The following is a 59,349-nucleotide window of genomic DNA, read 5'->3' on the forward strand; positions in this document are numbered from 1 at the left end:
TCTTAATGAGAAGCCAATTCTTGCTGTTAATTAAACCCGTTATTTAATTCCATGGCTTGTTGATGCTCTCATTCTGCCACAGCACACATTTCAAAAACTGTTGATTTTTCTGTTTACTTCTAAAAGCACCGTCAAAATGTTCTGTTGACCTGAGAGATCAACCTTACCAAGACCATCACCTCTCTTTAATTTCAGATATTGTGTAATGGGCACAGGGGAGCTGGTCATGTGGTGGCTTGTTTTGTGTCTCATTATTGTTTGGCTGTTAATTAAAGAAAAAGAAACAACTATGGGGCCTGAGTCAAGTTAATTAAAAGAAGTAATCAGTAGCAAAAACTGGTCACTAATTAAGAAGATGGTGAGAATGAAAACCTGCAGCCACTGCGGCACACTAGGCCTGGAGTTCGCCAACCCTGCAATAATATCTGAAATAATGAGGACCACCTTGAGGGGTTCAAAAACCTTCAAGAATGTTTGTGAGAGACAAATAAATCTACATGCTCTCTGATGGACTCACTGACAAATTCTTGGCCATTTGCAGAAAATCAATGAAAACATGGTACTGAGGCCAACCTTGCATAAAAATGCATTTAGTTCTGGAAAAAAGAAAAAAGAGAGACAACCACAATGATGATTCAAATTTTGTAGTCAGAAAGGGAGATGTTAGTGTCAGTTTACAGTAGTTGCACAATAGGGCAGATGGTAGCATGTCTGACTACAACTCAGCATCGTCATGGTTGGGTCTCACGTGTATCTTTTTTTTTAAACTAGATGTTATTTATGTTTCACATACACAAATATATGCAGAACAATTATTATCAATACTATGTATCATCAAAAATGATTTGTTACTATTATTATCTATTAATATAGAACATATAATGTTCCACATTATCCTACAAATTTTAAGATTTTCACAACATTCAGTCCCTACTTCAATACCTGTCTTATATACAAAGATGTGCATTTTTGTTGTATTATTTTAATGTCTGTAGGCATAATAACATCTTTGGATTTAACTTGCATTTTCCATTACTATCTTCTTTATTTGGCAATTTAAACTGATTACATTACCAGTGTCCCTTAAGAAATCAGACCTGTTGCCATCTGTCTATCCTGCATTGTTTTTTATCAGTTCACACGTCTGACCTGCTCAAACAATTATTTGTTGGCTGTTTAAAATTATTACTGCAGCTCTTAGTACATCACTTGTATTACATCATGATAATGTGAAATGAAAATCAAAATGGCTTGCAGAATTGTTTACTTAATGCTTTTAGAATTACATCTTTTGAAAAATCGTTATTAATACTAGGCCATTTTAGACTTTTATATAAACGGTAGTCTTAAATAGATATGACGGTTTTAATGTTTTTCTCAGATTTGCATCGGCTGTAAGAAGTTGCCAGGTCCTCTATTTTACATTTACACTTAAGTTCTAGTTCATTAAAGCTGAGGTATTTGCATTGTTCTCTTCACAAAAATATTGCGCTCATTCCTGATTTGACAATAGTTATATTTATGTAGGATTAGTAATGATGGATGGCCTAAATAGTGTGAGTGTCTCTTTAAGAGATTAAGTCACCCACCTGTATAAATTGGCCCAGAAGCGGCCTCAAGGAAGCTGTGCGTGGTGTTTAACGTTGAAGTGGGTTCTTCCAGTAAGGAAATTAAATCCGTGCCTTAATTGTTTTGCTTTAAGGTATGTTTATTTTTTTTTTTTTAAAGGGGTTTGTAAGGGGTATTTTAAGTACAATGGTACCTCAGTATACATCCACTTTGGAATAAGTCCAACTTGGTATACGTCGTGTTTGGACGCGAAAGATTTTGCTTGGTATATGACTCGTGTGCTAGAACACCGCGCGCTACCCTTGTTTACCTCTCGAGACAAAGCCACGATTGTCCTCGAGCGTTACTACTTGTCACTTTACTCTTTTTAAATCGACTTGTTGCACTGTTTAGATTTTTTTTTTAGGTTTACGTGTGTTTTGGTTTGTGGGGTTTTCATGTATGTTATGGTCATTTGTATTCCTACAGTCTTTGACGAGTTGTATCTAGCTAATTGTTTTGTAAAGCTATGATTCAAAGGATATGAGATTTGTTTTAAATGCAGTACTTGTGCAACCGAAACTTGGCGTAGTCGGTAGCCTTGTTGAATACAGGTCTGGATTGGTAGTTGGAAAGTAAAAACGTGACAAAGCACTAAAGAGCTCGTCTAGGGGAAAAATGGAAGATTTCGGGTAGCGTCTTGGCTAGCAGACGGTGTTAGTTTTGGAAAGACTAGCAAAGGAGAAAATTGAAAGGCCTGATTTGCTGCAAGAAAATCAAACTGTCGGGTTTGATTCCGTGATTCCATGGAACCTGGTAAAGTGCATATAGAGAGAGGGAAGTTTTCTTCCGGGGACATTCTGGTCCCAGTGGTGTATGAATGAAGGGGTGAAAAACTATTATGGACGCTCGTCGGGTGACCCCATTAGGACCAGCAGATTTTGTTTACGAACATTTAGGGCTGTGAAGGGAACATGATCTATTGCTGAGTGTAGTACCCCACGGAATTTTTGATGTATTGCAAAATGTTTTGATTACATTCCTTTGCAAAGTTGCATGTTCGGACAAATGGAGGGGAATCAAAAGAATCTCAATGTAATTAGAGGCGGTAATATGTAAATCGGGGTGTGGTTGATTAAAGATGGTGTGCTAAGGGATCAGTGACGACCTACGCTGGGAGCGTAAATGATTGGTATTTCAGAAACCAAATTTTTTGCTTTACGAGCAGAGGCTATTGCGCTGTAAAAAAACAAAACACCTTGCGGGGACACAATAGCAACTAAATGGAAATCATTTAATAAAAATGGGTTTTAGCCTGGTGGCGCAGTGATAGCGCTACTGCCTCGCAGTAAGGAGACCTGGGTTCGCTTCCCGGGTCCTCCCTGCGTGGGATTTGCATGTTCGTGTCTGCGAGGGTTTCCTCCGTGTACTCGGGTTTCCTCCCACATTGCAAAGACATGCAGGTTAGGTGCTTTGGCGATTCAACATTGTGGTGTGTATGCGCACCCTCTGGTGGGCTGGCGCCCTGCCCAGGGTTTGTTTCTTGCCTTGCGCTCTGTTGGCTGGGTTTGGCTCCAGACCCCCGTGACCCTTTAGTTAGGATATAGCGGATTGGATAATGGACGGTTTTACCCTTAGTCAAATGTTCTTTAAAACTTAAATACTTTTAAACTAAAACGACTGTGACCTGAACACAAGTTAAATTTAATGACACGGCACTTCACCTCGCATCGATTTCTTTCAGCTGTAGCTTTTATCCATATTTACTACGAATGTCTAGGTATAAAGTACAGTTTATCAATTCGTAATGAATAACTAGTATTTCATTTCGTTAGACATGAGCAGTTTTTACGAAAACCTTTCCCTTCATGTGGGGAAACCAGTCTTGCATTTCTCGCTTAGTTATGCAAGTTCATTTTATCGTTAAACTATTTTACACAAAGAAAATGACAAGTTTGAGAACGATATGGTGTTTGTCCTTAACTACGATTTAAAAAAAAACAACCTCGTTTAGTGTTTTGCATAGGTAATGTATTCTGAATAATTTTAAAACTGATTTTATTTAGCGATGCAAAACTTTTCCTCCGTCTTTTTTCAGGATCTTCACACTCGCATGCTGAGAAGTAGTGGAAAAGGCGGCCATTCCTTTAAGCGGATATGCTGGCGTAAATGCAGGGAGTGTTTGAAGAGCGCCATCTGCCTCAGGATTTCACTTTCAGTCTACGTTTTTTCCAGTTTACTTCGTTCTTGAGACATTACGTGATTGAGAGATTATTAAGTTAAAGGATTTGTATTAAAGTTTAACATTTGAATGTCAGTAATTCAATAAATTATCCTCCGACGATTTGATTTTTTTCAAATGTTTACCTTTGGAAAATAGAACTCCATTGACTATATGGGTATGTTCAAATATATGGAATTTTAGCATTTATTTGTTATACAATTGTCCAGAGTTGCATTTTCTGAGTAATTCAAATGAAAATCGGAGTAAAATTTTTGCCACTACTTGTATTAAACATTTATTTTAAGTAATTGAGTAAACTTTTTTTTTCATTGTGGGGAGAGGGGCTCATAAGGATAATTTCCATTTACTGGAATGGAGTATTTAGATTGCAATTTAAGTTATATGGTTTATGTGAAGTTAAAATGGTAAAGCTCAGCAAGAGCAGTTGAATAATACAGATGGCAATTCCAACAGTAGGACAGCCTTAATCTAAGAGGTGTCATCAAACTGCATCTGATGTAAATGGGTTACCTACTGTAATTGTGTTAAATGTGAATAAAGTGTGCAGCTTGCATGTAACTGCAAATAGGATCTATGGTAACAACTGGCAATTTAGTGTTGTAGCTTGAAATATTTGGTTTTAGATCTCAAGTTTGTACCATAGTTATGGTGGAGGGAATAAACAAATCCTATTTCAGTTAACCTAATTTAGGTTGTGTGATTTATGGGAGGGCTGGTTTGTATATTTCAGTTGTACTTTCTAGCATGCTTGCTTCCAACTACCAACTTTCCACAGTGGACATGGCTATACAGGTCTGGTCCTTTTTTCAGCAGCAGACTTTTTTTTTTTTTTTTTGGAGGATTTCTGGTAAGTAACCCTGTTTCTCATCTCAATTTGTAATATGTTTTATTACAAGTTCTTGTACTTCAAGAGTTTAAGATTAACACTGCAAAATGCTTGTATTTGCATTAGATTTTCAAATGTAAAGCAGTTTTGGAATGGTGTGTGGTTTTAATGCATAAATAGGTGATGTGCAAAAGTCTTGCATTGTAACAATTAACTTCAGTATAAAACAAGTGATTTACACCTAATTACTCTGAATGATTTTCCTCAACACAAATTGTGGGTTCAATAAATTACCACAAATCCAAGCAGGTATGGGGCACATGGTGCAGAGATCTGGCTTAAAGTGCAAAGGCACTGGAATATGTCCTTGTGGAGCTGGTAAGTATAGAGGGGGCTCCTACCAGATTTGTTCAGGTGCACATAAACCAGTGTTGAGGGTATGTTCCAATTTTAAATTTGGGCAAAGCATGTGTGGTTGTTGCCTCAAATGCAGTTAGCATGGTTGAGTGGAGCAGAAGTGGATGCAAAGATGAAGATGCTTTAATTTTCCCTGGATAGAAGAATCTTTGGATGCCTTAAATGGTGCTCATTGGTTTTTTACCATAGACCTTGCAAACTGAAATAACCAGGTAACAGTTGCCAAAAAGGACAGACCCAAAATTTCTTTTCTGCACACCTTTTGTCTGAGTTTAATGGACTGCCATTTGGCCTTTGCAATGCCCAAAGTACATTCCAATGGTTGGAGAGTATCTTGGGGGAATGGGCAATTGGAATCATTTATTGCTGTACTTTGATGTGGTCTTTTCTGCTATGGTTGAGGAACATATAGAGACTGGACCATGTATTTGGGTGCTGTCACTTGCTGGGGACATCCAACTAATACTGCACAATGGAGATCATTTTTAGGGTTTGCAAGTTATTCTGGGAGATTTGAAGATGGGTTTGCACAGACTATCACCTTGCTGCACAAGTGGCTGGTAAGGAAAGGTTTACTATGTTACTCTGCTGGCTATGGTGTCAGGGGTGGGGGTTGATTTTGTTTTCAGTCCTAATTGTATGTAATGTTCGATTGACGTAACTTAAGTTTAGGTTCTCTACAGGTCCCTTTGTTGCTATTGTGGGATGAGCAGTGCAAAGCTGCCTTTGAGGAACTAAAAGTAAAGTTAATCTCTCTTCCCAGTGTGTTGGCATATGCAAACTTAAATAAAACTTTTTTTTTTGGTGATGCTAGTCACCATGGATTGGGAACAGTGCTGTTACAGGACCAAGAAGCTTGGAGAAGACCAATTGCATATGCAAGTAAAGGATTGTGACTAACAGAACATGCAAATTAGTGCAAGAAGCTGAAATGGTCAATAACTGAAGTTTTTCAGTAATTTGCAGATATCTAAGTTGGCAGCTGTGGAACAAAGATGGGCTTTGCTGTTGATCCTGTTAAATTTTGATATTTACAGACCAGGAAAGAACGGAAATGTGTTCTCTTGAGTATAGTTTAAGAAGTTGGATGGCTCATAACATCTGAGGTACAAGCCCCTTCTGATCAAACAATTGGAGTGTTTGTAAAGAATGCATTACACAAGAGGAATCCAAAGATGTGGACTATCTTTGGTGCAAAGTATTCTTTCCAGAATTTTCACAGGAGTTTGTTACAAGAGGTGAAATTATTGGCAGATTACTGTAATTTTTGTAACACGATAAGCCACCCAGTCTTTTGGAATGGGGTAAGGAAGCATGAGTCCCCATTGCATAAGGAAATGGGGAACTAAAGAAGAACAAGCTGGGGTTCTGTACAGAGTGGTGAATGAGGGTGGGAAGTTTGGAAAAAGCAGATATTTCACAGGAAGATGTGATCCAGTTGCATAACCACAGTCATTTAAGAATTAAGAGTTTTTGGTACAAGAATGATGTTGGCCAAAGATGTATCAAGATGAAGTATGGGGTAAAAACCTGTAATTGATTTGATAGCAAAGGATGTGCAACCAAAGTTTAACTGCAGTGAGTAGTCAGAGCATGTAAGGCCTTGGAAGTTGTCGCCATGGGTTTTACTTTGCTTGAACCATCACAAGATGGAATTGAAAATGTATTATTACAGATGTGTTTTCAAAGTTCACTATTGCAATGTCAACAAGAGACCAATAGTACTTTAATAAAGGAAAGCAGTTTAATTTTAAAGAGTTCTGCACCATCCAGGTTTTAAATTCACTGAGGCAAGTTAAGCTGAGAAAGCTCTGAAGTTTTGCTTTTAAAATTGAAATAGAGTTGAGTATCCTCTGCATAAAATAAGACACTGAGCAGAGGACAGAGCCCTGCAGAACTCCTTGTGTGACTGGTGCTGAGCCACACCTGCTGTTTCCAAAGCTAACCAACTCTGTCCTGGCAGTCAGATTGGACATAAAGCACTGGTGGGCAGTGCCAGAGACACCCAGCATGTTTTCCATTCAGGATCGTAGAATGTCATGTCTGACCTGTGTGTCAAATGCTGCACTGAGGGCTAACAGAATTAATATGCTGGTTAGTGCAGAGTCTGCTGCCATAAGCAAGTCATTGGTTACCCGTAGTAGAGCAGTTTCACAGCTGTGCTGCGCCCTGAAACCACCCAAAGGGTTCCATCAAATTATTAGAGGTTAAGTAACTGGTGTGTTGAGAAGCTGCAACACACTCAAAAACTTTTGACAGAAAAGGTAAGTGGGGAAATAGGCCAAAAATTGTTCAGATTGTCTGCATCAAGACCAGACATTTTTTTTAACATTGGCGTTATAGAAGCAATTTTAAAAGTGAGCCGCACAGAGCCAGTGTGAAAAGGGGTGAGTTTATTGTTGTAATAGTTGGGATTATGGCATGAAGGCAGGGTTTAAGTAGTGTGGTGGTGCTGGGGTCCAGTACACAAGTCCATTCAGGACAGAAGAATGTCATGTCTGATAGTGTCAAAAGCTTTGCTTAGGTCTAATAGAATAATATGCTGGTTGGTCCAGAGTTTGCTGCCATAAGTAAATTGGCTACCTGAAGCAGAGCTGTTTCATATCTGTGCTGTTCCTGACACCAGACTGAAAGGGTTCCATCAAATTATTAGAAGTTAAGTAACTGGTGAGTTGAAAGACTACAATACTCTAAAACTTTTGACAGTAAAGGTAAGTAAGCGAGAAATGGGCCAAAAATTAAGATTGTCAGCTCACTGGGGATCAGGATTTTGAAACTGCTTTATGCTGTAAGCAATGGGTTGGGGATGAAGATTAGATCATACACTTCTAGTCCAATAAGTATTATACTATAGTTGTTAGCAATTTTCTCAACTGAATCCTATTCACTAAGTGAGAATCATTAAGGAAATTAGTTGAGAATTTAAGCTGTATATAAATGTAACATGTTAAATTAAGTCAATTACAAAGAAAGAAGAAAACGTTGCAACAGTAATCCTGCCTCTTAATTACTTTTTCTTGACCTAAAGTGTGACTTATATAGTCAAGTATTAAGTTACCTGCTAGGAAAGAGGATGGATATCTGTAATCTTTAGAAGTGATTGATTTACCTTAGAACTTGTAATTCCTGGACAAAGGGGACTTTCATTTCAATCATTTGCTTTAGCAGCGACTCAGTTACTGAGATGTTTAAGATTCTTGGTATTTTCCTAGGTAGGTCAAAATGAATTAACAGGAGAAGGTTTGTGGTGATGTGGTTATATTTTGCTAAAGATATTTTAGTTGTTTGTTCACATGTTTCATCCAAAAATCAAATTTAGCAAATTGATGGCTGTACATCTTCATGTGTTCTTTTACTAATACAATGTGAGAAAAATACAGTGGTTAGTGCTACTGCTTACCATAGCAGGGTGTTCTAGGTTCTGTTCCAGTTACTCTCTGTGTTGGTTTTGCATTTTTTCCCTGTGCCTGTATGTGTTTCTTTTTAGATAATCCACTTTCTTCCCACAATCCAAAGATGGCATTTTGAGCATATCTTGCAATGGGCTATTGTAAATTCCTGGTTACCACCAGACTCGTGTCAACCCTGAAACAAAAAATAATTTGGGTTAGCAAACTGAATAACACTTTGCTGAAATAATTCTTACAAAAATGCAAGCAGGCAGAAATGCTAAAGGGTTAATAAAAACTAAAGACCGCACTACTTGTATTTCTATGCATTGTGAGTTAAACCAGGTCTTTTTTCTTTCTTTATAAAAAGAACGAAGTGTGGATTTCTGCCATTGGCTTAATACCTGGGTTAAGTAGATATCACAGCTTTTCAGTTTGCAAAGTCTGCGGTGTGTGTTTCATGTCTGTGATAAATAAAAACAATTATTAAAATGGAGACCCAAAAATATAAATTAATTCATTATGTAATTTCTACAACATGTAGTAAAGTTTTTTTTTAAAAAAAAAAAAAAGGTTTCTACAGTGCAGTCTCTTCTGATAAACATTATGAATCCCATGGGTAAATTCAGAAATAATTTTATATATATAAAAAAATACAGTGAAATATTGAATTTATATATCAATTAGTAAGGCAAAATCATCTTAATTCAAAAGCCTTTGAGTGCATTAAAAATCATTTTCTAAACTTTGTAAAAACTGCTTTCTCCAGACAAATATACTGGCTGAAATAGGCTATCGTCCAGAAAATATTGTAAATTTCAATCTTAAAATGCTGGCTTTTTTAAAATGCAGATAAATTATGAGAACTCATTTCTATTATCTTGCTTTCATTGACCTTCACTGATACTGATTGTTACGCTACTATTAGTCCTCTTCTTTCTTTTCTTTAATTCATTGCTTATATTGTACTTTATTTCTGTGTATTTTATGTTCATTATATGTTTTAATGTAAAGCACTTTGGAAAAACGCATTACTGATATTGCTTTAAATGTGCTCTATGAACTAACTGACATTGACAAAACTAGTGGTGACTGAGCCTTTACCTAGTTATACGTTCCAATGATTTGCCATTCAATTCTAGAGACGTTCCCAGCACTTAAATCAGTTATTTTTTTTAAAGTTAATTTACACAACTGCATTGGATTGCTTTATAATTAAATGTATACAGACGGTTTTTGATTCACCATTATAGAGTCTTTACCCTTTAATTTTTCTCATTGTCTATGTTTGCACTTGCGGATAGTTTGTCACATGTGATGCCCTTTTTTTTTTTTTTTACAAATCGCCCATAAAACAAAATTGTCCATCTCGATCTTTTGATCATTTGACCTTTTTCAGAAAGTGGTTGGCCTAGGACAATTTTGTGTTTTAGGATTATTTTCTGTGCTAATATTGAACTTCCTGCTTCATACCATATTTATAATAGAATACCGATCTATTCTCTCAACTCGACTGAGTTCAGTTGGATACTTGCATTGACCTCCAGGGGGTGGCACCGAGCTTTCTTCCTCCGTTTCCAACGCGAGCGCTGCAGGAACAAGGTACGGACTGACGACGTAATTGCTAGTGTAAGCATAACAGACCAGTAGCCGAGCACGCATTTCATTCATACAACGAAGGCATACGTATAACATAGGTGTTTCATGAAATATTTCTGTGAAAAGATAGCATGATGGTATGGTAATAGATTGTATCGGAATTATTCGTAGCTGTTTCAGTGGGACGTTGGTATAGAAGAGTGAATGGTGCCAAGTACGTAGATCGTACCAGCTTGACTCCCACAGAAGGCGCAGCCAGAAGTCGTAACGAAGAAGGTAGTGGTAGAATCCGGGTGGCCCCCTTTATGATCCAATACTAATCGTTCGGTCACCTTGTATCAGCTGCCGGCAAAGGAAAAACACCAATCGCACGCAGCGTTACCTATAATTTCGAGGCTGCATTCACCCTGCCCAAAGGGATATTTAACGACAAGTACATCAGTTACATGGATTTCCCTGACGCAGAGGAGCGAAATAACCACGCGCATGCACACTAGTTATACGTATGACGCATGAAGGGTGATGTGGCGTCACAACGCCTAGCTCTGCTCGAGACATCAGCTTCAGGTGTGATTCACATTGAGTGGTCTATTTTAAGAACTGTAAGTGCAAGGAGTTTTACATGTTGGCAGCCATTACCCCTTTTGTTTGCATAGCTAAATATAAATAAGCTCTGCTGTACTGCCTTAATAGCTGTGTTTTTATAGATTCTCAAATAACACCACTCCACGAGTATTTATTTTCTATAGCGCCTACCAGAGAAAGGACAACACAGCCGAAGAACACTGGTTTGCGTTACTGCATCACGGTGACGATGTTATCGGTCCGAATATCGTTATCTTGTCGCAGTCTTCAGGTTCTCTCCATGTTCTGTAGGTGTTTTCGGTGGATTCTCCAGCTTACTCCCAACATGTCCAAAACGTTTCTGTTAAATTAAGTCATGCCTGTCATACTAAGGGCAGTTTTAGTTCTCGCCTTTTGTCTCATTCTACCACAACGCTTTGCTTTAATTTTTCCAATTCAGCTTGAATTGTATATTCTACTCAGCATTGACCTTATATGCTCCTTAAAAAGTGATTATGGGAATTTTTATCCATGGGAAGAATGGGAAGAGGCAGTTGAAGATAATGAATGAGCTTAAGTTGATTACATTGTCTGATCTTTACAAAGTGTAACATGATGGGAATGATGGTAAGAAAAATACCCAAGTGAATATTCAACTGATAAGGTTTATTAGAAATGGATGTCAGGACACTTTGCAGGTTTTTTGCTAGCATTTAAATGTTTTCTTTTCATTTTATTTTGGCTTTAAACTATTTTACCATCATTCTTGCTCTTTGTGGCTTTGTACTGTACACTTGTGTAATATGTAAAATACACATTGTGATGACACCACAAAAGGTGATAAAGACTAATTAATATAAACAGGAGCGTTAATAAAGTTATATTTTAATGGAGCACAGCAGAGGACACTGAACATACTGGTATATCAAGCACCAAGTTAGGATACTTAATGCTGAGACCATTGAATATGCATCAGTGTTTTCTTTCTTTATGTGCACACCTATGTAGTTTGACCCCACCACAACAGCAAACAGAAATACCTCAATAAATCAATTTAGATTGCGAAAAAGGTTACTATGTTAATTGGTCAGCAGGCAAGTGCATAACACATGAAAAACATTTGCAAGTGTCACTGATAATTGTCATTGTGTATTCTGATAAATATCCATTAGACAAGAGAGGCTGAACATTTGATAAAAATGCAAAGGCTTACATGCTCAGTATACAAATACAAAACCAAAGTAATTTCTGTGACTGAAGTCTTTAAAAAATGAAAAAGTGCAAGGTACAAATTAAATGCACAGTAGGAAAGGCAATAAGGAAAATATAAGTGGCACGGAAGTCGATAAGCAGAAGGCATATTAACTAAAAGGAATAAAACTTAAGTGGTTTTGTGGAAAAATGTTTAATGTTGCCGTCTTACACTTACAGTTTCAGAAGATGAGTTTGGAATCTTACTCCTATTTTCCTCTGAGTATTCCAGTTTTCCTGCTGTATCCCAGCACTGTGAATTTTACACTGATAACAATTTCTAAATTGACCTAGTTTAAGTGTGGCTTTTTGGTTCCAGTTTTTGCCAGTAAGATTGGGGTCTGCATGCAACGGAGTAGGGTAAAGGAACTTGTGAATCAAACTTGGTAAGCAAATGATACATAGCTTACCTAGTAAAGAAGAAACATCAGTATGAATGGAGATTTTATTTGGTTTGCTCCTAGAAAGAAGAATAGTAACTGATTAAAAATTGAGCAGCTGACATTTAGCACAAATGAGGCAACTCCATAACATCTTACTTAATAATTATGTAAATTGGGAACACATTTTTAAATCTAAACTGCCTCATCTTTTCTTAACTTTAAGTGTGAGAGTGTGTACTGCAACGGACTGACCACAATACCTCACCCCTGCAACCCTGAACAGGATAACAATATCAGGAAAAAAAAAAACAATGTGTGGATGCCTGATGTTGATATGTTAAATAATGAGCACAATGTTTCAGTTTCCAAAGCATTGCCATAATATGTGTTTTATGCACATAAGACAACTAATTATTTTATACCTTTTTTCTCTCTAAATATAGTGAAGTACTCAATTATTAACAACACTAGGGTACATACCACACTGAATTGTTCTGTGGTCATTTCAGGGCACACTGCATAAGTAAAACACATTTTCCAGTAAGAAGAATAAAGCGGGGGCAGATCTTTTGCTTGGGAATGAGACAAGTGCTTCTTTATTTGTTCTTGCTTCAGTGAACACCCATCGACCTCTGAAAATGGGCCTTCTTTGTATGCATCTTCCATCTTTCATACATAAGCTAAAGCACACTTCAGTGTAGTGGATGGAAACAGATAGTAACCTCTACTTGTAACTTCCTCATCACTGATAACAATTTTCACTCACATGCACACCTGATAACAATGTGAATGGGTATCCAAATAGTAAATATACAGTAAAATTAGAATACAACAGTCTCAGTAAATCACCCCACCCCTTCTATCTAGAACACTTGGTTGGAGGAGGTTTCACAGATAACATTCTTAAGTCCATAGAATACTTCATTATACAGCAGTGGCCAAATTGTGGATATGTGAAACACAGTTTATTCTTGTATAATTATTTAGCTATTGTATTTATTTTTATTTATGCTCTTATTACAGTGTGCAGGAGTGTAGCAATCATAAACCACCTATCTTTTTGCATACAAACAACTGTAAACCTACTTTTGCCCACCCCTGTAATTGTTTACACCCAAACCTGCTCACTGATGATTTTAGTTTGATTCAGAAATTATTATTACAAAAAAACACAAAACTTTTTTAGCTGTTCATCAGTTGAGAATAGTAACAAACTCAAAAGATAAAAAAACTGGCCACTAATTTGGAAAAGGAAACTGGTTGGAATGAAAACTGGCAGCCAAAAAGGCCTCCTGGGGACTGATTCTGAACAGCAGATACGGTATTGCCCATGGGACCAAACCCGAGAGCTGGTTTTAATCATAAACAATGCTAATACCACTATTCAGAAATTTGAAGCATCCAAGAGGAACTCTGAATACAAATTAAAGTACCTTTACTTTTCAGAAACTGCAAAAATGTATGCATGTGTGTTAAATACACAGGGGTAGAATATTTAGTTAAGAGTTAAAGAGAATTTTTTTAAGACAGTAAATGTTTGCTGTGATGTTTATGTTGTACTGGTTGACACTCTGTGAACTGTTTACTTATTGAATACTTTGTCATCGGCTCCCTTCTTAATTAATATATGTAAACAACATAATACAAACTCAAAAAATAAATATTAAAACTACAGTAAGTGGAAAGTCATAATGATCATGAAAAAGAAGATACCAGAAATGTATTATGAACAGGGTGTAATTCTCAGTGGGGCATCTTCTGTGTAGAGGTTGCATGGAGGTTTTCCAAGACCTGCTTGATATGTTGAATGTCACCTGATAATTGTCCTAGCGTGAGTAAGTACACCCAAGGGTGCTTCCTCTGTGTGTGTCCAATGCTTGAAGGAGTTACTGTAACTCATGATTATCCCGCAATTGAAATAAAAAAGAACATAGCAGAATAAATGTAATAGCCTTACCTAAAACTAAAAGGAATAGTAACATCAAATATGTGCTATCTTTTGGATAATCTGTGCCTAATTAATTTTTCAAAAGCTACACAAAGAAAACAGGAAAAAAAATAAATAAATAACTACTTCATACAGGGTACAACTATATGACTCCAAACCCCTCTGGTAACCTCCAAACTAAGCAGCAGGTGCACATGGAATTATACAAAAGGGAGGTTAACACAAAGACAAGAACATCAATATAAAAAGCAAAAAATAGTGTATGTGTGTATGTAAGCATGCCCTGCTGCATTCTGTATGAGTTCCCATCTAGCTGGATATTACACCGGGTAAGCCAATAGCTGTGTTCAGCAAATAATTTGAAGGATTTGAATTTGTGCATACCACATCAACCAGCCTCAGGGGTCACCCCAATAGGATATGATGGGTTAAAGTTACTCCTTTTCATAAAATGTGGATAGGTAATACAGCCATGTGAAGTTATGTTTTATGCTATTTGGTAGTTGCTGATCATGAATATAACTAGCTGTGTGTGGTCTCTGGTACAAAAAAACAATCTAAAGACTCTCTAGCAGTTTTATTATATTGGTGCACTTGCCGAGGTGTCAGCCGAATGGGCTTGGACAGGTTGCCTCTTGTCCTAGACTGACGTGTAGTCGAGTGCAGCTGTGGCACAAATTGAGCGGGACGATCTGGAACCTGTCTTGGGCAAATGCATGGTAGCTCAGTGTATGAACATACAATGCGCATGTACCACAAGGCGGAGTTAGTCTGCTTGGGTTGAATGAGAAGTGAGGTGTATGCAAGCACTGAAAAAGTGGATGCATGCGCCATCTCACTAAGTGCAAGTCACACATCTTCCATAGAATTCACACGACTTCTGTGGTTGTGGTTGAGTGTGAGCAGAGTGGACTGCTCCACACACACACACACACACACACACACACACACACACACACACACACGCATCTTTCATAGTGAGAACTGAGGTGTATGCAAGGCCTGAAAAAATTTGAATGTGCATACATGTCCCATCTAGTGGCTGTGGTTGAGCATGAGCAAACTGCTTCTTACACACACACACATTTCATTTATATGTGTCTAATAATATTTTTGATATATGACTTTTAACACATGGTCCAGACCCTTTAAGGTTCACTTCCAGAAGGTTAAAAATGACAAATCGTCAAATATAAGCATGTGGGGTATTGTTTTAGACTATTTCAAGCTCAGTAATTGTGTTATTTTTGACTGTTTATTAGGGATCTAGCCCTCTTTGCACCTTTGTCATAGAGGGTGAAAAATGACAGCTGTCTATTGAAATTGAGAACATGCAGCATCCATTTTAACATTGTGTTTATTTAATGCAACTATTTTTGTGTATTATTTGTATTTTATGTACTTCACCACATAAAGTAAAAATTACATTTTTTTAAGAACACTCTGAATTAGGGGGGGCTAATTCAGGCTTGCAATTATATTAAGGATCTAGCGCTCTATATACCTCTCTATCAGAAAGGGGAAATTTACAAATTTCTTTTGAAACTGAGAACATTTAGATCTTAAACATTTAAACTAAAGCACATATTTAAATATATGACGCAACTTTTTTTTGTCTGTTATGTACTTCTAAATCAATGTTTATGAACGTTGAATCATGGCAGCTTAAGGTAATTCAGATTTTGGATCCTTTTCTAGGGACCTAGCCCTCTATGGATCTCTGTAAGCTGGTGAAAAATTGCAAATTTCTGTTGAAATCAATAATATTTAGACTTCAAACATTGAAACTGACGCACACATTTTAGTATTTCAAGTATCTGACTTAACTATACTTGTTTATTATGTACTTCTGCCCCAGGAAATAAATCAGCACACTTCTTATGAATATCACGAATTTGGGCGGCTTTAGGATAACTCAGATTTTTATACCCTTAAAACTGTAACATCTTCGTGAAGGCGCTTGACCCTTAGTTTGACGTTGTGATGTCACTTTTATTAAACACAAACTGACTGATTGACAGTACAACATGGCAGCAGAGTGCGGCTCACAACAGTTGGAATAGTAACCCATCATAAAGTTACTGACAGACAATTAAGTGCAAAAGGCAAAATTTACATTTTTAAGCTTGGCTCAAATGTCATTAAGGAAGAACTTTGCCAAGCTTGACGTCTAAACGTTCATTCATTCCTTTTATATTCTTTCACTCATTCATTTTCCGACTCTAGTTCTTCATTAAGTTTCGGGCTGTAAAACATGCGCACGTTCACCCCAAATGAGATCAGAAGGGAAAAGTTAAAAGTCCCATATTAAAGCCCCGAGCCCACTCATCATTACCTTTGTATATTCAGGGAGGCCACCTGCTGACACACCAGGGGTGCATTGAAATAACACATAAAAAGCCGTAACTAGTGGTCCAAACACTGTGTTCCCGCTGAGCTTCCATCCCACTGAAATGCTGTATTAGAATTAATAGGGAGGAAAGCAGTAGAAGTCAAGTCAAGTATTCCTACCCAGCACAGTAAAAAAGATGAACAAAACGAAATCCTCTCAACAAACCAAAGCCGCTCACTGATAAAAGGCGGGCAAACGCCGAGAAGCGGGGGCGTGGCGTGGCGTGCAGACCGTGCCGCGCGCTCCCTAGTTTTTGCGCGCGTCCCGCCCACTCGACGAGGCTCCTCCCCGGCTGCGCCGTGACCCCTCCGCTGGGCCGGATTGCTCAGGGTGGGATTTGCTAGGCTACGAGGCGAGCCCGGCGTCTTTTCTCCGCCCGCACGCTAGCTCCCAGTTGCCGATTCGTCCGTCGCCCGGCCACGGCCGTGAAGGGATGCTCTCGTAGTTGCGCCCGTGTGTCGCGAGGCTGGATGCGCTTATGTCTCTGTCATCGCCAGTCATAGGAGGGAATGTGGAAATCCCAGGATGCCCGACAACAGCACCGGGAAGAGCTTCAAACCCACGAAATACATCCCCGTTTCGACCGCGGCCATTCTGCTCGTGGGCTCCAGCACTTTGTTCTTCGTCTTCACGTAAGTTAATGGGGGCATCGAGGTGGGCAGTATGGGAGATACCCGGGCCTCCATGAAGCTCTCAGTTCCAGCGTTTCGTTTCATCTCGTGGCTTCATTGCTGGTAAGCCGGGTGTCAGCGGAGGTGTTGATCAGACACCTCCACCCTTGTCAGTGCTTGGCCTTTGTGACCCCTTCTTGTGTGTCTGTGTATATGTGTATTGGTTTATATAAATACATGTCCCCAAAAGCCTTGATGCATTAACCGACAGCGCGTCAGTGACCTCGGCGCAAGCCAGTCTGAATGAGCAGCTCATCGGCGTCTCCTCCCAGTTAGCTCCTTGACGTGCCCACCAGGGATAGTTCATTTGTATGCCCCACCCAACAGTGGATGCCAGTTTTTCTGCTTACCTAAGGTTGCCGCTACGTGTGGTCCATAATTTTTCCGAAGAGCAACCCCCCACCACCATTTTGTACATCAAGGTGGTGACTACCTAACCACTCTTTTGTTAGTGTTGATGCCAGCCTCTCGGAGAGTCTCTGTGCCCTTCACTAGTGTGTGAGACCCACATTCTAGACAAAATCCTTACAAGCTAGTGGTGTCCCCCCTCATGTGTTCCCATCACTCCCACATCAGACAGTGTTGTTTCCCTTTCCCACCCTATTAAAGGTCAACTGCTGTATTTATGTGACCCCATAAATACACCTCAGGCATTCTTTTAGAGCCCAATCATTTTATTTTTGGTCATTATAAATGACCTAACTACTCTCTGAGCAGATGCCTGGTCCTACTACTGCTCTTTTGAGTCCAAAATGGGATGAGTACCAGTATATGTATGTGTCCTCCCATGATATTGTTAAAAGTTTTCTCCTTGTCTTTGATGAGGATTCAGCCTACAGGTTTAGCTGGTATGTGAGAATCAGAATTGATCTACGATTTTGATATATATCTGTTAATGGTCATATGCTTTTAAATGGTTTTACAGCATCTTTTGTTTGCTCTTTGAGATTTTTGAAATGACTTTAGCTGTCAAGTTTCAGCAAATTGATTTCTGAGAAAGATGTTCTTGATGGCAGAAATATCTGATGCACATCTAGGTGTGATGAATTCCTCACATTATAATTTCATTAGGTAATGTTTTATGTTACGTAGATCTGTGTGAATTTATAACAATTTCAGGTGTGATTGGAGGTCAGACTTTCATCTGTAATTCATTCACTGTAATATTTGATGCTGTTTTTCTTGCATACAGACCCAGAGGCCCACAAAAATCCAACAACACAATATTAAACACAGAGTATATGATAACATTGTAGATGGCTTTGGTAAAGAGTACAATATCAATTGATAATTGGTTTGCAAATGATTTATTGTGGTGCCCATACTGTTTTTGTTAATTGGCTTCTGACAACTTTCTCATAAAGACACTATTCAAGTTGAGTATTTAGAGGAAAGAGCTCTGAGGCACACCTTAATTCACCATGAAAAATATTCCGTTATTTTGTATGATATTTCTACATTAATGCTTGGATCACTTTTAAAGACTGTATAAAATAACTGTATTCAATGCTCTGCAAAAGGTTCTATACCTAACATTGTCAAGAGACTTATGAAACTTAAATTTCTTGGGATCAATAAAGTATCTATCTATCTATCTATCTATCTATCTATCTATCTATCTATCTATCTATCTATCTATCTATCGGTGGGATTTAATAAATATTTGGTAAAATCTTTATTGTTGAAATGATGCACACTATATTACATAGACTGGAATAGCATTTTTCCAACAATGAAGGGCATTATATAGAGCAAAATGATTTTCAAAAGTACTTGAGGATGGTTCTTTGTAAAATGTATGAACTCTACAGCATAAAGAGGTATTGTAATGAGGTATGATTGAAGACCGCATTGTGGTGTGCTGTTTAATACTGTAGTCCAACAGCTCCAGAAGACCGGGGTCAGATTCTGGCCTAATCGACAATGTGGAGTTTACACATTCTCACAATGTTCATGCCTGTTTTCCCAAGGTATCTCCAAGTCCCAGTGATGTGCACATTAGATTAATTAGAGACTTTAATTGGCCCAGAACGAATGAGAATGTGCTTTGTGATAGCCTGGTTGCCTATCCAGGATTGGCTCCTGCCCTAAGCCCAGTAATCCCAGGATATACTCAAGGTCCTCCTTTATTTTGAATTGTATTGGCTAAGAAAATTAATTGACGGCTGATTTTGTGATGGCATTTAGTCTTCTATGAAAAGCACTGGAAAATACAGTAGCATTGATAAAACAAAATGTAAAAAGTTGTATCTGAAACAATGTAAATAAAGGCATCATTATAAATGAATAATAATAATATAACATGATCTTTTTTGTTTATAGAAAATGCTGTAGATAGCTCATAGCACTATACACAATAAAGATGTTTTAATTCCTAGTACAGTATTTACCTTCATATTTGGAATACATATTATTTCATAGAATATTTTGCAGTTGTTCACATCCCTGGTAGGCACTATAAATAATGGAGGATTCTACAATACTTAGTACGCAGTGCTTTCTATTTTTCTATTTCACTCAAGCTTTCTATTTTTTCCTTTTAAAAATCACTCAAAATTAGAACAGTAAGAGTTAGTGTGGTTTGTCCCATCCAGGATCAGATCCTTTTTTTCACCTAGTAATGTTGAAATAGGCGACCAAATTACTGGTTTACAAAATGAATGGATGCTTAGTCGCAAAGAGTGCTACTCTATAAAATAAACATTCATAGGCACACAGATTTATAGGCAAACAATCATATTAGAATACACTGTACAGTACTTTGTATACGTGATCCAGCTACTACTGCAACACTGGTATTAAGATTAAGAGACATTTAAATGCTTAGAGACACACAGATTCCCAAGTTTGCAGCCATAGATATAACAATATATTTAGATAAAGCAAACTAGCTTCTCACATGACTCTTATTTGAGTTACTGGAAAATTCACCCTGTGTACAGGGAAGCGCAAATGTAATAGTAGATTCATGGTGATATGAGACACAAGAATACACTAAAGTTGCAACAGTGAAGTCAGCTACTTTGGGAAAGTCTTTTACCTTTCAGTTTCTGGAAAAACATGACCTCTTTTCTTGAGGATTGGTAGTGGGGAAGGGGTTAAGGAGAATAGCCTGACTGACTTCTGATCAGTGACTAGCTTAAGCACACACATGGTAGCAGAAGTAAATCTGTCTGAATGATTATAAGAAATATGACAAGCAAGCGGAGACCATTCAGTCCATCAAGCCCATCTGTTTAGCTCATAGCTAAGCTGTTCCACTATCTCAACCAGATTTTTTTGAATGTTGCGAAACCTTCTGCTTCAACTACATGTCTTGGTAATGTGTTCCAGATTCCCACAATACTTTGTGTAAAGAAGTGCTTCCTGGCTTCACTTCCCCTTAATTTCCACCAGTGTCATTGAGTAGGTGATTTACCCTTAAGCTGAATGAATGTTGCTGGATCCACTTTATCAATGCCTTTTAGAATTTTGAAGACTTGGATTAGGTGTTCATACAGTCTCTGCTTCTTGAGATCAAAAAAATGTAATTCTCTGAGTCTGTTAGAGTAGGATGTCTCCTTAAACCCTGGGATGCACTTGGTTGATCTCCTCCGCATATCTGTAAGTTTTACTATGTCTTTCTTGTAGCATGGTGACCATTACTGATGACCAATACTACACACAATGCTCCAGATGCTGGCTTACTAGTGCATTATTTAATTTGAACACAATGGCTCTTGGCTAAAATTCAACAATTTTTATTATATAACCTAACATTTTATTTACGTTTTTAATTGCCTCTGGGCATTGTTTAGTCGATTAAAATGTGTTAACATATATTCCTAAATCCTTTTCGGAAGTTGCTTCCTGTATGACAGTGACTCCCATCTTGTATTTATAATTGATGTACCTTTTTCTCACATGTAGTACTTTGCACTATTTAAACTCATTAAACTGATTTTTCCAACCATACAAAATCATCATTTCAATTAGACAGTATTTATTAAATTATGTAAAAAGGAAGAATGTCCATTCTGCACAACCTCACTCTAATCTTTGAGTTATTTTATTGCATATGGTTTAAGATGCTTGAGCTGGGAGAGAGGAAGAGATGAGAAGCTGTTGGCCCAGCAAACTTCAAGTCCCATGGGACTTTATTGCAGTTATTGGAAAGGGTGACCAGTTATCTGGTGCTCTACCCTATCTGCCAGATGTACCTACTTGGTTATATTGGCCCCAGATGCCCCATTAATCTTGACTCTGAAAGCTCTAACAGTGGCAGATTAAGAAAGGATGTCGTCCAAGTGTCAAGACACGAGAATCTGGTGCTTTCCAACAGGAGACAAGAGCTGATTTGACAGCAATTTTTCCAAATGAAAAATGTCTTTGTTTCATATAAATGAGATAGAGGGGTAAAGCTCAACAATTGAAGGACTTGAGGTAATAAAAGGATGTCTATAGGAAATACAGAAATCATAAAAGTAGCAACATCAAAGCTTAAGGCAGCAACAGTGAGGCATTCCCAAAAGATATGAAGGATGTTAAACAGTGCATTAATTTGATAAAGAAAATTGAAAGGGTCTGAGGTTGGCTGTATAGTGAATGATGACGTCTTGGTATAGCCTATATACAAATTTAAATTGGATATTTTGAAGGTTGGTGTGGCCAGCCACAATGATAATATTTTTAAAAATAGAGGTCCATGTAATGTTCAGACGATGATGGGGAAACTTCATACAATCTTGCATAAAGGTCTGTTGCTGTTGTTGGGTGTAAGGACACAGGGTTATAAGCAAAGCAAAAGGATATAAAAGATGTGGTGATGATAACTGGATATTTCATGTTTTATTGACCAATCTAAGTTTAGGGTAGAAAAAGAAGGAAAGGGGCAGAATAACATTTCTTCCCTTTGTAATGTACTGAGACCAAAATTCAAAAATATGTATACATGTATTTTGAGTTGCATTTTCCAGGCCTTTAGTTAGTTTTGAAAAATGCTGAAATCTTTTAAACTGATTTTGCTATCAACTTACCATTTTTATCTCAATTTTGCTTTTTTTCCACAATTTTGGGCCATTATTAAAAATTAGCAAAAATTATGGTCCCAGTGAAGATTCCAAAGTCTGTCTAATATGCGCATTGTCTTCCAATTTGTGTTTTTTATTCCCTCCAAATTAACCAGTGGATTGGACAGTTTTGTCATTTACCACTGAAATCAGTGAATACTAATAATACTAACACTCACCTGTGCAGAATCATAACAAAAAATATTTTGAGTATATAAAGAATTATGTGTAATTTACTTTTTGTTTCATACGCTAGTAGTTTGATCACCAAGGTTTAACAACTTATAATTCTGTTTTAATACAACACGTTTTCTTTTTAGTGCTGATTTTGATATTCCACACATTACAAAGGCTGCCTTTATTGGTCTGAGGTCACAATAACTCATTTGTCTCCCTTCTTGTCTGTCATAATTACATTTTCAACTTTTTGGTCACCATGTACTTTACATATGTGCAATGATTCCTGGAATGTGCGTATTAATGGTTTATTAAAAATACAATTAATTTCTTTCACCAGATATAATGAAATATGTTTAGGTTTAGGTGTTACTTTTTGTCATCAATGTACCCAGAGCCTGTAGAGATTCTGTTTTCTTTTTTAAACATCAAATATTTCAATTTTGGATTTCTTCTTTAATTCTCCCATCATCATCTTAGCATATACTAACAACGTGATTGCCCAAGTTTTTCATTCTGTCTGCTTTGGACACTCCTGTTGTGAAACTGTGAAATGAGAGTGCTTTTGTTTAAAACCCTGTATTTGTCCACACTTACAGCCTTCCTTTCATTTGCTTACAAATTTCTATTCTTTCTACTTGCCCACATTATGCAAAATCTGTGACATTTTGTCATGTAGATGCAGTCTAAATCAAACAAGCAAGTCCAGGGAGCTTGTTAGTTGGAACAGGACATAGGCCAAGTGAGCATTATTGAAGTGTTTCCACTGTGTTATACTGTGGAAAGGCTTTTAGTTCTACAACCTCTCTTGAACTGTTATTACCAAAAAGCTTTGCGGTGATTAAAACAAAAAGAAACAGTATTGTGTCATGCTTTTTTTATGGTTTTACTCATCCTATCTTGGCCTATCCATCCATTCAGCTATTTTCCACACTAGCAGAAAACTACATGCTATCCTGGAAGCATTGGGTACAAAGCAGGAAATAACTCTGGTTGGTTTGCCAGAGAATTTACTGCCAAACTTCCTGCCATTATGTGTGGCATAGTGGAAGAGAGGTAGTGCTGCTCGCTCGCATAAAGGAGGGTGCCCCCTGCGTGGAGTTTGCATGTTCTCCCCATTCTGTGTGGGTTTCCTCCCACATTCCAGACTCATGCAGGTTATGTGAAATGGCATTGTTAAATTAGCCCCCAGTTTGTGTGTGTGTGTGTTTTCCTTGTGATTGACTGGCGCACTGTCCAGGTATTATTCCTGCCTTGCACTCTATGAATTGCGGGATAGACTCCAGTTGCCCTTCAACCCTGCTCTGGATAAGTGGGTTAAGAAAATGGAAGGATGTACTTCCTCCCATTATTAATTTTCTCAGATACTTCTCAGTTTGAAACATCTAATAAAGTTGTTCATGTTATCCAACGAGAATTGTATCACTGTTAACCCTTGCTGTGCTGCTGATCACCCATTAATGTTAATGATTATGGTGAAGGGTATATGATTGTATTTTTTTTTTATCCTAGACATATTACCAAAATACATTAGTTTATAGCTCAGTCAATTTGAAAATTATCTCCATGGCATCTCAGACAGACTCCTGGTGCCTCCTGTCTGCTTCTCCACTGAGGAAATAAGCTTGCTCACCAGAAAGATCTTGCTTGAATGATCCTTGCAATCAGGCTTATTGTATAATTAAATTTGTTGGTATATCTACCATTTCATCACTTGTCACTTCTCTGGTAGCATGGAATGTGTATTTGGTATCTGCCGTAGAACAAGATAATGATGGTGATGCTGCTTATTGAAAAAGAAGCAAAAATAGATGTCTATACCCCTCACAAATTCTGTTTTTCCAAAAGTGCACTGCAAAGCCTGTATCAACATTTCTGTCTCCACTGACACCTTCACATTATTTTAGAAAACAGCCTAGTTTTCCAGCTCTCTGTGTCTGTCTGTTAAACTAGAAGGCCTTATAAAATTTATCTGGACCAGTAGAGTCAAAACCCTTGTGTCTTAGTCCCTGGATATCTTCATAAATAACTCTGGGTCATCATTCTTAAAGCAAGTTTTTTGTATTGTTTTTTTTTTTTTTCTCCATTTAAACTCAGTTATTAAACTATGTGCTTCTGCTAGCTAAAGTCCTTTCCTTATCTGTTTACAAAGAAATGAAAAGCTGTTCAGATTTTGCAGCTATCTAAAATGAAATTCTTTATCTCCTTGAGCTGCTAGTGTTGCTCAAGCTCTGACACCATACTGCGAGAAGGATTTTTTTAATAGGACTAAAGAGGCAATAATTGTAGGAGAGAGAAACTGGGACAGCAGCACATGTATGGAGTGCTTTGAGATTTTTCTGTGTCCTTTATTTTTGATTATATCCCAGGTGGCAGTGATATGTGAATTCCTAGTAGCTTTCCTCTCCATTTCTGTATTGACCTAATGTCGAATGAAGTCCTCTTCTAATACATTCCCAATCCAATAGAATACAGGAGTAGTAGAGCTCATGTGACAGTAGTAATAATAATAGTAATATTTAATCTGTGTCATGCCGTTTAGTGCAGGGTTTGCAATACTTTTTCTATAGAACAAGAGTGTGACTACACTACTCTTATCAGCACACAGATTTTCAATTGTAGTCATGGGCTGTGGTTAGTAATTGAACGAATGATTACAAGTTGCCAAAATAAGTTTTTTTCCGTATGTTTGTGAGGATCTCAACAATAATCAAGGACCTCAGAGTTAGGCTGTTGCTGATATAGACTATAAAAATGTGGTTCACATGGATAAGGCATATATTGAAGTTGTTTCATGGGACATTCCCACAGTTGATAATTAGACACAGTTCACTGCATGGTGACACCAGAGATACACACAAGAAACATTTGAAGGGCTAGTCATCTCAGATGCCATGAAGGCTCTTGGGAAATTCTCTGAGTAGACCTGGAAATAGGGAAGTCTAGTGAAACCTACTCGGCTTGTTACCACCATAAAACCTTCCAGGAAAAGAGGGATTTAACTAACAACCATGTGCACTTTAAAGGTCCAGTGCCTTAGCTACAGCACTTCCCTGCCTGTTCTGATTTAATCCCTGAATTGACATGCACGTATACCTTTCAGATTTTACATTGCAAAACAATGGTGCCATTTTTCTTATGGTATGTTGTGAAATACACAATGTACTACAGGTTGTGTATAATGGGTACATTGCATCGTACCAGAGTGGTGTCCCTTACAGTGATTTGATTATAGTCTGAATCCTGGCTGTTTCACCCTCGTTTGAAGCTTGTATTTTCTCCTAATATTTGCATCCTGTTAGGTGTTTTGACAAGTCTAAATTAGGCGATCATGGGCACAGTATGAACACGAGTGTGACCTTCCACTTTACTGCATATTTTTTTCTTCTCTGATATTTATGGCTGGCTTGAATGTTTATTCCTATGAGTTGAGGTAGTGGGTGCAAGGCTGCATGCTGTGTGCTGGAATGGCTGTTTTTAAATACATTTTAAGGAGATTAGTGCTGCCTACTAGGCTTAAGTGTGCCCTTAAATAATGATGGTCAGTAAACAGTGGGCAGAGGTAGCCAGTAGCCAAAAAGTTGCACTTAAGCTTTAAACTTAATGAGCTTTTAGCATTCTATCTTACTTTGTGCATTGCCTACATGGGATTTCTGATTTACTCCATCCTGCTTATATTACTGTGTGGCTCAATTTTTTTTGTGTGTGCTTTTTTTTTTTTTTACTTTTTTTTTATTTTACTTTATTCTGTGCAGTTGTTCACAAGTAATAGAATGCTAGTCCTTTCAAGCGTCTTTGATACCCATTTGTATGTTCTGTTTCATTACTGACAGAAGTTTTCAATTTGTGTTGAACACTGTCAATAAATGCTTGCACTTGTTATCTTTATTCCAGTACACATGTTGCTGAATTTTGCTGTAAAAATATTGCACAAAAGAAAACAATTCTGAAAAACCTAATGGGAGTATTTAAAAATGGCATTCAGAAAAATAAAGCTTCAAGTAGAGGCTTGCTATCTGGTAGATAAGAAAAGCTGGAAAAAATCAGTGACTGTAAGTTCATAGTGGCATCGCCGAGAACCTCTGGATTGATGTTGGTTCCAAATGTAGAGCTGTGTGAAAGTGGAGTCGCTCTTACATTGCCAGTTTGCTTTTTCAAGACTGTATTTAACTTAATTTTGTGGAGTTGGTTTTACAGAGAGAATTTTTCAATCAACTATGAACTAATGGGTTCTATTTCTAAACAAATGATACTACAACATAAAATAACACAAGTCAGTTATAAAAAATGCAGGATTATATAGATGAGTAATAAGGAAGACAATAAAATATTAGGTCTAAGTAACTCCCATAGGGTTATGAATCTTCTGTGTCATACTATTTATTTTAAATCATTGGGGTGTCTGATGGTTGTTGTCAGAAATGTATATTGCAAGAATTAATTGGGCTGTATATTACATTTTAGTCATATTGAACAGTTTTCTCTTCTATATAATTTATTTATATTCAATTTAAGTTGTTGATGTGCCAGGTAGTTGATTCAAATTTTTGCACAAACTCTTATTAGATCTGCCAGTATCTCATACTACAGGTAATACAACATTATTTCTAAGACTTGAACTGTCAGACATTGACTGAAATAACTGTAATGTTGTTCAGACATCAGATTCATCATTCAACAGGTTTCCTGAGGTCGTCTAAAGTTGTTTTTTTTTTATGGCGTTACAGGAAGTGGGACTGCTGTCTTGGAGAAGTTACAAGAGACATGCTATTTTATGCTTGGTAGTGTCAAGTTATCATCTGCTGGCTTTTGATGGCTTCCTGATTTGAACCTGGACCACTGTGCCATTGAGACATTCTCTTGTTAGCCCTGCGTGGGCTGAGGCAGGCCCTGTACCCTCAGTGCATGACTGCCAGGAGGCCGTATGCTGTGCTTTGCAGAGTCCTGACATAGAGAGGTTGTTATGGTGATAAATTATGAAGGAAGCAGCTGTATGTGGTGGTGGAAGGCAGTGGGAGATGATGATGATGTAACACTTCACAAGATATTTAGAAAGAAAAAAAGCAAATTAGCACTAATTCATTCTTGAAAATGTAGGTTTCCACTGTTTGCATTGAGATAGAGGTGCTGATCAAGAGCAGTTTGGTTTACAAATTATATTAGAAATCAATAGTCTGACTGATGTCTGGGGAGATTCAGTTTTGCTTCTGATATATATGATATTAAAATATGGTTATCTCACTGATGTTTTTCTTAATGTAAATAAATTCTGCTTATTTCAATATTGAATATTGTTGGCTACTTCCTCCTTTTTTTTTTTTAGCAAATCTCTGTTTAGTGGAGACTGGTTTCAGAAGATAAGGTCTTGTGTTTTATAGGTGTTGGATAGTGAGACCCTCTCAACATCAGATTACACATCCCTGCTGAATAGCTAGAGCTAACATAATCCGATTCATAGAAGTGAAATGCAGGAAAATGATGGGATCAGCTTCCACTGAAGATAAAGGTGTAATATGCAGCAATTTTTACAAAATCAGGCTACCAGGAGGTGAAGTTGTAGGAAAGCAATCTCAGACAGGGCCAGAATTCAAAGTGACAAAGCTGTAGGATAGTAAGATCTAACCTGATGAGAAATGTAGAAAGTAAAGTTAATATATATTCTTTTGAATTTCGAGATCTGACAGAATCATACTTCTAGATAGCAAAGTTTCAGAATTTACAAGATTATTAAGAAAGGCACTTCTGTTAAATTGATTGATTGACCCTGTGTTAGGATATAGCGGGTTGGATAATGGATGGATGAATGATACACTCAGACTCCCTAGTTAAACTACAGATTGTTAAAGTCTGCCTCAGTCAGACTCCCATGTAAATAAAATTGCAGAATTCTGACACTTGGCTATCTATCTGATGCTTGGATGTCCATGTGTTGGAACTGAAGCCAGTTGTCACTATTTGTAGGCCTTATGTACATGTATACATATTGGAAGGAATAATAATTTTTGTTAAAGAGGAGGTTTTGAGATCAAGCTCTATATCAGTCATGAAGGAGTAGCTAAAATGTGAGTATTCAGGACAATTGACTTTCATTACCTGGTAAAGCAGAACTGGTAAATTGCTGCAGATTAGGATTTGCTTCCTCTCTCTGAAAAGTAAAGTCTGACCCCGGTTAATCTGTTCTGCACATTGTTGTATACTTTCTGTTATCTAGGCTGGGTATTTATTGCACTGGTAAAAGATTCAACATTTAGGATTCATAGGCTATAAAGGCTAATGTAATTACTGTCAAGTCTGGTGGGTTTTATGGGGTCTTTATTGTGTTAAATGCTTTATGTACTCCTGAGGTTGAAAGGAATAGTAGTGATGTTCATGAGGAATACAGACAAGTTTAAAGACTGGACACAATGAACAGGGGGTTTCTTACAACTGGGAGTAGTGGGAGTGTGGGATTTGAATACTGGAATTAGAAGAGTCCCGTCCAAGAGTTGGAAGGTGGCTATGACTCCTGGAGACCCCGAATGCCTCATTGTGACGATTGTAAATCCTTTTCTTGGCTGCTTCTGTTTGATATTTTGCTCTCTTCCTGTTCTTGTCTTGTGATTCTGATACTTCTGGATGCATGTGCTGGTGAAATCAGCGATAATTACAGGCTTCTTAAAATAATTATGCCATGGAATGAAAGGTGGAATGAGTGTACAGAGATGTACATTCTTACACTCTCTCTCTCTTTCTCTCTCCCCTTCTCCCATAATCCTTCTGTTACAGTGTCCTTGAATACTTTTTGGTGGTAGTTTCAGGCCCCATTTGTCACTGGGGGCCTATAGTGGCTGGCACCACCGTGGAAAGCAATTGCCTCTTTCTGTTGCAAGCAAAAATGTATTGGTCAGCATAAAATTTTTTTGTCATTTGTTTTAATTGATATTTGGTTTAGCTGTTAATTTAAAACTTAGGATTCAAAAGCTGTTTCTCTCTGCTATTGTTTGGATTTTCAGGTCTCCCAAAATTATGATGGTGCATATTTTAGCCCTTTCAGAAATATTATCAGTATTTAGAACCAGACTAGTGACCTAGTACTTTTTGGCTGTTGCACCTCCACCGCCTAATTAAATGATGAAAGTAAAGGGCAAGCCAGAGCCCAGCCTAGGCTGGTGTCACCAGATCTGTGTAAGACTGCACCTACTGATAAATCTTAATGCCTTCAATGTCAATTGGAGCACACACAACTGAGCTTGTTGGCTGGCATCATTTTCTACCAGTCATTATACGAGAATACCAGCTTGTCTGATATTTAGTGGGAACCCTCCACCAGTGTGCACCTGGTTCCCTTTGCTCCCCACTCACTCTTGTTTCTCGGCAGTCTTGTTGAATGAAATGTGTCATCTGGCTAACTATCCTTTGCATATTATTTCTTTTTTGTCCTACAAATTTTAAACAGATACTTTTGCATATATGTGTCATCGAATCAGACCTTAGATAACTGGCACCGTCTCCTTTCTTGTTTATTTTTAAATTGTGTACTGATTCAAATAATCATGTGTGGGTCTTTTGAGGTCATACTTATCTAATGTCTTCGGCTGCTATGCTCAGTATGCCCATTGAGTATGTTTAGCTCCCTGAAGCTGGCTTGCTCAGTGTCTCTAGTCGTTTGGCTATCTAAAAATCACTATATACAATCATTGATATCTGTGTTTCCTGTTGGTAGAGGTATGTGTACATGTGGGTAACTGTTTCTGGGAGCTGGAGAGGAGAACTTCTCCTGTTAGACAAAATGTATATTTTAGTGAAAGGCACGAAGGGTAAAATAGAGACACCTTAGTCTAAACGTATTTAACAGTTGGAAGACACACATGGCCCTTGAAGGACAAATAAGTGCACCATATTTTTTTGTTGTTGGCAAGTGGGCAGCATACCCAGCTATAGATTTTAATATGATGTAGAAGGACGTCAGTTTGTTATAACCTTTCTATAGTATGCTGTTTAGCATTGGAGGATGTGTTTTTGCTGCATGAAGGGTACCACATGAAAGAAGGTAGCACACGAAAAAATAACACAGCAGTTTATTTTGTGATGTATTCTTCTTCCTCTGTTGGTGGCATTTTAGCTTTGAAAACTTGGAGTTAAAATTTTGTATGACTCTGGTAGTGGGTACTAAGTTAATGGCTGTTGCCTTCTCCTTTTGAGGTCTCCTCAGTGTGGCTGCACCATCTTTAAAAAGTTCTGCGAGCATCTGTTCATTGGCTATGAGCCTCAGCCTAAAGTAAAACAGAACTTTTGACTTTTTTTTTAACTGTCCGAATACTGGCCCTATCATATCCTTCTGAGTATACCTTTGGGATCTTGAACATTTTTGAGAAGTTCATAATCGGTTGGCTAGATAAATGTGTTTGCAATGCATAGCATGCTGTGTGGCTGGAATGAAATAAGACATGTTTTTATAAAGGCAAAGGGAGGCTTCCAACACTGCAGTAGTAAAAATAAATTCTGGTAATGTAGTGCAGGTGCCAAGACATTGGACTTCACCCCAGAGACTTTTAGTTCATTTCCCTCCTCTGCATCACTTTGTGGCCTTAAACAGATCATTAACTTGCCACCTGTAACAAGTATCCGTTAATAATGGTAAGATACCCTGATTTTATACATTACCCTGGAAAAGGCATTAAAACACTGTATCATAATAACAATGTATCTGACAGTATTTTATATAGTGTCTATTCTATAGGTAACCATTACAAAGATGCTGACATTCTTAAACGTTTGTAATTTTCAGTGTTAGCAGGCTGCACATTTTTCTTTGTACATTTGGTTTAAAAAACAGATGTAATAGCTAATGTTTGTGTGATGGTGTGCTCTGCTATGTAATATTGTGGCACACCCTGCATTTGCCAGAAAAATCCCAGCCATGGGATTTTAAGTGTACAATCTGCCAAAAGATGTGGAGATATTCAGAATGTTTGATGCGCATAAGTGAGTGGAAGTGAGACTCTTTTGTAATCATTGTTTCTCTTCAGGCTTAAACTTTCTGCCTCTTAGTTAATGCTTGTTTTGTCCTGTTCTGTTTCATAGCAGGCAGTGCAACATGGTGGCTAATGCACTGTGTTATAAAATACATTTCTCCCAGTTCAAACCCCATCTAATGAGGTGGATTTTATAGATTTCAGTTTGATTTTCAACTTGGTTTTTAAAAGGAAGACTAGGGTAATCTTGTTTATCTTGCTGTGTACACATACCAGATGTATTCACTGATATTTTGTGCATGAAATATGAAAAGTAAAGTTAATTTTAATGAAATCAGATTGAAATCATATTGTCAAGATTATTTTGGATTGCTTTATTTACAATATGTCATTTACAAACACTTTTTAAATCTTCTTTTGTAGAAACGCTTGGTTTAAATAGTGTTTTGAAGTTGTCCCTTTGGCAGATTTGTAACATTTGCTGTTTTGAGAGTTTTGTTTTTTTTCATCAGTACAATCTGGAAACATTACCTGTTCAATAATATTAAATGAAAGATAACCTTTCATAGACAAGTCAGATAAGCTAAGTATCAAAGCATCAGATTCTATCCACCAACTGGTGCTTTCATTTTTCATATCTGTCCCTCCTTTTTCATTGGCTACATTTATCTCCACTTTAAAATTCTTTGTAAGATCTTTTTTTTTTTTTAGAAGATGTATCTATTATTATCAAAATCCGTTAAGCACATTTTTTGATGTATTGTTTTCAAAGTGTCTTGCAGACTGTCAGAATTTGCTTTTGCTTATCTTTGTGGAATATGTATGTGTGTTTATCTTAAACTGGACTGGTGTCCTTCATTGGAGTAATGATGTCATCCATTAAACAAAATATATCATAGCCATTCATTGCATTCAAAACATTGATTTTCTTTGGCCTGAAAAACCAAACAAGCTCTGCAGATTTCTTATTTGTGAATAAGTAAGCCATTTTAACAGTCTTTGTGATTCTGCACCTTCACATATGATTTGGATATCTTGTCATCAGAGACAGATCTGTTTATATGTCAGATCAGTTAAAGCCACTGGGTTTAATTTGATTATGAGCTACGTCATGTGAATGTTTGGCCAATGTGGAAGTTTGAAAACCACCAACACCTAAACGTTTTTGGAACAAATGTGTAAAAGCGGCTCATATGTAATTACTGTTGTGGACTTGTCATTGTTGCAGAGATATCCTGTTGGTTTCTGATTTCTCTCAATGTTTAATTATTACAACTGTAGCTGGTACTGCTGTTTTCCCTGTGTAGCGTTGGGTTTCCTCAGGGTACAACAGTTTTCCTCACATATCCCAAAGACATTTGGATTAGCTTAATCTGGACGCTTATTGGTATTTGTGTGTGCTGCAGTAGAGTGGTGGCCCATCCAATGTTGTTTAGCACCTTGTACCCAAGTGTTGCTGTACACAACACTGTCTCGAAATGTCCCTGAACTAGAAAAGCAGGCTAGAAAATGGATGGACATTTTTAACTACATTCATTCATGTATTCCCTCATTAAGGCTATGCATAGTAGTTTTGTTAATTTAGCAAGCAATCTTATTATTTTTTTTCATTCATTCATTTAATAATAGAAAGCTACAAGTTAAAATGGCTGCAACTCAGCTGATTCTTCAGATCAACACACACTTAAACCATGCATGAGTCATGTATTTTTATTTATAAACTTGCATTATAATGCATTAAAGTTTTGTAATAACAAGAAAAATCTTTTATTTATTTAATCTTGAAATACCAGCAGGATTTTCCACTTTATATTAAGTTAAACTGTACAGAATTTTTAAATAAAATGTGATTCCCAGAATCCCATGCTGAAGTTCAAGCACTAACTGAGTTGGCATGGCTGCTTTATTTATTTAAATCACTGGACCCTGTGGGAAAGTGAAGGATGGAATGTTAGCTTGTCTTGCTCCTATGTACAAATGCTTTATTTGCCAAATAGTTAGACTTTTATGTCTATAGAAGCTTTTTTATGATCCCAACTGTAAGCATTGTATATTGCACTAGTACCTAGTACATTATTTCCTAGCTTATAGGAAATAGATTGGAACATTTGAAGTAATGTAAAGTAGGATGATAATTTCACACAGGGAAATGTAGGGAGAAGTGGTGGGACTTGAACCACTTACCTTTGCGTTTCTCAGCTGTTGTTCTTGCTCCTAATGTCCTGTGCCAAGCTAGTTTGAATGGAGTGTCAGCACTTGATGTGGTCATGAGGGGTGTATTGCAGTAGTTATTATTTCATGGGACTCCACTCTTAATCCAGTGAAGAGATGTTTCTGGAGACAGGCATTGGTGCTGTTGTTACTTGAAATTGTAGAATATTGTTTTGAGTCCTCCAGATTTGCTGAGCCCATTTTAAATTTGACTTATTTCTGCTTATTAATGAATTACAATCTCTGGAAACTGGCTGTTCCCTTTTTGTATATGTAAACCTGGGAGTAAAGCCATTCCATGTTTCACATTAGCCTAAGCAGAATTGCCTATTGGTTAAGGAAATCTGCCAATTGAATACAGACATGAAGGGGGCTTTATACAAATGATGTTGCTTGTTAACTGTGGTGTAGTTTAAGGGTTTTAATAGGTCCGCACTTTGCTTTCAGAAATATCTTGCAAGCCCCAAGCTGAAGTTTTCCTATTTCTGTTCACAGCATTGATGACCAGCTGTCTAGTGACAGATTGTTCTCTTTAAACTTGCTAAATATGGACACCCACAGAATAAACACATTTCCATTTAGTTTTTCTACTTTTTTATTTGTAAAGCTTTAGGTGTAGAATTTATCATAACACAAGCAGGGAGCAAGGAGTTGTGAAGATGAACATGAGGAAACCTTTCCTTTTTGAAAAGCTTCTTTATCGTGTGGGCTGGTGGCATTTGTAAAAGATGCTGGAAATGTGTTTCATGCTGAATAAACCCCTTGTGAATGAAAACTTTTTTTGATTGCTTAATAAGCTGTGTGTTATGTATTGGTCATTTCTTGTGGACACTGGTGTTAGTTTGATTTGATGCCCTGCATGGTTACCTGTAGGTTACCTTCCCTGCTATTCTTTGTCGTTCTTTCTTCTTCTTGAGGAAGCCTCAGAAAGTGAACATGAAGAAGGGAAGGGCAGACAGACTGGTCTCATTTGTAGGGCTTGGTAAACTTGGTTCCATCAGCAGTTACGATGAGCCTCTGATGAAACTTGTCTTATTCTACTGCTTGTCCAACATTTTCTGATTTAAAAGAAGCTGGATGGGACAGCTTTGTCTTCTCCAAAATATTGAAGCATGTTTTGTGGTGTTTTGAGATCAGAGGACCATATCTACTCAGCAAGGATTTTACATGCTCATTTATTTGCTAAAATGCAGGTCACTGGTGATGATCATAACCTAACATATCATACTTAAACCTACCTAATCCAATGTGGGGGCGTGGGGGACATGTTAATCCTGGCCTGGCAACATTGGGCATAATGCATTAGCACCTTGCCCACTTCTGCTATCTATTTCAGCTATAGATTGCCAGAGGACCATATTCTGGCAGCATCAGGTATAATACAAGAATCAAACCTGAATGGGACAGGAACCCATCACATTGCTATTCACACAAATAATCCTTTAGCCTTTGTAAAGTCGAAAGTTACACAACATGCAGATGTTTGAAACAGGGGAGGAAGTTGAATTCCTTGAGTGAAATGTGTACAAATCTGGATAACATTTGTAAACTCCACAAGAACTGAACCCAAGTCCTAGGTGCTGTGAGACAGCACTGCAAAACCCAGTGTGAAGACAGTTGTTGTTTAATGCTGTATCTTTCACTCTGTTGTATGCTTATCCAAGTTTTGCAGTTTTATAGGAACATTATTTTGGAGTATTTGGTCTAATTTGGTCAGAGAATAAAGATAGTAGAAATCACAATATCAAGATGCAAAGAACCTGTGAGAAATTGAAAAGCAACTAATAAGGAGTCCAGTCAAATTTAGCTTCTGATCTTTAAGTTCCCTGGAACATTATAGCTTTCTAGGAGTTCTCTTTGCTCAATCCCATGAACTAAGCTTTTCAGGCTTCTTTGAATATTTTCTGAGAAACTTTGTTAAACATGAAAAATGCATAGAACATAGACATGATATAGGTGTGTCCTTTCATATCAGGAAATATCTTTGGCAGCAAGTGGATGACAGAGCATTGTGCATTAGATGGCTCCAGTGACCGTTCTGGTGGCTGTAGGTGGCCAGTTTGTTCTTCCAGTTCTTCATTCCCTCACAGGCTAGCTGTTAGGGAATCTTTCATATACAGTGCAATTCACAGACTTGCAATCTTGGCTTCAGCAAGGAGAAAAAAGAGGTGACAAAGGTCAGTGCTGGTCCAGAGGAAGTGGAACTATCCATTTCTCAGATTGTTGCTTACATGATTAACGGAGTTCTGCCTAGGTACTGTAACACATTTGTCTGTTGTGAAATCACAGCTGCACAAACTTTACAGGGCGCTCTGAACACCCTTTGACAGACAGTCTGCGAGTGTAGCCTTCCTGGCTTGAATGATGCTGTAAATAGCTCAGATATGAGAGAGACAGGTGGGATTGGTTGTTTGGATTGGCAGGACTGAGGAAACTGGCAGCTGAATCTGCAGAAGATGTATTTAGGACTAGAGATGACGCATCTGTGGAGTAAATTCCAGCAGAGTATGGGGAGTAGGTTAAAAGGTATTTGTGCACTCGACCTCTACAAATGGTGCGCATGGAAACTGATTTGGAGCCGGTTGGGGTTGGGCTCTATAGTCTTTAACGCAGAGCAACATTCAAGACTGTGTTATTTCGACAGTGAATAGCTACTGTCTGACTGTGCCAGCTGTGAATGCTTGAAGTTCTGTCAGCGTAACTCCTCCCACTGTTCTGAATTTAGTAAAAAGATGTGTTTAAACAACCAATTACTCTGTGTGTATCTGCAGATCTGAAAGAATGAATTTAAATGAAATTAAACCTTGTTTATTGACAGGGTAAGTGTGTTTCAGTTTTGGATAACAAAATGCATCTATTGAAAATTCATTGGTTTGTCTCTGGCATTTATTCAGGGTATGAATTTCTTAGCAGCCAGTACTTTATGGGAGGTTGAAATGCGACAAACAGCTCCTGAGGTCAAAGCTGAACCTTTTTTCAGAGAAAACGGTCGTGCCTTTGTTGTCATATTTGTGAGGTGTGACATATTCGGTCTCTTTTACACTTTATCAATAAGTCATTTTCAGTTCAGACGAGATTTAGGATTGAACTCCTAATTTTACATCCCTATGTACATCTCAGCTGGCCAGTCTCTGCTTTTCTTTCAGCAGCATTCTGATGTGAGGGAGATGGATTATTTTGCCATTGGACCTAAGGAGGAAAGTGTCTAGGACTTGACTTTACTAGGTGCAATTCAACGCAAAGTGTATTTGTTGCAGGAGTTAGAGATCTTTAATCCAGTCTTCACCTCCAGGTTGTGCTTCTGAGTTTATATCTGACTGTTGTTTGTCTTATCTTTAAATAAGCCTGAAATCTGGCAGGGTGTTCTCTTTTTCTGCTATTTGGTTTTACGTCTAAGGTCTGGGCAGCAGTGCAGGGCATTAATAGTGGTTACTATCTATTCCTCAGGAGACACCCGAGCTAAACGCAGATTTTTCACTTTCTAAAATAAGCCTAGCAAACGGTGGCCGAACATTTGCTGAGCCTGGCTATTATATCCGTTTTACCCGATTTAACTAAAATAAGTATAACATGGTTGCTCTGAGCCATATGAGGAGCTAAAGAACTAGAGCCAACCGTGATGTGGGAGCAGATGCTGATAACAGCTGTTGCAGGCCTAGCTCTGGGCTCCTGCGAGCTGTGTCTTCCTTCAAGACGGACCAAAGTGCTCCTGCATTCCTGGTTCCAGAGGGTGCAGCTTGGCTGCCTGCGTCCATACACAGCACAAAAATCTGCCTCAGACATTTGGAAATTGCACCATTGTTGTGTATAGGATTCATTAGAATTACAAGTACAGTGGTGAACGGATAGAGCATATCCATTTGTGTACTGCTGTGAGATATTGGGTAGTGGACATTATTGTCACTTCATTTTATCAAGCGTCAGGCTAGCTGGTATGCTATATGACATAGGCTTTTCTTTCATATCTTTTTCACACATGACTCTGGGCTTACACTTCATTCTTGAATTAGTAAAGGTTTGGAACATGTTTTTACCTTCTCCTATCCCACCAAATAAGTTTCAGTGTGAGGCAGTATTACGAGGAAAAGCTGTTGGAAACCTTCTGGTACAAATGTCCAGCCAGCTGTACATAAAGCTGCTTTTGCTAAATAGTTTAGTTCCGTGCAAAGTCAACTTTTTGAATAATTTTGTGATAATGACAACAGAGGTAGTTTTGCTATCTCCCGGCATTTGTGGCTCTGGTTGTGTTTTCTTTTTGCTTTTTTCACATGTGTCAGGTTTTCTCACTGTAAGAGATTTTGTGTACAATAGCAGATCTATCTGACAGTCCAAGGACAGCTGAAGTGTATGCAGGTTAAGGTTACAGCTAGTTGAAGGTGGTGGCATTTTCTCTCTTTTTAAACTTCTTAAGTCTAATTATACTGCCTGTTGAGGTATTGCAGCACCGCCTTCTTAAATACAAAATGTTTCCATATCGGACTACTGTATATGCTTGTTCTCTCTGTAATAAACCTGTTTAATTTAGTCTGTTTTTTTCATTTCTTAGTAGCTACTAAATGGTGGCTGAAAGCAATTGTAAGTGCAAATAAAAATATGTCCTCCAGAGGAGAGCCTATGCCCTGAAAATCAACTTTGTGCATGCTCCCTGAAGATGACATCCTTGTTTAAAGTTGCCCAAAGAGAAATGGAAGCAGAATGCGTACATAAGTAAGCAAACAAAATGTTTAAGTAATGTATTTATTCACCCGGGTTGAGAGATCATGTTGAAAGTAAAGACCGGTCTGAAAATCATGTGCGAGTTAGAATGACTGGCTCGGGAAATAGTTGACCTAAACAGACATGGGAGAAATGCTTTTAAATGGCTCTCTGTGTGATGTGTTTAATGCTGATACGAGATATAACTCAGAATATTTTTTTTCCAAGTATGGAACTAGCCTGGCTTCTCCCTAAAGGCGATATCAGATTACGTTACTTTTCCAGTAATTTTCAGTTATAATAATAATAATACATTTTATTTACATAGCACCTTTTCCATGCTCAGGGAACCTTCATTTATAAAATCTTAGCAAGTCAGAGGCAGTCGATGGCATACTCCCATAAAAACAGTCATATAATGTGATGTACCAAGCAACTCACTCCAACTTGACCATGGCAGGCTCCAACAAAACTGAACATCTTTAGTCATAGGGGCTGGCTGTGTGTGCATGAGCACTGACAAGCATTGAATACTCATCTGGAAGTCTAATGCATTGACTACAGTGACGAGGAGTAAGGAACGTGGATGTTTTGAACTTCACAAAGAGAAGAGAAGCTTGTCTCTCTAATGTTTAATGTTCTACATGCCGCAACAGAATGGATAAAAGAAAAACAAAATGAGGTGAGATTGTGGCTGAACTTGCCATAGCTGTTAACCCTTCATACAGTGCCAGCTCTGACAGGCAGTATTTTATTGGCTGTCACAAAAAGAAGCGAGCACAACTGTGCTGGAATGTTGGCACTAACTCTATAACTGTGACTTGCCCAAAGATATTCAGTCATTTAAATTTACATGATTCTGGCAGCGAGATCAGTAACTTTGACCTGGAAATCTGACATACTCAACATCAAGATGTCACGTAATATGATGTTGTCTTAATACCTTAAATTAATTAAGCAGGTTAGAAAACAGAGGGATGGATGAATGCATGTTTCAAGGCCCTCTGTTTTGAGATTTTTGTCTTCAGTATTTAACTCAGCTTTTTCTTTAGTCCCTGCTTATTAGTTTAACCTGTCTTGGTTTCAGAAAATTTGGCTATCTTGTTATTTATGGCTTCCTTGCCCTTCCACTTTCAAACATTGTATAATTTTTTTGAGAACGATTAGACCTCTCCCACTATTTCCAGTATGCCATCCTAATTTCACGTTATTTATTTTTTAGTGTAAAATTGCAAGACTGTTTGAATCTATATTATTGACGCTCTTTTATTCTTTTCTTTGTTGCTGTTTGATTGCTTTTGTCATTTTAATAGTATTCTTTAGTTTCCTACTTACAATTTTTAAGGCATACATTTGGCAAGCCCTCATGCCCCACATCATATATTTTTCACTTTTTAGAGCTCCAATGAGTTGTTTGATATCACATTGTTTAAGAGGGAGATGCTGCAAGAAAGCCTTGTGAAACTGAGCTGTGTTTTTCTGGTTTTGTCCTACAGAAGGATTTCCTTACTTTTCTGTAGCAGAGGGAAGGAATGCAGAGCCTATTATTAGACCATCTTGTTTGCTAAGAAACCTTGATGAGTGCGGTCAGTCTGCTGTATTTACATACATACTTTTCTCATGTCTGCACATCTGAACCACAATTCTATTTGGGCAATACTTGCCAGCATGCCCTGGTATTGCAGTCTAAAGAATGCTTTGGTATAGTACTGTCTTGTGCATACTGAGGGGCTGCCATATTTATGAAGGCTCTAGTGTGCTCCTTAGAGAGAAACCTGGAACCATAGGCTTTGAAAGTGCTCATGACAGGTTAAGGGAACTTGCGCTGAACTCTGTAGAGGATTACAGTTTCTTGTATTTGCCACAACTTTGCAACTCCATGCTAAGATTTCAGGTCTATACCTCAGACATCTGTAAGGAAATGATAAAATTATTATGTAAGAAAGGGCAGAGCAGGCTATTTTGTTTCTTAGGGGACTGCGTTCCTTTAATATGCGTAATGAAACCTTCTATTACTCTGTGATGGCCAGTGGTGTGCTGGGCTGGTAATATATCAATTCAAAGAGGGCCCAAACTAATTTAAAGGGACAGGCTCAGTTATTGGACGCACTCTGGACCCCTTGGAGGTAGCAGTGAAGGAGAAAATTCAAACAAATCTGATTGCTGTTATAACCAATGCTGCATTTCCTCTCTCTGATATACTAACACAAGACATTCAGCATAAGTGCATCAAGAAACGCTTTACCAACAGCAGTACATCCGCATAATACCTCACTGTGACAGGGACTGCCAAGTCAGAAGTTTATCTTTCGTTTTAATTTTCTTCTTTTTTTAATCATCCTGGTGTGTATTCATTCTATTTGTGTGTGTGTGTGTGTGTGTGTGTGTGTATAGCTATCTATTTATCTGTTCATTTATTTAAAGAGCTTCTGTTAAAAGCCAAATTTCTCCTTGTGGACATAATGAGTTCTACCTATCTTTCCATCCATCATTTCCTGTCCTCAGTGGTAAGCTGTCATCTCAAAAATAATGTGTTGTGGATTTTTAAATGCTGTGTTTCAGAATTATTCATATTTAAACTGAGATCTCACATCTTTGTTCTCTGGAAGGTCTACAATTCTTTATGTACATTTCTTCTTTTTCTCATTTGTCATTGTCTTTATTTTTTGTTGCATTTAACATTCAGTTTGCTAAGAGATTATCTCTGTGTGTGTCAGGCCCGCAAACAGCTCAATTTCATGCTTTGTAAAGTATTTGAGGTTAGTATGTACTCACTATAAAATATCACTTTGCTCTATTTGTAGATCTAGAGTGGATGTAATCTTCTTGAAATAAAATGCTGTGTATAATGATGTTTTTCTCCCTTTTCCATTGTTTTTAAAAGCATACGTTTCACATGTGCTGTCTTGTCTGTTATCTTAAATAAAAAAAACTGGGATACATTGGAGCAGCTAGAAGGAGGCTGACTGCCCCCTTTGTCCTTGTCAGTTGTATTTTCTTCAGCCTCCATGGAGTGCAGGGGTTGCCATGTTGACAGACTGAGTGGATCTGTTGTATGACGTATCTGCACATATGAGTTTGTAGCTTCTAAAAGGAAGGCCACAACTGGGCAACTCACAACATAAGGGTAAAAGAATACTGCCTAATAATGAGAGCAAGAGAAATAAAGGGGGTGCAATTTCTTTAGTAGCAGCAGCCGTGGCAATTCTTTGAAGCTGAACAGATGACGACTGATGGGATGAAATTGAAGATGACATTTAAATGGGCGCTAAAAATAGGATGGTTGCTTGGAGACTCTGCAGCTGCTGGATTCCATGAGAAATGTCCAACTCTACATCTATTGGGGGGTTGGAGTGCTGGATGTCATGGTGTGATTGACAGTTGTGATGGCTATGATAAGGGTGGGTCTATATACCAGACCTTCAGAAAGGAGCCAAGGTGCCTGCCTTTCTCGAAAACTCGTGTGTTCTATGTACATAAACACAAGGAACAAAAGTACTGTGCTCATTGGTGTTGCTTGTCAATCTGGCCTTGATGGTACAACTGGTCTGTATGTGGATATCCTATGAGCCCAATTTTGAATTGGGTATTCGTTACTGGAACTACTGGCTGGTTGCCGCACAGTGTATTTCAGGAACCTGTAACATCTTGTTACCCCATAATGTACACTCGCATCTTCACATATAACACCCATGCTTTACCATCAGTTGAATTTCAGACAGTTACATGGGAGCTGGGACTTCATTAGTAGTCATTAAACAAAGAGAAGCATCAGTACTTAAGACTTAAAATAACTTAAAGAAAACACCCTGTTAGGTTAAAAAATACATTGTGTAAATAGAAGGCTCATTTTACAAATATTTATTGGCATGTATGTTATGACCAATTAGCTGACAGGCTATGTTTATTTAGCACCTTATTATAGCACCTTTCTGTTTAAATGCTATTGCAGGACACCTTGCAAAGTACAGATTTAATATACACGTTTTTATAGTTTAGGTATTGACAAGTGAAAAGGTTTTACTCAGTGTCACATAGATTGTAAAGAAGAATTGAGTCGGAGGCATTCAGCTATTACTGCGGTGGGCTGGCGCCCTGCCCGGGAATTTGTCCCTGTCTTGGGCCCTGTGTTGGCTGGGATTGGCTCCAGCAGACCCCCTGTGACCCTGTGTTAGGATATAGCAGATTGGATAATGACTGACTGACATTCTGGTTTTATGTGTAGGTTCAGATTTATTGATCAGTGAACATAGTGACATTGACTTTCAAATTTAGAGTCACAATTTTTTAGTCACTACAATACACTTGACTGCCACAACAAGAGTAAGTAATGGTAGAAGACATGAGTGCCAGCCCAGAACATCACAGAATCAAGATAGTGGGGTTGGATTTTTACAACTGGTGTTGCACGTCTGAGTACAGTAACTTTGAGAGTTAAATGATTGAGTCTTTCTTTTTTATATACTATGATGATTGATTGGACAGTTGTCACTTGTATCCAGTGATCTAAGTATAAGGGTGTCAGTTGGCAGAGCATTAGGACTTTTTTCCGTTATCTCTGATTTTGCAATTTTGGAAGATTTCATTAGTTAAGGGGATATAATCGGGTATTACAACTGACGTGCAGTGACTAGTCAGCTGGTATGGTGTTGTCAGAAAGATGTGTGCTTTTTCTAAGATTGGAACAAGCTATCAAGTAAAGATGTAATGTGGTAACAACAGCACTATGTGTGGCTCTGTGAAACTGTTAGGTCGGGACTGAGCTGTATTTGCACTTCTGGGTTTGTGTCTGCCACAAGAGACTTTTATTTTCTTTCTCTCTATCTATCTGAGTAAGAAATAGCACTTAGAAGGGTCTGGCCCTTGGTGACGGTGCCGCCGTTCACTAGAGCCGACCTCGATTACTCTTCAGATCCTAAGAGCATTAAACTGCAGTCTAATTGCTAAATGTTTAACTGCCTACAGAAGGTGAAGGACTTCCTTTCTTGTGTTTTCCTGCATGCTATTATCAAAGCTGTACAAGGCAGCTAGGCTTGTGTCACAAGCAAACTGTGAAAAACCCAGGAATAAAACCATATAATCCATGCCATTGTATTACTCAGGTCAGGTCGTAGACACCTACTAGGGTGTGTTTTGACATCGCAGACCTCCAGAAATGTAATATGTGTTTTAAAAAACACTTGGGCTCAACCAAAAGATGTAATAAAAACAAATAAAGTAGATATGTAAAGCTTGGCACATGGGGGACTGGCAGTCGGAGGCCATTAGACTTTGTAATTTTGATGGTCAGCAAGCCTAGCAGTGTAAAAAAGCTTCTTTTTGGGCTGTGTGTTTTTACAGAAACACTTGAATCAGTTTTCTGTGAAATATACACATGCTAACACTTGCACTCTGCCTTAGCATCCTAGGCTTAATTCTGTAATAGGCACAGAGCCTGGGCCAGTTCTTTACAGACACCAGACCATCACAGAGTGCACAGATACTTTCAGTCACCCTGGTTTAATTCAGTGGTGCCAATCAGCCTAGCAGAATGTTTGTAAGAATGTGATAGCAAACCCCTTAATGCATAATGGGGATGTGCAGACTTCATATAAAAGACAGCCTGGATGGAAATCGAGCAACATCTTAAAAACGTCACATTGTAAAATGAAAGGAATTTTTTTTTTTTATCCGTTGAAAAAATGAGAGAAGTTAACAGATGAATATTTTCAATAGGCAACCACACAGATTTGGAATATAAATAAAGAGGAAGGTGTGATAATGCAAGTAGTGGCCGACAGGTAGCTGAACAGACTGTCACTGCAAGAGTTCCAGAGAGTGCTCTGAAGGAACATCTCCCAGATTGCACTGAGGTAGCGCAGGACTTTCCCATCTGTACTTTTCTGGGACCATCAGTCTAGAGAAGGATTTAAAGTATTTAGTTGAAGTATATTGTATGGGCATCAGTCTTTTTGGGAATGGTTTTCTTTATTTGCTTAAACTAAGATGCTGATGTAATGGGACATCTACATATACTGCATAAAGAAAGAAAGAGAAATTTTGTGGCATTTTTTTCACCATTTTGGAGGGAGGGCTTTCTTTTGTTACTCGTGTACACAAGCAGCCTGATAAATGACTACTGTATCTGTGTCATCGTCCATCTGTTGGCATGCACCTTTAACATGGTATCGCTCTCCTGAATACTAGTTACAATACAGGTGTTTATTTATTCATCTGTATTCCTAATATTAATATAATAATGAATATATAGACAAGTGAACATTGAATAAAATGTAGGTGGTAGCTTTAAACAGTGGTTTAGGATTAAAGTATTTTATGAGGTATATTGTATACAGTAGGTGTGTCTATATCTAACTGGGAGTATGACTTTGTAATGTATATAAGTTGGATTAGTTTTGGCTTATTATATGCATCTTATTCTTGACAGAAAAAAGGGCAGTGACAGTTTTTGCTGTTGTCCTCCTTCTGTTTGGAGACACTTTTTGTCATTCAAGGTTAGCCAGTGATAATATATGCACAGTCAAGCACTATTTTTACTGTCAAAGGTTGTGTAATAATTGCAGACAAAAGAAAGTAGATTCTGTGCCATAAATGGTTTGACTGTGGAACTTTACAGTGGTCAATTTGTGGTTACAGAGCACCTTTTGATCTTTAACCACCAATGAAATACAATGCGTTTCTTTCACATTATGGAAAAGAAACTGATAGAAGGATATCTTTAGTAAACTGGCTTAAACATAATGCTTCTGTTTTAAAGAAGTACAAAATCGTGGAGATATTCTCGGAAAGGTCTGTGATTTGCTGGAGACCAGTGTGAAGCCTGCTATTCGATCCAAGAGGCGGAGAATGCTGTCTGAAGGAGTTCTTTTGCTGCAAAACAATAACAGACGGCTAAGAACACCAAGGCTTGTCTGGAGAAACTGAAGTTTGAGGTATGGCCACATCCTCCTTATTCACCAGATTTGGCACCATGTGATTTCCACCTTTTTGGACCGCTAAAAAAACATATGGGTAGCGCAAGTGCATTGAGACGGGTGAAGACTACATTGACAAATTACATTATCAGTTTTGTTAAAGTTCAGTCCATTTCCTGAAAAATCCCATTTTCTAACTTTAGATTGACTCCCCCTTTTCAAATGTATGGAGGCATGGTTTGTAAACTAGTTTATATGAAATGAAGCTTTGTAGGGTATATAAAGAAGTCACTTTATTAACAATGTGCATATCTTATGCCACACTTCAGTAATATACTTTACAAATTGGATTACACAAGAGTCTCTTTAAGCAGCTTTATTAATTTAGTTTGGAAATAAAGGTCTGTTATTTCTTTGTAAAGCTGGATTGCCTTCTGTAAAGGGATGGCTTTTTAAAGATGTTCTACAGCGCAGTGACTTTCCAAACCCAATCTTTTGGGACTTGTATCATTTAGCATAATATCATGCAGTGGACACCGCTTCAGCCACTCTTCTAGTGTTCATTACTTTAAGATTTGCAGGTTTCGGACTTCTTTTTTTGGAGGTGTAGACTATAGTTTGCTGTCTCTGAGGAGTGTGAGAGAGTAGATACTAGAGTTGGGATTGTCCATTGAGAAGTATAACATTAACAGAGATGCTTTATACTTTTAAATGCATCACCTTTTACATGTGCTTTCTGGCTGTGGTTCTATCACCACAAGTTAGTGGGGTGGGAAATGGAAGTGCTTCCTTGAGGGTTACCCTCTTTTGGGCTTGATGAAGGGCTTTGTGTGCCTGTGGACTTCATAAACAATTTCACAGTACAAACCTTCCTGCCATTGTTCTCCCCTGCCTAGTGTGATCACGGCTGAAAAAACTGTGGCGTTGTCTGAGTGGCTGAGGGCGCCACTTCTTACTACGAGGAAGCTTCCTGCTGGTGGCTCCCTTGGGTACCGGATGTTTTGGGAGGTTAGCCTTGGGTACTTTGGACTTCACTTGCGTCATAAAGCAGAATCGTGCAAAGCTTCTGCATGCTGCCACAAGATCAATGAGAAACACTTGGAGCCGGACATCCCGGCAGTCTGTACTGTAGGTCAGGTTTAAAGAGGGTAATTCTCACTTATTGTACCATGATGTACCTTTTTGTCTGCTTTGGAGTTGATTCCAGTTATTCTAGTAACAACTTTTCTTATGAAATTTAGAGTTCTTAAATACTGTATCATGTAATTCATTAAATATTCTCACTCCTAATTAGCAAACTAATTTGTTCTTTGTCACAGCACTATTTGCCTGTACTCAGTGAAGAGCACAATGGTAAAATAAAATGAATTATTCAAATGATGTACTGACCTCTTTCATATAAATTTACAGTGGAACGGAGGGATGGTTTGAGGACATCCTACATGTGGCCACTTAGCTCCTCTTGTGTCAGAAGCATGCAGCTTTATTTAGGCAAAGTGAGATGGAAATCTGAGCATGTTGTCAGGAGAATCATGTCTACACAGCTCTTGGGTTTGTAATCCTTACATCAAAACAGACCCTTTGACATCCCAGGAATAGTGGCATAAGCATTCTAATTTGCCTTTCTGTTTGCATCCAACAATATCTAGCAGGCTGTCTGTTTTGCAGGCTCTGGTAACATCTTTGAACAACATAGTCTGTTGATTACACCTCAGAGAAAAAATGGACAAATGCCCTGGGTCCTCACTGTTTGGCATTGCCTTTACTATAGGAGTATGCAGGACTCCACTCTTGGGCCATTGGAGTGAATTCATTTTAGCTCATAGCATTGTTTACTCTTAGAACAGTTGATGGAACAAGCTATAGTAGATTCCTTCTACTTGTGAGTGAGAAGGGTCTCTCCCATCTAAAGGGACAGAATATTCCTGAAATGCTTTTTGTTAATCCCAAATTACAGCCTATCTGTTCTGGAAACTTAAAGCCTATTTCTGAAGGCCACGTAATACAGGAATGAACAGATGTTCTGCCACTAAGCTACGGGTGACCACAGCCAAAAGAGATGTTTTGTTTTAAAACATCCAGCTGCACTAAAGATAAGAAATGCCTTCTACCATTAAAATCACTTTATTAGTAGTAAAAGGCAGCCAGTGTAGATACTTGGTTTATTCCACATCAGAGTGATCTGGCTGTCTGATAAAAAATTTAATACCTATTGATCTGGTCCTAATCAGAGGTGGACTGTTTCAGAATATGGCTTGTGTGCAACACCACTACGTTTGTAGCTTGATGTCCATAAGGTGACAACACAAGGACGCTGCTTTTCAGGCAGATATTTTGACCACTAGCTGGCTACTATTTCCACTCTCCATTCAGTACTCTTCAGTCTACAGTTTCTTCAGGTGTGCACTGAGGATTGGCCCCATAGTGAATTTAGTTATTAGAAGTCTTCAAAGAGATCTGCTTCAGCCTCTGGCATGCGTCTGCCCAGCACCATTGCATGAAATACGTACACGTGATTCAAGGTTAGGAGATGCTGCCCTTGTTCCCTGTGCAGAAGTGAAATGTAAATGTCCAACTAGAAGGGTTCAGCGTTTCCCTTCACAGTGGTGTTCCACCAGGCAGATCCTACTGCTGCCACCACTTCTGTTGTCGTTCTCAGGAGCCAAATGGGGTAAGCCACACTTGTTAGTAGTGTTTTTCCCTTCAGTGTTTGATGTTTTTTTAATGGTCACCTTGATCTTAGGACACAGCTGAGGAGTTTGTGTTTGTCTTTGTCTTATTTTTCCATAATATCTACCTTGACTGTAATTTTTGGAGCACATGTCAATGCTCATGAAAGGCTGACTTTCCCATAATTAAGGAGTATGCCACTAGAAACAATGTTTTAAAGAATATTACCTTTAATGGGACACTGTCTTGAGGGAGACCTCCCATCAGTCTCTGGTTGGCATTCCTTGTTTTATGACTTATGAAACATCTATTGTTACAGTCTCTCTCTTCTCTTCATAGGTGCCCCTGGTTGACCAGGGCGGTGTCCCCACTCATCCCCTTCTACAATGGAATCGTCTTTCTCTTCGTGTTGGCCAACTTCAGCATGGCAACATTCATGGACCCTGGTATCTTTCCACGAGGTGAATCTACTTTGGGACAAGGGTAGAAATTAGGGCACTAGCCTTCATCTTGGTATATTTGTGTTTATCTTGAGGTCCTGGAATTGGAAGGGAAATGACAGATAGAGAAAGACTCATTGATGTGAGCCAGGGTTGGACTGTCCAGTAATTTCAGTAAGCTACATATTTTCATAACTTTCTGGTTGTTTCCCTGTTGATAGCCGACGAAGACGAGGATAAAGAAGATGATTTCCGGGCGCCACTGTATAAGAATGTGGAGATCAAAGGGATCCAGGTTCGAATGAAGTGGTGTGCGACCTGTCACTTTTACCGACCACCTCGCTGCTCTCACTGCAGCGTCTGTGACAATTGTGTGGAGGTAGGACCTTATCGGTGCTGCTTTTTTTTTCTCTCTTTTTTCTCAGTTTCTGTCAACCCACTCCAAGCTGCCTCCCCAGACCCCATCTTTCTCTGTGTTTTTCCAATGGATACTTATTAACACTTCCCTGCTGACACGTTGCAGAATTGTTGTTCACCATGTTCCATGTGTTCTTCTGCAGGATTTCGATCACCACTGTCCCTGGGTGAACAACTGCATTGGGCGACGCAATTACCGATACTTCTTCCTGTTCCTGCTTTCTCTAAGTGCTCACATGGTTGGGGTTTTTGCCTTCGGCCTCATGTATATTCTCAATCACCTAGAACGACTGGGTGCCCTGCATACCACTGTCACGTATCCTTCTGCTTTTGGGGAAACCTTGAATTTTGGTGACTGGGTGCTCCTAAAACTGGCCTTACAGCACCACACTTTTTTATTAGAGGACTTCCCACCCCATCTACTGAGCTTGCTGAGCCGCTTTCCTACAAATTGTACATATGACTGACGAGTTGTGTAAAAGGAGGGCTTCAAATGGCTGGGATACCCATGTTTTACCCTGCCGTCTGTTGGCTCTAGTTTCTTCTGCAACTCTAGCCATGCACTTCATGTGTAAGAGTAGTGCACCGCCTGCTGTCTCCTTTACAGCTTTAATGTTTCTGTGTAGGAAAGTCTCATACTGGATCATATGTTTCTCGGCTATAAGCTAGACCTGTGCTCAGTGAACTTGTAGATAAGGAGCTGCACGCCTTACTTCTGAAATTTTTGTGGATTTGATTGCTTAAATCTCCCCTTATTTGTTCCTTGACTTCTGGTATTCAGGCTGGTAGTAATGTGCGTGGCAGGACTCTTCTTCATTCCAGTTGTGGGCCTCACAGGATTCCATATGGTCCTTGTAGCCAGGGGACGGACCACTAATGAGCAGGTGAGTTGGTCAGCTAGAGAAACCCTATCAGCCCTGAATCTCCTGGAGGAGATGGGGTTTACTGTTTATGAGATGGAGTCCAAGGATCATGATTTTATAAGCCAATAAGGGCTAGGGGAGTTGTTTTGGCAAAATGATGCATGTGTACAAACATGGACGTTGCTGTGTAGTAATGCCAGTTATTGGGTGAATGTGAGTTGGTGGGAATGCCATGTGAATGACCGATCAGAATGTGGTTCCTGCATTGTGTCTTTGTTGTAATTGAGGGGCTCTCCTTAAAGGGGCTTTCTGGTTTGCAGGTTTCTTTCTGGTTTTTGCTGCTTCTGTTTTGTCATTCTGGTCTTCCATTTTGTGTTTTGCAGGTGACTGGAAAGTTCCGTGGCGGAGTGAATCCATTCACACGGGGCTGTTGTGGAAATATAGAGTATGTGCTGTGCAGCCCTTTGGCTCCAAGGTATGTAAAAATAGTTGAGTGTGTTTTCTGGCTGATGGCTGCACTGTCGGCTTAGTAATACTATTCTCGGGTCATATCATACTATTTCAGTCAATGCTAAGAGAAAGTGTGGGAACAGTGAAGAACAATAACTGTTAGTTTGTATGCTTTTAACAAGAGACCTACATGCTTACCTTAGTTATCCAGCTGAAAGGCTTTCCCTTTTCAGATATATTGTAGAGCCAAACAGATTGCATCCTGTCAATGTCAAGCCCCCCTTTCTCCGGCCAGACCTGCCTACACGACAGATCTCGGTAAAAGTCAATGACAATGGAATCCATGCCAACATTCCCCGGAATAAGGTCAGTGCCCTGCTTTTTGTTTTGGGGTGATATTAGGCAATATGGACTGAGAAGAAAGAAAAAAACTCGAAATCACAAGGTTGCTAGTTAAGTCGCCACACAGCCCCCTACTGTGTGACCCTGAGAACTTAACCTACTAGTGATCCAGTTTAAAAAAATAAATATACATATAACATGCACGTATAACTATGAATCTGTACTTGTAAAGTGCCTGAGGATGGTGTTGGCGCAATAAAACCTGCTATATAAAATTACATTTCATTGTTGATTGGTTCCTGTTCTGCTGCTGCACACTGTGTTCTCCAGCTCTTGCTCTTGTCCAGCGCCAATTGCTCTGAGGAACAGTCTGGGGGGAGTGAGGCACTCTCACTTATGATTCAGTATTAGCAGCTTGTACATTAGCACCTACATTTCACATTATTTTATTGAGTCTCCTCGCCCGATGTTTGTATATCTTAACCACTGGATACATTTTTAATGGTGTAGGTTTTTGGTGTATGCAGATCTAAGACCCCCCAGCTATGCTCATTGAACTTTCCTTTGTTGGTAGTCAAAAGTTAATTTGGACTCCCTGGAAGACAAGTGTCTGGACAGCCAGCCACCTTTGCCCCCCAAAGCAGACCTGAATAGATACACTGAACTTAAGAGCCAGCTGACATCCAGCGAAGGTGAGTGGTGATCATTTTTATTTCTTATTTTAATTGATTTTAAGGTTATCAGTACAATATGCCCTTTGAACTTAAGTATTATAAATATCTGTAATATACATTAAAAATATAATAAACCAAATATATATGAAGATATCCTTTCCCACTAAAAAGAAAAACAGAAGAAAAGATGATACTCTATATATACTCACAAATAAGCTGAGAATTTTAGAATCCAAAATAGACAGAAAAAATTGCATCTGTGGGCCAAAGTGCGTTTTTTTTTATGTAATTCATTGTAAGTGTTTTAAAAGGCCTTGAAATCCCTCTACAGAAAGTAATGACAACAAGAAGTATATTTAAGTAGAATCCTATCTGAAGCGTAATTCTCTTAACGGTAACTCATTTTCTGATTGCGTAGATAACACAGAAGAGCTGTCATTCATTATCTGTCCAGCTTTTCCAAACTGAATTTATCCAGTAGTCTCTAAAGCGTATAAAATACCTAGTCAGAACCTGAGCAATATTCGTAAAGAATGTTCAATCACAACACAAAATTTACAGAAGAGCCCAAGCACTATGTAATACAGATTGTGAGAGATTACATATTAGATCTGGGGGACACCTGCAAAAATATCTCCATCACACTCCAAAGTAATACAGCATGGAAGAAATTGGCAGTGTCAGCGAAACAATTTCTTAATTAGGGACACCAACTTGATGCCTTTTTTACCAAAAATTAGGGCTTGAATGGGCCAGTATGTACTGTATGGCGCACTGGCTTTGTTCCATTTTTGCCGTGGCATGCCATCATTAAATGGTTGCACATCAGCTTCTCCCGCTCTGACCTTGAAGGGGACCCCTAGCACTCAAGCTGCCCGGTCTAATGAACAAATATCATAGGGATCGAAACTCCAAGGGGGAAACTTGATTAAGATTAAGGAGGGCCAAGAAGTATGTTGTTCTGTATTTTTCTGCTTCTTATATTATGCAAAATAAATATTTTCATTCATCATTTGTTTTTTTTTTGTAGCATTGAGATAAATGTTTTAATTCAGTATCCTGCTATACTTAAGTCCAAATATATAAATGTGTTTTCTAGTTCTTAACAGTCTATCTGAAGCATGCAGAATTTATTTTCTACTAGTACCTACTATACTAATTTCATTAAATTTACTCACAAAGTGGTCTAAGTTTGCACGCAACCTTATTGCCCTACTCTGACTCTCAAGAATGCACAGTATAACTGTGCTTAATCTAAGTCTTGGTCCACTGCTAATCCGCAGCTCTGGGTCACACTGCAACAGCGTTAAACCTTAAAGTTTGTCTTGTTACCGGAAATGCGATAATTTGCAGTATCAACACTAGCCGTGCACTACTGGATCACGCTGTTTCAGAATATCTACAGCAAATAGTTGGATTAAAACTACACAGATCCTTTATTTATAGGTTTCTTTTACAGGATTGCAAGCAGGACACTATTTTCCTCGTGTCTGTGAGATTGTGCCCAAGGGACTTGTGTCGTGACTTGTCTTAACTTCAGTTCTGCTGTGGTGATTACTGTCTCCTTGTAAATCTTAACTGGGTGCATTAAATGTTCCCCCAAGCACATAGAGGATTAAATGTATACCCATAACATTTGTTCAGTTCTTTTCTCTTGATTGCATGCTAGCTATGCACATGCTTAACTTCTTCTCACTAGCCGTCGCAAGGCAGTACGTCTGTGAGCTTATTTTTTGGAGCGGAATAAGCTTCCGTAGTAATGCATATTTGTTTCTTTTCTAAGTAATGAAGGTATTTTTACTACGATGAAGTTAAGTATTGTGTTAGGCTATTAGTTATGTTTCAGGGATGAAATTGTTTAAAATTTTTACATTTGGCTTATCTGCGATTGATGCATTTTTATTTATGGCATTTTGGTTTAAAATTAGAAGGTTGGCTTATCTGCTTCTCCATGAGTATCTCTGGTATAATTGTCTTAGTGGTGAACGTAACTGAAATGTGCAGCTGATGAAAGTGCATCCTTGACGGTATCATTGATGTGTGCAGTCCGGTCTAGGGTACATTTTGGACAGTCTGACTCAAGTGAAATGCATGCACTGTACTACTTTTAATTAGACTTTGAATGGCTTAAGAACAAATTATATACTGTCATATGTTGACTTCCATTCATTGTCTGCGAAACTGATTGCAAGATCCCATTTAATACGCTGTTCCAGAATATCTGCTAATTTATTTTTGCACAAATACTGAAATGGCTTATTTTAGCAGGGTGGGATTAGCATTAGAGTAAAGCTTCTGTAGTGGCAAAGGTCAGTGGTGACTTTTGTGCCTTTTTTGTGTTAACACTGCCATCTACAGGACCAACATGAGAATGCATGAGTGTAATTTTTTAAATGCCAGAAATGAAAATGCTTACATATTAAATTCCCTGTCTTCTTGTATCTGCCTTCTGTTGGTGTAATATGTATAACTCGGACCGAGCTGGAGAAAGCATGCTTTGATTTATTAGTAATACACCCTGATCGGATATCAGCAACCTGGATGAGTACCTGTGATGCAAACCACCATGAAGGAGAACAGTCCAGACTGGGAGAACACTTAGCAGCACAGCCTGCTCGTCTTTTTCAGAAGTTTACAAAGTATTCCCTGAACACAGATATAATATTATTTTGAATTAATTAGTATATTACCTTAAATCTAAATGGACGTTTATGAATTGACTGTAAATTTTCCCTCTACTATTAGTCATTATGACATTTCTACCTGGGTTTGGGCTAGCGCAGGCCTTTCTTAATCATTCCACATACATGCTTTTGCTCAGCTCTGTGATTATGCCTCCTGTCTTCAATTCTTGTTCATGTGTGTGATCTTCAAGTGTTACTCTAAAAGATATGTTGTTTGTTTCAGAGAGCACCCTCTCGACCAAACCCTTGCATCCATCTACACCAGCCATGTACAAGTATCGGCCCACCTTTGGCGCGAATCCCAAGGTCCTCTATCAAAATCCTGGAGAGAAGGTGAGGAGGTTACTAGGAGGAATGAGACTGTTTCCTGAGGATGGTGGTTCTTTCTGTTTTGAAAATAGGGGTCTCACAAGGCGCCATGTCCATAATTGCCTAAGAGCAGGGAGGATCAGCTCTAAATCAATACACGCTGACTCCATGTGAGGGGAAGGGCCTAATTTACAAGCCATTGGCCAACCCAACAAACACCTGGGCAGGGAGGTGAAACTGGGATATGTGTAAGTTCCGGTGGAGTGTAAATTGTGTGTACCTTGCAATCTGGTTAACTCTCTCCTTCCATTCGCTTGCAGGTCATCTTGCAGGAAAGCTGTCAAAGTTCACCCATCTTGGAAGAAAACGGAAGAGGACATGATTACAGATCAGAGCCCAATTTGGACTTCCCAGAGAGCAAGGGCTCTTCTATTCATCGGGCGTTCACCTCCTCGCCTCTGCAGCTTGATTCTTTTGCCATCAACTCACGCTCACTCAGTCTGAAGCATGCACATCGGAGGGGTGGCGATAAAACCCCTGTGCACACTATCCGATCAGAAGGGAATGCCTCCTCTCCTTACAAGAGTGTCTTTGCTCCCACCTCGCTCTCCAACAGGAATGGGAGTCTCTCGTATGACAGCCTTTTGAACCCCAGTATTTCACCTTCCAGTGCTGAGTGCCTGGCTCACCCAGGAGTTCCTATGGTGGGCTACCACTCCCCTTACCTGACTGCTAAAATGTGTCACATACAAGGGGGCGAAATACAACACCAGGCTCCATCAAGTTACAGTCCAATTCTGAGCAGCAGGCATTCTCCACATCCACGGGACCCTTCACCTGTGCGCTATGACAACCTCTCCAAAACCATCATGGCATCCATTCAGGAGCGCAAGGAGATGGAGGAGAAGGAGAAGCTTCTGCACTCCCACCCACATACACGTGGCCTAGCAGCAGACGTGTATGCCACCAACTCTGGTGTCTATGAAGCCTCTGGTTCCTATGGCCTTAAGCAAGGTGCAGTCTTTCCAGATGAGCCTAGGATCCCTCCAAAACTTTCCTATGGCTCCAGGGACAACCTGTTAGGAGGCCCTTCAGTTTTCAATACAAGGAACCTCCACTCGCGCACCCCTATGAACTCGCTGGCAAGTAGCGCTGGCCTTGGTCGAGCCCCACGGACTTCTACCACTTCCTTGCACACAGATGTGACCAATAACAATGTGCAATCTCATCAGGCACTGCAAAGCCGGCCTGGTGAGGGCGCCTTTAGGTCTCCTGTCCATCAGACTCCCTCCTCCCCTTTGGTGCTGCCCAGATCTCCCTCCTACAACATCCAGACACCTCTGTCCTTCATGAATGCGCTGGACATGACAGACTCGCCGCCTCTGGGAGGCCCAAGGTAGGTACTTGACAATGGCTTTTCAAAATGAAAATCATATGTAGCTCTGAATAAGAAATGGACTTCCATTGCCAGTTCCTTTATCAGTATAGTAGAGGTGTGAACTCCTTTGAGAAGGTGTTGTAGCTCAGTCAGGGGTGGGAAGCACTCAGTGCGTGACACTCATTCACATGTCTTCTGTCCAGGTGTGTACATAGAACTTTACAGAAATGTTCTCTTTTTTTACATTCCAGGGAGGAGGTCCAGCTGAAAGCAGGTCACAGCAAATTGAACGGGCAGCCAGGGGGATTACCCCGGGCAGAGTGCCGCTTAGGTTCCACATCAAGCTCCCAGGGAAATCCTGTGAGCCCCAACCGGAATGCAAATGTTAAAAAGGTGTCGGGTGTGGGTGGCACCACATACGAAATTTCTGTGTGAAGGCTCTGTCAAACAAGTGTCAGGAAGAGAGAGGTACTCCAGAAAGGGGGGCAGCAGGCAAGGCAACCGTCTTGCCCCAAACTTGGAGATAGGGCATCAGATCCTGAAGATGATAGCTGTCTCACTAGCCTGACTGTACTGCACTGCCGCCATCATATGTATGTAAAAAGTAAAAAAAAAAAAAAAAAATAAAGAAAAATAAATAAAATAACAACAAAAAAAAAATGGAGGGAAGAATCCAAAACGTGTGTTGTGTGCTGGACCACTTGTGATTTCCGCCGTGGGCTTGACTCTTCCTCCCAGTGGAATCGTCAGAGACGCTTGTCTGTTCCGGCGACTGTACCTCATGAACTGGTTTAGATATTCATATGGACTGTTGGGAGACCCGTGGTGCTCTACTACATAGAGGGCTAAATGAGGGAATTTTATTATTTTTTACCATTTTTATTTTCTTTAAATGTGTCAACAACTCAAAAGAAGATGTACAAACTTTAATTTTCAAACATATTGGAGAAAGGTGACACTGTGCTTTCTTTCCAGCAGGAGTTACTTGTTTTCCTTTCAGGGGGAGGGGTAATGGAGGATCAATGCTTTGTGGGGGGCAAATATGTGGAAAGCAGCCATGCAGCCCCACAGACTGCCAAGGCCTTCCTCCCCCTCCACTACATATCCATAATTGTACAAAATGAATACTTGATGCTAAGGGGTCGCAGTGTCACGGCTCCTTGGGTATGTGGCGTGGTGACGTAAGGTGTTTGGGAAGGGTGGGTGTCAACTCCTAGAGTTGGGGTCAATTTCTTTTGGGCACACCAGTTTGGTATTATGACATTTAATAAAGATTTTAATTCTTATTTTCAACACTGTGTGCCCTGTAATTTGTAGGAGCTTGTGGGATTTACTTTATTGTAAATATTTACACTGTGACTAAACAGAGAGGATATTAAGACTTTGGATTATCAGCCACTTGAAACAGACAACCATTCAGATCATTTTATATGAATGGCTGCTCCACTGTCTTTCAGTTCTGAATGAGTACCTGTTTATTTTTTATTGTGCTTCTCCCCATTCCTGTGATTTGGTCAGGTTTCTGTTATTGCTCTGACATTATAATTATGAGTGGTGTAAACAAATCATGATCTGTATAAGTTGATGCTAAAACCTTTTTCTGAAAATTTGAAAAGACGAACGCGAGGAAGGCATTCAGTCCATCAGGCTCATGTCTTTAGCTAACAGCTATGCTGTTCCAATGTCTCATCCAGATTCTTCTTGAAAGTTGTCAAGGTTTGTGCATCAACTGCATGGCTCTCTGTTTTGTTTAAAAGTCCTACAACTCATTGCACAGAGAAGTGCTCCCAGGCTTCAGTTCTACGTGCACTTCACATTTTCCACTGGTGTCCACGACTAGGAAAGTAGCAGCTTAGTCAAGGTAGCAGTGGAACTCTGCATGATGGCAGTTCTTGTGAATTCATGCTGAGGACAGGACCAAGATAAAGGAAAAACTCAGTAGGTGCACAGGTTGATCTTTCAGTCCGATGATGGGGTTTTAGGACTGAAGGTTCGAGTTGAGGTAGTTATGCTTGCTAATCTTATACCTATTGCTTTGCTGAATCTTGATGAAGGCTACATAGCTAAAGCCTTTTGTCTGTAAAGGCATTGTTGCACTACGCAACTTCAAGCCAGACAGCAAACCACACATGGAGATCGGAGGAGATCATGGATTACACGACTTCCCCAGAACTTCTCGGCACAGTTTCAAATTTTCATAAGGGTGACACATTCAAGAAGCATCTTTATTTTTTTTCCCTCTCCATTCTGTTACTGCATGACAAAGATGAAATGTTGAATAGACATCTGGGCTAGTTCTTGTGTTCCATACACCTCTTCTGTGTTTGCACGGTTCAGAAGATGTATTTTGTCTTTTCTTTTCTATTCCTCTTTTTCTTTTCAGTATTAAACACTCATTATTTGTCAGTTCTTGCACACATGGGAACCTGCAAAGAAAAAGCATAGCATCTCCATAGACGACTGCAGTCAGGGCAGTTCAGTTTAGATTCCCACAGAGGAATGAGAAGTAAAGATGGTGCAGTTTTATTCCCAAGTTTTAAATGGTGTTAAGGAGTCTTTTTTTTACAGCTTTCTTGGAAAGTCTAAAGTTGGGTTGTTTTTTTTTTGTCTGTCTTCCCAGGTCTGGTGGTGATGTCTATTAAACCAGTTACTCATTGTCAAGTTATTCTTTTTGAGTTTGATTGACAAAAAATGTAGTGTGGCCTGGGCCTTTTATTTAAATTCATTTATTTTTTTAAGGAATTGCTTATCTTTTATGGAAATTCAAGAGCGTGCACACATTCCATGCACTGTGGAATGTCTTGGCTGTAGGCCTGAGGCCCACTTCACATTCGTCAATGTTGAGCTGCATTTGAATGGCAGGCACAGTTTTCTGGTTCATTGACACTGAATTCTGATTTGTGACTTTATTTAGCAGACAGACAGACAGACAATATTGAATGTTTGTCAAGTCGAATGAAAGAAACCTGCACAATCAGACACTGATAGCCATGCTGGACTAGTCCAATCCAAACATGCCTTGCATTCACTCATGGCTGATGAATCTCTGACTTGTTTATTTTAAGTGCCTAAATTTAAATCATTTCATGTGCAGTAAGTGAATAGTTCTTGTTTAAATTAAGAGAGCACACGGCAAAGGTTGGTGCTGTTGAATTCCTTCACAAAATACAGCCTAGTCTTGGATATTTGTTAATGTTTTTCTCTAACTTTCCAAGCACAGTGTGTGAGGAGCCAGAGCCTATCCCGTCAGTGTCGAATATAATGCAGGAGCCAGCCATCAATAGGGTAGGCACTAGTGCAGTGGGACTAGAGCATTTAAGACCTTCCATTAAGCCAAAAAGAGAGGTTTTTAGATGAAACGTGGCTGGAGTAAAATGGCCTAGACACTGGCAGAACATTCCTAGTTAGTGATGCTGCAGCAGCATTCTCTCTCTTCATTACTGCAGTTTACACTGAGCAACTGAAGAACTCGACTGAAAGGTGCAGATTCTGGTTCCCCTTGACCATTTCACAAGGTAAGGAAACAACTTCAATTTTCAAGTTAATATTTGATTTAAAGTATAAGTTTGATATTTTTCAAGTCAAAGTTACTTTTTCACTATCATATTTATTCATTTGTTGCATAAAATTGTGCTATACACTTCTAAGCTTCTCCTATACATTTAAAAAATTCCTTCTCTGTTCTTGCAGCTTACAATGGAGCTAAAAGGTACATAGGCCCACAAGTCACTACAAAAGCTTTAAAACTTATCAAATATTTCCATTTCTCAAGGCAAACATATTATTGTGAATTGAGCTGTGTCTTGAGATTACATACATATTGCATCACAGCATACCCTTGATGTTTGAAGAAGGAAATAAAGCACACATTAAAACAGTGCTGAGACATT

General features: G+C 38.8%; 1 protein-coding gene and 1 long non-coding RNA gene across 4 annotated transcripts; both read left to right on the forward strand.

Moving 5' to 3' along the window:
• The first annotated feature begins 1,607 nt into the window (after positions 1-1,607).
• Positions 1,608-4,474, forward strand: LOC120540391. Its single transcript, XR_005635806.1, has 2 exons — positions 1,608-1,702; positions 3,647-4,474. It is a non-coding gene; the product is annotated as an uncharacterized LOC120540391 (long non-coding RNA).
• Positions 4,475-16,849: 12,375 nt separating this feature from the next.
• Positions 16,850-56,055, forward strand: zdhhc8b (zinc finger DHHC-type palmitoyltransferase 8b). 3 transcript variants are annotated; one of them, XM_039771471.1, is made up of 11 exons: positions 16,850-17,194; positions 48,242-48,363; positions 48,564-48,721; positions 48,903-49,075; positions 49,541-49,643; positions 50,006-50,097; positions 50,306-50,438; positions 50,989-51,106; positions 53,996-54,105; positions 54,402-55,477; positions 55,711-56,055. In XM_039771471.1, exons 1-11 carry the CDS (start codon positions 17,088-17,090, stop codon positions 55,892-55,894), a joined length of 2,376 nt encoding a protein of 791 aa, XP_039627405.1. In that variant the 5' UTR covers positions 16,850-17,087; the 3' UTR covers positions 55,895-56,055. The 3 variants fall into 3 exon arrangements, with proteins under 3 accessions (XP_039627405.1, XP_039627407.1, XP_039627408.1); XM_039771473.1 differs by lacking the exon at positions 16,850-17,194 and adding an exon at positions 17,203-17,296; XM_039771474.1 differs by lacking the exon at positions 16,850-17,194 and adding an exon at positions 38,981-39,000.
• The last annotated feature ends 3,294 nt before the right edge of the window (positions 56,056-59,349 follow it).

Source organism: Polypterus senegalus, chromosome 12 (assembly GCF_016835505.1).
Source record: "Polypterus senegalus isolate Bchr_013 chromosome 12, ASM1683550v1, whole genome shotgun sequence".
Lineage (NCBI taxonomy): Eukaryota > Metazoa > Chordata > Cladistia > Polypteriformes > Polypteridae > Polypterus > Polypterus senegalus.

Excerpts from the sequence above, each read along its gene's own strand:
- zdhhc8b (XM_039771471.1), top strand. The coding sequence starts at position 17,088 with ATGCCCGACAACAGCACCGGGAAGAGCTTCAAACCCACGAAATACATC. Across the intron at positions 48,722-48,902 it reads TCTGTGACAATTGTGTGGAG|GATTTCGATCACCACTGTCC; the intron begins GTAGGACCTTAT and ends GTTCTTCTGCAG. Across the intron at positions 54,106-54,401 it reads ATCAAAATCCTGGAGAGAAG|GTCATCTTGCAGGAAAGCTG; the intron begins GTGAGGAGGTTA and ends ATTCGCTTGCAG.